We start from the raw sequence: 72,089 nt of genomic DNA, 5'->3' as shown, positions 1-72,089 counted from the left end.
GTTATGTTCATACAAATATATACACATGTTAAGTTTGCTGAAAATAATTACAGTTGACAGTGAGAGGACTTTTCTTTTTTTGCTTAGTTTACATCGAAAGAGCATGTCATAATTGTTCAAACAAAGTGTTATAAGGTGGTGGATCTTATGCGTTCGGTCTCTGGTTATGAATGTTTTTTTAATTTGTTTTTTATTATTAATTAATTAATTATTTCACCTTTATTTAACCAGGTAGGCAAGTTGAGAACAAGTTCTCATTTACAATTGCGACCTGGCCAAGATAAACCAAAGCAGTTCGACACATACAACAGCACAGAGTTACACATGGAGTAAAACAAACATACAGTCAATAATACAATAGAAAAACATGTCTGTATACAATGTGAGCAAATGAGGTGAGATAAGGGAGGTAAAGGCAAAGAAAAGGCCATGGTGGCGAATTAAATACAATATAGCAAGTAAAACACTGGAATGGTAAATTTGCAGTGGAAGATTGTGAAAAGTAGAAATAGAAATAATGGGGTGCAAAGGAGAGGGGAAAAAATATGGTTACTCCAAGATCCTGTTGTTGATCTAACCTTGATAGAGAAAAGGAAAGATTGGTCAGAAGACAGTCATATAGTGTCACTGGTTGAGAATTACATTGGTAAAAGTTTGTATGCATTTTTAGCGCTTTTTACAGATGGATCCATTGACCCAAATAGTGAGTCGCACAGGAGCCATTGTTTACTTTCCTGAATTTGATGTGCAGATATGTAGAAGACTAACAGAGAACTGTCAGTATACTCAGTTGAATTGTTGGTGATAGTAGTTGCCCTCCAGTGGGTGGAGGACATACAACCTGTCAGAATTATAGTGGGCTCAGATTCCCTTTGTGTATTAAATAGTTTATCATCTGGAAAATCTAATAGGAGTGACCAACTATTGGAGGTATTAAGGTTATAGTGCAGAATTGAAAGGCTGGGTGTAGATGTGAGATTCTGCTGGGTCCCAGCCCATTCGGGTGTGGAATGGAATTAAATTGTAGACCAGTTAGCCAAAAGAGCTTTAAAACAAGATATAATTTATATTAATGTTCCACTCGTTAGAGGTGAGGTGAATTGTAAGATCAGAGCCATTTTGATAGATGCGTGGCAGAGGAGATGGGACTCTGAGCCAAAGGGCCGTCATTTACAGTATATCTCCTCCAAAGGAAGGTCGGTGGACCAAGATTCATAGGTCAGACTAGGAAGGAAGAGGGGGTGTTTTCTTCATTGCACCTAGGACATTGTACATTGAACTCGTCATTACAGCTGGTTGGCAAGCATGTAAATGGCTTGTGTGTGTATGGAGTGTATGGTCGATGAAATGGTGGAGCATGTGTTGTAATATTGTTGTATGTTAAAATCAAATCTAATTTTATTGGTCACATACACATGGTTAGCAGATGTTATTGTGAGTGTAGTGAAATGCTTGTGCGTCTAGTTCTGACAGTGCAGCAATAACTAACATGTAATCTAACAATTCCACAACTACCTAATACACACAAATCTAAGTAATGGAATATGAATATATATATATAAATATACCGATGAGCAATGGCAGAGCGGCATAGGAAAAATGCAATAGATTATATTATATACATAAGAGATGAGTAATGCAAGATATGTAAACATTATTAAAGTGGCATTATTAATGTGGCTCGTGATCCATTTATTTAAGTGGCCAATGATTTCAAGTCTGAATGTAGGCAGTTTGCCCGTAATGTGAATGCAGAGGAACAGAGATGGAAAGATTGAAGTGAAGAGTCATTGAGGATGGTGGGGTGTGGAAGGGATTTTCGTGGGAGGGTGTATTGGAAGTTAAGTAGGGCTCATTTTTAATTTTCTCAGAAGTACTGAGTTCGGTAAGAGGATTTAGAAATGTGGAGCTAATCTTGTAAACCGTGATTTACGACACACTCCAGCACAGTAGGTGGCGGCATGCACCTTTAACTTTTGTTTGCAGACCGCAATTTTATCATAGAAGAAGAAGAAGAAGAAGAAGAAGAAGAAGAACCAACACATGCGTTGGACTGGAAGCGATGCTTCCGATATTTTATATTGCTAATAAATAAATTGACATCAGACCGCACAAGCACGAGGTTCATCATGCCTGTCACCTGTGCAGTAAACGGCTGCACCAACAAGTTTATCAAAGGGTCAGAAATACGATTTTACAGGTAAGGAGTAAAGGACTTCAAGCTAACGTTGGCTAGTTTGCTAACGTTCTTCAAATGTTGTTGTCAGCTAGCTACATTTGGTGTGTTTATGCGTACGCAAGAGAATGCATGCTTGTGTTAAGCAGTGTTTCTTGTCCTATTCTTCTCAGGTTCCCCATCAGTAAGCCTCAGCTTGCCAACCAATGGGTACAAAGTTTGGGGATGAAAAACTTCATCCCTACACCTAACACTTGCCTCTGCTCAGAACATTTTAACCCAGATTGTTTCCGAGACTACAATGGCAAACAGTTTCTTAGGGAAGATGCCGTGCCCACCATTTTCGGTGCTGATTCATCGAAGGTAATGTATGGTTTCATAGTTGCTCAACCCAGTTTAGCCTACTGTCTTTGTTTTGTATTCAGCTAGACTACAAGAACTATGTTTTTAAAAATATTGCAGCCTGAATTACGGAAAAGGGGTATGATGACCAAGGACACAAATGCGGCTAACCGCTTCGGTGCACCGTCAGACCGGGAGAGGGCTAAGACGCTGGAGAAGAGCAAGGTCAAGGAGAAACGACATAGTACCCGGGATACTGGCAAGGTGTCAATTTTTTATTTTTTTATCACCTCTCACAGATGGGTGTCACCCCTATAAATGAATGTTAGTGTAAATCCTGTTGCAGAGTATATATAGCAAATTTTGGTGAATTTTTGCACAGTTAAGTGCTGTTTTTCAGAGACTTTTTTTCACCCCTTGTTTCATCTATCAACATTCACTCAGTTATTTTTTTTGTTTTTGCAGGGAAGGGGTGATGGCAAAAAACGAGGTGGAGGACGAGGAGGAATCTCCTCCAACACTGACCGGTAAGAGTGGAAACATGTTTCCAGAATCCATCACTGCATGGCTTCCTCGAAGGCCGCACCGTATGCTTGTTTTCATTATTGCATTTCAAATGGTTGCCTTTTTTACTGGAGAGACTAGTCAGGTCAGACGTTCCCATTGTTTTTGTGTATTTGCAGACCGACTATTGGTGCGAAGAGCAAAGTGTATGACAACAAAGGCCGCCTGCTCTCCTGTGGCAAGGACATGTGTGACTGCCTGGACGCGGACTGCATGGGCTGCTTCTACCCCTGCCCCGAGTGTAGCTCCCGCAGGTGTGGCGTGGAGTGCCGCTGTGACCGCAAGTGGCTCTACGAGCAGGTTGAGGTGGAGGGGGGAGAGATCATCCGCAACAAGTACGCTGGCTAGTCTCCCCTACCCTTATGCTTTGAACTATGACTGTTCTGTTATTTTTCTCATTTTTGTTTCCTGTAGAAAGAGAAAGGACCGAATAAGAAATGGTCTGAAGTTGCCAAAAGATACTTAACTTGATTTGATTATCACAAGATGTATCAAGAGTAAATGAATAAGAAATAATACTCCCACAATGGTTTCAACCAAGTGTTATAAGCATTTCATATGTAGTTTAGTTCCTGTGCCCAAGAGGATCAATTCAAGAAAGTGTGTGCGCATACACTTTGCCGGTACCTCGCTACGAGAACTCATGCAAGGAAAAAGAGGTATATGACGGCGATTTGTTTCCACCTTTTTTGAAAGTATGCATGCCTGAAGAATTTTCCATGTTTCATTTTCTGCCTTTCCTCATTATGGTTTTTGCAATTCACCACTTGTTTCGATTAGTGATTACATATGTTCTTTGTGCCCACAGCTGTCAATTACATTGGTCTTAATTCATATTTTTAAAAAATGTGAGTGTCCAGATTCCAAAAGTTTATAATAATTATCGGTGATGACTGGTGGCCTCTTCAATATCATGTGTGTGGTTTTGTAACAGTTTCCTAGAAATGTCCACAAGGTGTTAAGCAGTCAAAACAAGTGCTGCTGCTTTACCACAGATAATCTCCATTACAGGGTGTTCTGTGCAATTTCACAATTATTTTCTGTGACCTATTAGGTATATTTTTGGGTAGTGATAAATGACCCATAGTCACAGTTGTGAAGTACAACTTAAGTAGTTTCTTTGGTTATCTGTACTTTTTATATTTTTGACTACTTTTACTTCACTACATTCCAAAAGAGAATAATGTACTTTTTACTCCATACATTTCCCTGACACCCAAAAGTACTTGTTACATTTTTAATGCTTAACAGGATAGGAAAATAGTCTAATTCACACACACTTATGAAGAGAACATCCCTGGTCTAATTTACACACTTATCAAGAGAACGTCCCTTCTGCCTCTGATCTGGTGGACTCACTAATGACATGCTTCATTGGTAAATTATATCTTGTTGGACCCTGCCCCTGTAAATAAAAAAGTGAGTGCGGTCTGGTTTGTTTATTTATACATTAACTTTTGATATTTAAGTATATTCTAAAAGCAAATACTTTTAGACTTACTCAAAGTAGTGTTTTATTGCGATAGCACATCAACAATGGAAACGGTACCATAGAATAGTCAAACTGTTGCTAAACAAACTGTGGCTGCTGCAACAGCCTAACTACTGTATTACATTTCTAGTGGGTTTACTATGCAGCTGGGTGTTGCCATGCTTATGCGATCGCAGTCGGTGTTGTCCGTCTTGCATTTGATGCAATCGCAGCTCTTGGCAACGGGTATGAAGAAGGGGTCGACCCCGGATGGACAGCCTTCCAGGTAGACCTTCTCGTAGGACCACTCCTTGAAGTTACACACCCCCTGGGAGCGCGGCAGCCATGTGCTCTGATAGTTCAGGTCCTGCCAAAAACAGGTAAATTGACATCAGAACACTGGCCTGTTCCCAGATATGTTGTAATGTATAGTCAACTCATGGCATGACAATACCCATAGGGCTTGGCAAGACAACTCAAACCGATCTGGGATTTGGCTAATGGAAACCATGTTTTTTAATTGCATGATTCATAGTGTTACTCTTCTGGTGCCAATGTGATCTACACAGAACAAAAATAGAAATGCCACATGTAAAGTGTTGGTCCCATGTTTCATGAACTGAAATTTGAAAAAAATCCCAGAAATGTTCCATACGCACAAAAAGCCTATTTCTCCCATGTTATGCACAAATTTGTTTACATCCCTTTTGGTCAGCATTTCTCCTGTGCCAATATAATCCATCCACCTGAAAGGTGTGGCATGTCAAGAAACTGATTAAACAGAATGATCATTACACAGGTGCACCTTGTGCTGGGGACACCAAAAGGCCAATTTAAAATATGCAGTTTTGTCACAAAACACAATGCCACAGATGTCTTAAGTTTTGAAGGAGAATGACTGGAGGAAAGCTAGCTAAATTGGAGGAATGTTGCCAGAGAACTGAATGTTAATTTATCTTTTAGAGTACGTCCAACCGGCCTCACAACCATAGACCATGTGTCCACCAGCCCAGGACCTCCACATCTGACTTCTTCACCTGCGGGATTGTCTGGGGGGGCTCTTTTGTGGGGAACAACTAATTCTGATTGGCTGGACCTTGCTCCCCAGTGGGTGGGCCTGAACCCTACCCAAGCATGTGAAATCCATAGATTAGGTCCTATTGAATTTATTTCAATTGACTGATTCCCTTATATGAACTGTAACTCAGTAAAATCTTAGAAATTGTTGCATGTTGTGTTCAATTTTTGTTCAGTATATATCAAAGGGCTGCTGATGCAACCTGGTGCAAAGTCAAATAGTAAAATGAATGATTTAGCTCAATTAGCACATACTCCTAGTAAATTAAATTAAACAGCAGAAAATGTAGCATGGTTGCGCTACAATATATTACACAACAGCTCACATGCAACAGAATATATATTTTTTGTTATTTATTTAACTAGGCAAGTCAGTTAAGAACAAGTTCCTATTTACAATGACGATGATTGATGCCTACGCCGGGCCAATTGTGCACCGCCCTATGGGACTCCCAATCACGGCCGGATGTGATACAGCCTGGATTCGAACCAGGGACTAGTGACGCCTCTTGCACTGAGATACAGTGCCTTAGACTAATGCGCCACTTGAGACCAAAAATATATATAACACAATGTACTGAAAAACAATTATACAGGGGTGTGTTCATTAGGGCACTCAACAGAACACTTTGTGCATCAGAAAATAAAAACGTGTTTCCTATTGGCCAAGTAGGCCCTCCCTGTTTCAGTCAGTCTTGTCCAGTTTGGCACCTAATAAACACACAACCCTAAATAAGTACTGTCTATCCCGATTTAGCTACCGTCGTTTCGCACAGGCCGGCGCAGGTGGTGATGGTGATGCTTCCGTGACAGTCCTCTCTCTCCACGGTGATGGTCATGTTGTTTAGTCGGCAGCCATACCTGCAGTCTGTCCCCGCCCTCACTGGTGTCACCCACAGCGTTGCCATGACGACCAGCTGCAGCGTCTTTAAGTGGGTGCAGTACATAATGCTTCCACAAGGAGAATAGGTCCCTTCAGGAATCTGCGACACAGCAGGGAAACACATGCTGATCAGACCCCTCGCACGCGTGCGTCCACCAACACCAGAGGCATTCAGGACAGGCAGGTTGAAATATCAAAACAAACTCTGCACCAACTATATTAATTCGGGGACATGTTGAAAAGCATAAAAAATATATGGCAATTTAGCTAGCTTGCTGTTGCTATCTAATTTGTCATGGGATGTTATTTTACCTGAAATGCACAAGATCCTCTACTCTAACAATTATTCCACAGATTAATTATCCTCCTTCAGGCTTCTTCTTCTTTGGACTTTATATGGTGGTTGGCAACCAATTTTAAGGTACATTACTACCAACAACTAGACTGGCGTGTGAACCTCAGTTCATATTTCAATCACCCACGTGTATATGCTCCTAAAAAACAATGAGGAGATGGGAGAGGCGGGACTTGCAGCGTGTCAAGCAGAATAGAACCAAGTTCTATTTTAGCGCCTGGCTACGCAGACGTGCACGAGCAGTGTGGGTGTAATGATTGAATATCATGTATGTGTATATTTATTTTGCAACACCCGTGCATGCAACACGAGCGGTGTGGTAAGCATGTTACCAATGTGCCGTCTCCTTGGTTTTTAGGAGCATATACCCACGTGGGTGATTGAAAGATGAACTGAGGTCCACAGTCCAGTCCCAAGACAAATTAGCTAGCAAAGGCAAGCTAGCTAGCTAAATTGCCATAAATACTTAATGCTTTTCAACCTGTCCCCAAATTAATATAGTTGGTTCAGAGTTCGTTTTGATATTTCAACCTGCGTGTCCTGATCGTGTCTGGTGTGGGTGGACAAAATCAACATGCTTGCGATGGCGCATGCGCCAGCGCTCTGATCGGCATGTTACATTCTGACCACACCGCTCTCAGCACATGCGCAAGCGTTACAAAATACATTTACACCGATGTTATTCAATGATTAGACACACACATACTGCTCGTGCGCGTCTGCATAGCCAGGCACTAAAATAGAACTTGGTTCTATTTGTGATGCTTGACGCGCTGCAAGTCCCGCCTCTCCTATCTCCTCATTGGTTTTTAGGAGCAAATACCCTTGTGGGTGATTGAACGATGAACAGAGGTCCACACTCCAGTCCAGTTGGTGGTGGTAATGCACCTTAAAGTTGGTTGCTAACTGCCATATAAAGTCCAAAGAAGAAGAAGAAGTCTGAAGGAGGAGAGATTACTAGAAACAAACTTGGTTTACCCTTTTATCTGTGGATTAGTTGTCGGAGTAGAGGACCCTGTGCATTTCTGGTAAAATAATAACCCAATGTTCATATCCCAGGACAAATTAGCTAGCAACAGCACACTAGCTAGCTAAATAGACATACATGTTTAGAACTTTTCGACATGTCCCCAAATTAATATAGTTGGGTCAGAGTTTGTTTTGATATTTCAACCTGCATGTCCTGATTACGTCTGGTGTGGGTGGACAAAATCAACATGCGTGCGATGTAGCACGTAGACACTCGTGATCGGTCTGGTCAGCATGTCAGGTCACACTTTAAACAAAGTATATCTTATAAGGCCTTCAGACTCCCTTCATAAGGCCACCCCAAATCATTAAGGAAATGTAATCCTACATGAAGGGTGGCATATAGGGTTATGTGTGTCACATTTTCATAATAATACACATAATTCCAAACTACAACATTTTCAGACAAGATAGAACTGCCAAAGGGGGCGGTGTTGCAATCTACTGCAAAGATAGCCTGCAGAGTTCTGTCCTACTATCCAGGTCTGTACCCAAACAATTTGAACTTCTACTTTTAAAAATCCACCTCTCTAAAAACAAGTCTCTCACCGTTGCCGCCTGCTTTAGACCACCCTCTGCCCCCAGCTGTGCTCTGAACACCATATGTGAACTGATTGCCCCCCATCTATCTTCAGAGCTTGTGCTGCTAGGCGACCTAAACTGGAACATGCTTAACACCCCAGCCATCCTACAATCTAAACTTGATGCCCTCAACCTCACACAAATTATCAATGAACCTACCAGATACCTCCCCAAAGCCTTAAACACGGGCACCCTCATAGATATCATCCTAACCAACTTGCCCTCTAAATACACCTCTGCTGTTTTCAACCAAGATCTCAGTGATCACTGCCTCATTGCCTGCATCCGTAATGGGTCAGCGGTCAAACGACCTCCACTCATCACTGTAAAACGCTCCCTGAAACACTTCAGCGAGCAGGCCTTTCTAATCGACCTGGCCGGGGTATCCTGGAAGGATATTGATCTCATCCCGTCAGTAGAGGATGCCTGGATATTTTTTTTAAATGCCTTCCTAACCATCTTAAATAAACATGCCCCATTCAAGAAATTTAGAACCAGGAACAGATATAGCCCTTGGTTCTCCCCAGACCTGACTGCCCTTAACCAACACAAAAACATCCTATGGCGTTCTGCATTAGCATCGAACAGCCCCCGTGATATGCAGCTGTTCAGGGAAGCTAGAAACCATTATACACAGGCAGTTAGAAAAGCCAAGGCTAGCTTTTTCAAGCTGAAATTTGCTTCCTGTAACACTAACTCAAAAAGTTCTGGGACACTGTAAAGTCCATGGAGAATAAGAACACCTCCTCCCAGCTGCCCACTGCACTGAAGATAGGAAACACTGTCACCACTGATAAATCCACCATAATTGAGAATTTCAATAAGCATTTTTCTACGGCTGGCCATGCTTTCCACCTGGCTACTCCTACCCCGGTCAACAGCACTGCACCCCCCACAGCAACTCGTCCAAACCTTCCCCATTTCTCCTTCTCCCAAATCCGTTCATCTGATGTTCTGAATGAGCTGCAAAATCTGGACCCCTACAAATCAGCCGGGCTAGACAATCTGGACCCTTTCTTTCTAAAATTATCTGCCGAAATTGTTGCCACCCCTATTACTAGCCTGTTCAACCTCTCTTTCGTGTCGTCTGAGATTCCCAAAGATTGGAAAGCAGCTGCGGTCATCCCCCTCTTCAAAGGGGGGGACACTCTTGACCCAAACTGCTACAGACCTATATCTATCCTACCATGCCTTTCTAAGGTCTTCGAAAGCCAAGTCAACAAACAGATTACCGACCATTTCGAATCTCACCATACCTTCTCTGCTATGCAATCTGGTTTCAGAGCTGGTCATGGGTGCACCTCAGCCACGCTCAAGGTCCTAAATGATATCTTAACCGCCATCGGTAAGAAACATTACTGTGCAGCCGTATTCATTGATCTGGCCAAGGCTTTCGACTCTGTCAATCACCACATACTCATCGGCAGACTCGACAGCCTTGGTTTCTCAAATGATTGCCTCGCCTGGTTCACCAACTACTTCTCTGATAGAGTTCAGTGTGTCAAATCGGAGGGTCTGCTGTCCGGACCTCTATGGGTCTCTATGGGGGTGCCACAGAGTTCAATTCTTGGACTGACTCTCTTCTCTGTATACATCAATGAGGTCGCTCTTGCTGCTGGTGAGTCTCTGATCCACCTCTACGCAGATGACACCATTCTGTATACTTCTGGCCCTTCTTTGGACACTGTGTTAACAACCCTCCAGGCAAGCTTCAATGCCATACAACTCTCCTTCCATGGCCTCCAATTGCTCTTAAATACAAGTAAAACTAAATGCATGCTCTTCAACCGATCGCTACCTGCACCTACCCGCCTGTCCAACATCACTACTCTGGACGGCTCTGACTTAGAATACGTGGACAACTACAAATACTTAGGTGTCTGGTTAGACTGTAAACTCTCCTTCCAGACCCATATCAAACATCTCCAATCCAAAGTTAAATCTAGAATTGGCTTCCTATTTCGCAACAAAGCATCCTTCACTCATGCTGCCAAACATACCCTTGTAAAACTGACCATCCTACCAATCCTCGACTTTGGCGATGTCATTTACAAAATAGCCTCCAATACCCTACTCAACAAATTGGATGCAGTCTATCACAGTGCAATCCGTTTTGTCACCAAAGCCCCATATACTACCCACCATTGCGACCTGTACACTCTCGTTGGCTGGCCCTCGCTTCATACTCGTCGCCAAACCCACTGGCTCCATGTCATCTACAAGACCCTGCTAGGTAAAGTCCCCCCTTATCTCAGCTCGCTGGTCACCATAGCATCTCCCACCTGTAGCACACGCTCCAGCAGGTATATCTCTCTAGTCACCCCCAAAACCAATTCTTTCTTTGGCCGCCTCTCTTTCCAGTTCTCTGCTGCCAATGACTGGAACGAACTACAAAAATCTCTGAAACTGGAAACACTTATCTCCCTCACTAGCTTTAAGCACCAACTGTCAGAGCAGCTCACAGATTACTGCACCTGTACATAGCCCACCTATAATTTAGCCCAAACAACTACCTCTTTCCCTACTGTATTTAATTTATTTATTTATTTTGCTCCTTTGCACCCCATTATTTTTATTTCTACTTTGCACATTCTTCCATTGCAAATCTACCATTCCAGTGTTTTACTTGCTATATTGTATTTACTTTGCCACCATGGCCTTTTTTGCCTTTACCTCCCTTATCTCACCTCATTTGCTCACATCGTATTTAGACTTGTTTATACTGTATTATTGACTGTATGTTTGTTTTACTCCATGTTTAACTCTGTGTCGTTGTATGTGTCGAACTGCTTTGCTTTATCTTGGCCAGGTCGCAATTGTAAATGAGAACTTGTTCTCAACTTGCCTACCTGGTTAAATAAAGGTGAAATAAAAAATAATAAAAAATAAAAAAAATTGCCAAAGCACCAGACAAAGTACCTCACCTGTTGTATCACTTCTATTATATGATACATTTTATTTATTCATTTATAACCTGAATATGATTATGGCCATAATATCAGGTTTCCTTACTGAGATTTTCTCAGACCACGTAACATTCCCTCTTGGTCTCCCAATGGACTTTTTATCTACCATTTCAATCAGGGATTCACAACCACTCATAGGACATTGCTCCTGAGTGGCGCAGTGCTCTCAGGTACTGCATCTCAGTGCAAGACGGGTCACTACAGTCCCTGGTTCTTATCCAAGCTGTATCACAGCCGGCCGTGATTTGGAGTCCCATAGAAACGGCGCACAATTAGCCCAGTTTTGGCCGGTGTAGGCCATCATTGTAAATAAGAATTTGTTCTTAACTGACTTGCCTAGTTAAATAAAGGTTCAATATAAAAAAATGAAATAAAAATATTTAAATTGCTGTGAGTCTGTTGAAGATGTTTGTCAGAGATAATGCCGTCAAAATCTGAGATATACTGAAATCACCTAAAGAATACAGACAAGGTCAGATGAGTCATTTTCTATTTGGTCACCAGCCAAAACCAATAGTAGATTTGGGAGGAAAAAGATAGCATGCCGTTGGAAGCTACTTCGCTCATTGGGAAAGAGAATAGATGTTGTTCTACATCAACATAGCCCTCTTAGACCTTTGTGGCCAGGATGAATGGAATGAGCTTAAGGCTATTGTTACTCTGCCATGGACAAGATAAGATCGTCTATAAAACTTCATTTGATGTAATTTAATGCGGGCATCCAGGGGAGGGAAGAAGGGAGGACAAATGTATCACCAAAATGATGTTGATTAGATTAAACCGTCAATTAGTTTATCAAATGATGAGTAACGCCCTAAAATGATGTGCTAGACTGAGTCTTTTGAAATGAGGAAAAATGTATTGTTATTATTGTAGTATTATGTTATTGCATTAGAAACAGCTACAGCCCGGGTACCAAAGTCAATTAGAAGGTGAAAAGGGGAGACAATTAAGAGATGACATTACATCAGAATCTTAGTTTGAATATCAAATCTCATGAAAGGCTTTCAACTTTTCAACAATAGTGACAATTTCACATTCACACAATGTAAAACCCATTAGAATTCAAATGAGCATTGCAATCTCAATTTATCAATGATAGTTTTCCCATATTTTTCTTCTACTCAGATTAGTCACGTTGAAAAGATCTCAGTAAGTGATGAAAATATTTTCCAACTATTCCAAGTGCATACTGTCTTTGAACCCTTCTAGATCACGTTATTCCTCTCTGTATCATCTATTTTGAGCATGACAAATACAAACATTACAGTCAAACATAAAGATTCAGGGAAAACATGCATGCCATTCAGATATACACTAGGCTACACACACACACACACACTAAGGAATTACATTTACAGGCAGAGATAGTCAATGAGATCAGCAGTGTACACAGAAGTCTGCAAAGTAGACATGCTCACCTGTTGGGTTCTCCCTTTTGATTTAGTGATGAAGGAGGGTTGCCCCAGCTCTTTTATCCTCTCTGCACCTATAAATATTATCATACGGGTATTGCTCCATCTTTGACTGCTTTCATCCGACAAGGACCTTTCTTAAACCTTGCACGGGGGTGGACTCAAATCTCTTAAGCTCCGTTGCCTTGGAATAGTGAGGTTTTTCCTACCTGTCTGTCTATGTGTAAATATAGTGGTTTAGCTCCTTTGGTACACGGATAGGCTCAGGTCTGTAACTCAAGGTCAATACACCCACACAAGGGGAGCAAGCTCGTGTATTTAGAATAGCTGTATCAAAACACAAGGCAGAATGGCTTAAATGGATCAGCAATGTGTGTGCTCCCATTAGAACCAACATGTAACACTGCCAATGCATGGAAAAACCCATATAACGCCTGCATGTTCAATACTGTAGGTGCCTGTCAGCCCCTCTCAGAAAGAGGACAGCACGCCAAATCTTCAGTGTCATTTCAAAGACTCGGACAGTGTTGTCCGCACTATAGATATTCCTTGGATACATTGATATGTAACAGAGATGGTTGTGTGACTACACTTGTAGAAGTCCCGGGTTCAAACTCTGTCGGTCACAAATACAGTGATTGACCAATGCCTCCAATGGTTGACAATAACACTTCTGGTCTGTTTGACCAATGCCTATGAAAGCACTTGGTTGACAATCCCATTCTGTGGTGCATCATCATTATTGCATTCCCCTCTGAACCATTGGCTCCCTTTATAAGTTCCCAATGCATAAGATGGGTAAATCAAGGCATATCTCTAAGGAATCTTATTTGTCATAGGATATTTTTCACGAGAAAGTGCAATAATCTGACTAAGCCATTCTTTAGTTAATTATTAATACTTTGCTAGGGGAATATGCTAAGTGAGGGACTCTAGTATTTTATCATTTCTGACACCTTCACCAACCATGCTCACACAAGATGAACCCAGTGGTGGGGAAAGTACCCAATTGTTCTCCTTATAAGTCAGTGAGTTGGATCATTTTCCTGTCCTGCCAAGCATTCAAAATGTAATGAGTACTTTTGGGTATCAGGGAAAATTTTGTAAAACATTATTTTATTTTGGAATATAATGAAGTAAAAGTTGTAAAAAATATGAGTAAAGTACAGATACCAGAAATAACTACTTAAGTAGTACTTTAAAGTACTTTTACTAAAGTGCTTTACACCACTGGATGGACAAAACTAAAAAGGGTGGTGGCTAGTGTCCATAGGTCTGCTGATGGACAAGAACTAAACAATAAGTTAACCATATTGTTAACCAGATTGTCAAATAAATTGTTTCCAAAATGTACACTTTGCACTGGTGCAAAGAGATATGGAGCTTATGTTGCCAATGAAGCAATGGTAGGGAAAGTTAGCCATGTCCCTAGCTCGCCAGGCTGTGGCTGCATTCAATAAAGTCAGTCCTGGAGGTTTCAACATGAAAACGCACCACAGCCTAATAACAGTAACCGTTTGGGCAGCAGCCATGGTTTGTACAGACAGTTCCTTGGACTTCAATGTATAGTTTCTGCTCTGACATGCACTGTCAACTATGGGACCTTATGTAGACAGGTGTGTTTCTTTCTAATTAATGTCCAAACAATTGAATTGCCGTAGGTGGAGTCCAATCAAGTTGTAGTGACTGTTATGGAAATTCTACACAGGGACACTCAAAGTCAATCTTAAATTATCCTTGTTAATTAACACTTAACTGGAGAAGTCACAGTCAAACTTAGATGCTTAAAGTACTGGTCTGAAGTGACACAGACAAGTTATATATGCATATTGCCAAATTGCTGATACTGATAGTGAGGATTCGTTCAATCAGTCACTTGTATGAACACAGAAATTGGTTATTAGAAAAGCACAAAAATGGAACATTCATGGAACATTCATTATTAGAAAAGCACAAACATAAAATGTTCCATCACATTACCTCTTCTTATCACTCAATCTGTGATAATTATCATTACATTTTAAGGTAAGCATTAGATTATAGTTTCTATCAAAACGTTCTATACTTCTATTAAAGTAAGGGAAATCAACACATTAAACTAGACACTTCATCATTTCAAACCCTTCATTCTGGGTTTTACAATCTAATTAGTATGGTAATACTATCAACATAATAAAGGATATACTTCTATTAACGGGAGTGAATTCATCAAAAACACACACACATACACACAATGTTACATTTTGGCAATTTGAGATCCTCAACTTCCAAACAGCGATTCCAACCAAGTTGCAGACGTCCACTCTGGTTGTGGGGAATTATTCTTAGCAACAGTGGCAATGTATTCAGCAAAATCAATCATATTAGAAGAGTGATCTGGGACAAAGTATGTTCAGCGCCAATGATTGAACAAGTGCCCCCTTGATCTGCCAAAATTTAGTCAAGAGCTTCTCTGTTTTGCAGAGTAAGTTCCTTTAGTATTACCAATTCTCTCTACGTCTCTAGAGATCTCCTGAATTTGGTTTAGGGCATTTTTGTTAAGTTCACCACTTAACCGGACCCAAATCAGGGCCTAGCAGGGCTCTCCTTCCATGATGACTATCTACTTATGGGCCTCTACTCAAGGCCGGCATTGGTCCCTTTCACTCAGGACTCCTTCTACTTCGCCAAATACATTTGCCAAATACAAACACATTTGCACATAAATGATTCCATCTCACCCATAACACATGAATTGCTCCACTTATATAGTTAGAAACATACTAAAAACTTGCTCAAGTCAATTAGCCAGTTACAAAAAAAAATGTGCCAGTTTCCAACAATCCCTCATCTGGAACAATGATCACTCACATGTTCCACACGACCTAGAAACCATATTGACTTTCACAGGGAAGAGAGAGAACATGAGAGAACACTTTCACACCAACCTTGATAAGAATGAGATTGGGGCAAGGTTAGCCCAAGCTACAATCTAGCCCTAGGCTCTCCTCACATTTTAGGGGCATTACTCTGTCTCTAGAAGCCTCGCCTTTCCAAATCATAATTAGAACTATTGATAAATTATCCAACCCAAATTTAGAATGACAGTCCTTAGTGCTTCATGTTGGTTCTCACACTCAAATTTTAAGACCCTCAACTTAGCACACACCGATACTGGCAGAATGTACATTGACAGTGATGTACAGTATATTCATCTTTATATTCATCATAAACTTTTCTAATCACGGCCCCCATTTGTGGTAATGACAGATCGGGATCTCAATGCGTTCTTAGTCTAAATTACTACACATTTATCAGTGTACACACCTCCTTAATCAACCTGATACCCCAAATAAATAATGTTGGACAAGCTTAAATCAATTATGGGCACGGTTGACCACTCCCTTCCTTCACGGCACTCATTCTTCTGCCGTTTCTTCATTTTCTTCTCCAGATAGTGTTTTAGTTAGTGCTCCCAATGGAACATGTTCAAAGTGGATGGCCCTTGACAATGTCCCGATTTCAAAGCAGACGAATCTCTCACCTGAGCCGGTACCCTCTTACAGTCCATTATGTCTTGTACATTTTCCTACCAGTACACCAGCAGCATGAGAAACGTTTGGATGGCATCTCTCTCCATGCTCACTCTACGTGGACTCATGTCGCACTCCTGAGAGAAAAGACAAGAGAGAAAAGGCAGTTGATAGCTTCGATTGAATGCTGTGTACAGGTTGCTGGCTCGGACTCAAGTCTCACGGTAGAAGTGGTGACGGACAGGGCCATAGTGAACGCCATTGTTGCCATTACTTCAGCCAGTTAGAAGGGGTGAGGTTTACACTGTTCTTGGTCAAATTATCCCTTCCATGCATCTAGATACCATCTGTGGTCACCTTCGCCATAACCTCGAGAGAGGACAGACCAGAACAACAGTTTAGTTTGGGGCATTGCATTTATTCACTGTAACATCATTTCAGGGGTTTTCTTTATTTTTCTTATTTTCAACTTATTTTCTAAAAGTAGTGAAGACATCAAAACTATGAAATAACACATATAGAATCATGTAGTAACCAAAAAAGTGTTAAACAAATCAAAATATATTTTAGATTTTAGATACTTCAAAGTAGCCACCCTTTGCCTTGATGACAGCGTTGCCTACTCCTGGCATTCTCTCAATCAGCTTCATGAGGTAGTCACCTGGAATGCATTTAAATTAACTGGTGTGCCTTCTTAAAAGAAATTTCATTTGTGAAATGTATTTCCTCAATGCGTTTGAGACAATCAGTTGTGTTGTCTCAAGGTAGGGTTGGCATACAGAAGATAGCCCTATTTGGTAAAAGACCAAGTCCCTATTATGGCAAGAACAGGTCAAATAAGCAAAGAAAAATGACAGTCCCTCATTACATTAAGACATGAAGATCAGTCAATCCGGGAAATGTCAAGAACTTTGAACGTGTCTTCAAGTGCAGTCGAAAAAACCATCAAGCGTTATGATGAAATTGGCTCCCATGAGGACCGCCACAGGAAAGGAAGACCCAGAGTTACCTCTGCTGCAGGGGATAAGTTCATCAGAGTTACAAGCTTCAGAAATTGCAGCCCAAATAAATGCTTCACAGAGTTCAAGTAACAGACACATCTCAACATCAACTGTTCAGAGGAGACTGTGAATCAGGCCTTCATGGTCGAATTGCTGCAAAGAAACCACTACTAAAGGACACCAATAATAATAAGAGACTTGCTTGGGCCAAGAAACATGAGCAATGGACAGGAGACCAGTGGAAATCTGTCTTTTGGTCTGATGAGTCAAAATGAGATTTTTGGTTCCAACCACCGTGTCTTTGTGAGATACAGAGTAGGGGAACAGATGATCTTTGCATGTGTGATTCCCTTCCGTGAAGCATGGAGGAGGAGGTGTGATTGTGGTCTCATTGTGAGGAGGAAGACTCAAGAATGGGGCGATGCAAGCACCAGGGAACCTATGGAATAAGTCAACTGGTCAAGAGGATTTATCAACAACTCCAAGGAGTTTTGAGGAACATTTTATGTAATTACTTGTGATCATTATGAACTTCAACAACGGAGCACCAGCATGCTAGCTAGCAAGTGAACTAGCTTTCCAGGCAGTTGATTGGGACAGAAACGTTACAGCTAATAGCATTAGCAGCTAGCTAAGTAAGTTATCATCACAACTGTTAGCCAGCTAGCTGATTATCTGTTTAGTGTTCAGTATAACCTACATGTTGTTGAACGTTTATCTAGCTTCTATAAACTAAAATCGTATTTTACAACTAAGTTACGTTTACAACGTTCGTGTGATAACTTTGTCTGGTGGTAGCTGGCTAGCTAACTTGTCTCATGTTGCTATGACAACAACTATGTTACTAGAGAAGTCAACTATCATCGCTGAATTATTTTGCAAGTTAGTTCTCCATGTTCTTGCTACGTTAAGGCTTAATCATTCAGTCAATTGAGCATTTCTTGCCGTTCTTATATCTCCATTTTGTCAGTTAATGCTAGATATTTAGGCAATGGAGTGAGACATTAAAGGATATTGGGAGGGTTTTAGGGATAGACACCGCTGTGTTCAGTCACGGGTCTAACATTGAGTGGAGAGGGCAGACTGTTGTGTCCATGGAGGGGAGGGATTCTTTGTTTAAATTGTTTTGATACATTTTGCAGGGTAATTGAGGTGGAATGACAATCTGATGGGTATTGTGATTTTATATACAGTTGAAGTCGGAAGTTTACATACACCTTAGCCAAATACATTTAAACTCAGTTTCACAATTCCTGACAAAAATTCCCCGTATTAGTTCAGTTAGGATCACCACTTTATTTTAAGAATGTGAAATGTCAGAATAATAGTAGAGAGAATTATTTATTTCAGCTTTTATTTATTTCATCACATTCCCAGTGGGTCAGAAGTTTACATACACTCAATTAGTATTTGGTAGCATTGCCTTTAAATTGTTTAACTTGGGTCAAACATATCGGGTAGCCTTCCACAAGCTTCCCACAATAAGTCGGGTGAATTTTGGTCCATTCTGCCTTTGATGTCGTTGTCTTTGATCCTGACAGAGCTGGTGTAACTGAGTCCGGTTTGTAGGCCTCCTTGCTCACACACGCTTTTTCAGTTCTGCCCACAAATTTTCTATAGGGTTGAGGTCAGGGCTTTGTGATGGCCACTCCAAAACCTTGACTTTGTTGTCCTTAAACCATTTTGACACAACTTTGGAAGAATGCTTGGGGTCATTGTCCATTTGGAAGACCCATTTGCAACCAAGCTTTATCTTCTTGACAGATGTCTTGAGATGTTGCTTCAATATATCCACATACTTTTCCTCCCTCATGATGCCATCTATTTTGTGAAGTGCACCAGTCCCTCCTGCAGCAAAGCACCCCCACACCATGATGCTGCCACCCCCGTGCTTCACGGTTGGGATGGTATTCTTACACTTGCAAGCCTCCCCCTTTTTCCTCCAAACATAACGATGGTCATTATGCCCAAACAGTTATATTGTTGTTTCATCAGACCAGGGGTCATTTCTGAAAAAAGTACAATCTTTGTCCCCATGTGCAGTTGCAAACCGTAGTCTGGCTTTTTTATTGCGGTTTTGGAGCAGTGGCTTCTTCCTTGCTGAGCGGCCTTTCAGGTTATGTCGATACTGTGGATATAGATACTTTTGTACCTGTTTCCTCCAGCATCTTCACAAGGTCTTTTGCTGTTGTTCTGGGATTGATTTGCACTTTTCGCACCAAAGTACGTTCATCTCTAGGAGACAGAATGCATCTCCTTCCTGAGCGGTATGACGGCTGCGTGGTCCCATGGTGTTGATACTTGAAGTACTATTGTTTGTACAGATGAATGTGGTACCTTTCGGCATTTGGAAATAGCTCCCAAGGATGAACTAGACTTGTGGAGGTCTACAATTTTTTTTTCTGAGGCCTTGGCTGAATTCTTTTTGATTTTCTCATGATGTCAAGCAAAGAGGCACTGAGTTTGAAGGTAGGCATTGAAATATATCCACAGGTAAACTTCCAATTGACTCAATTGATGTAAATTACCCTATCAGAAGATTCTAAAGCCATGACATCATTTTCTGGAATATTCCAAGCTGTTTAAAGGAGAAGTCAACTTAGTGTATGCAAACTTCTGACCTACTGGAATTGTGATACAGTGAATTATAAGTGAAATAATCTGTCTGTAAACAATTGTTTGAAAAATTACTTGTGTCATGCAACAAAGTAAATGCCAAAACTATAGTTAGTTAACAAGACATTTGAGGAGTGTTTGAGAAATGACTCCAACCTAAGTGTACGTAAACTCCCGACTTCCACTGTAATTTGATCCAACAATGGATATGTTAAAAATAATATCTGGAATATCTGGTTTACAATTATTTAGTTGGCAAGCAACTGAGTAGTCATTTTATAGCTATCATAAGTTACTTTTCTCCCCTTGTATCCGTCAAACTGGCATTCACATGATCACAGATGGTTCATGGCTAATTTAGTGATTATTTCCTGTAATTTGAGGGGTTCTAATGAGGCAAATAAGCAAATTAAATGTCTTGACGTTATTACAGCTATCCTTTACATTTGAAAAAAGTGGACATGACAAACGGGGCAGCTTTACTTACATATATTCCACTCTGTATTGAAGGAAAATATAATTTGTATTTTCGTTTGACAAAGATTTTCTCCCTTCTGTAACCAAGAAGCCTGCTCAATTTATCGGATTATATGCTTATTATTGGAACTGACATGAATGCCATTATTGATTCTGCTAGATAGATCTGTACTTTCTTATAGCTCATCACAAGTGGATGCTTCCAATGCACTTAAACAATTTCTTAAAGATCTTCATCTTGATGACTCCTGGAGATTTCATAATGCCACAACTAAGTACCATACATGCTTTCCTGCTAGATTTAAGACTTTCTCGAGAATTGACTATGTTTTAACATCTACTGATATTACAGGTAACATGGAATTTAGAAAAACATGACTGACTATTATATCTGATCATAATCCCATTCTTTGTCAATTTCAAATCTTCCCAATGAAAAGGCGTGCACTGAAATGGAGGTTTAATAATACTTTACTACACAATTCTGACTTCATCTTTCAGTTTAGGTCCAATTTAAAATAGTTTTAAAATATAAATTACCACTCAGTAGAGTGGTACTATGGTATAGTTAGCTGTAAAAGGTTCCATAAGACGAAACACTACACATTTTCCTCTAATTTACAAAAATGAAGACTTTAGAAGATCTGTGAATTGGAAAATCATTGTAAAATGCTGGAAGATTCTCTCAAAAACAACTATTCAACAGAGAGAGAAATTGAGCTAAAAACAAGTAGACTGGAACTGACCTGTTGCGACATAGAGGAGAATTCATTATGCAGAGGGTGCGATAAAAATACTATTTTCAAGGGAGTAGACCTAGCCACTTACTGGCACTGCAGCTTAAACATGCTGAAACAAGATCATCAATACAGCTGATCAGATCCGCTACTAAGGGACTGATATCTGATCCTACAGAGATAAATACAACTTTTAGAGCACACTATTCAGATGTATACAGTTCCTCACAAAGGTTTGATACTTCTGCTTATCGGCAGTTCCTGGTGAACCTTACGTTGCCCAAACTCTCTCAAGAAGAAACAGTTTTATGAGAAGAACCTGTCACTTTATCTGAGCTGAAAGCTGCTCTCTTAAATATGAAGAAAGATAGAGCTCCTGGTATTGATGGAATACCTCCTGAAATCATTCTCAACTTTTGGGGTGAGCTGGGACCAGTTATTCTTGAATCGATTAACATTGCTATTGAAAAATGACAATTCCACAGAGACATCAATACAGCTATTATATCCCTAATCCCTAAGAAAGAAAAATACCTCACAAATTGTGCACATTTTCAGCCAATCAGTTTAATTGAAACAGAAATGAAGATGTATGCCAACATTCTAGCCATGCACCTGGAGAAAGTTATTGAGAAGCTCATACATCCTGACCAAACAGGGTTTATTAAGAGTTATCAGGCCGACATATGTGCCGGCTGTTTCATGTGGTTGCTGAGGCTTCCAATCTGGGTACCTCGTGTGAGTTGTTATCATTGGATACAGAGAAAGCCTTTGTTCGCTTAGAGTGGGAAAATGTATGGCTTGTTCTTGAACATTTTGGATTTGAGGCTAGATTTATACACTGTGTATGTGAATCCCTTCTATTATATCTACACGCACTACCCATTCTAATTCATTTATCATACAACAAGGATGTAAACAAGGTTGTCCTGCCTCCCCTATGCTATTTGCTCTCTCGAACCGCCGGCACAAATCATACGTCAAAATTCAAAATTCAACAAACTGAGCAAGCAATTTCTCTGTATGCAGATGACATAATGCTCTATGTCACAAACACTCAGAAATCCCTCCAGCCAATAATGCCAATTTTCACAGCATTCAGCTCATGGTCTGGTTACAAGATCAACTGGTCTACATCAGCTCTACTACCTCTTAACTCAGCTCTGGGAACCGTGCAACTACCACCCATGATTCCAGTGAAGAAACAAATCACCTACTTCGGCATTTCCCCCTCTATTCACACTACTGGCAGGAAGAACTACTTAGAAACTTTTCAAAAGATCAAAAAATAAAATTTGTGTCTTCCCTCGTATCAATTTGATGAGTTTCGTGTTACCACTGCTTCATGTTACCACTAGAGGCTTTTATTCTCTATTTTGGTTAGGCCAGGGTGTGACTAGGGTGGGCATTCTATGTTCTTTTTTCCATGTTTTGTTTTTCTTTGTTTTTGTCCGGGTATAGTTCTCAATCAAGGACAGCTGTCGTTGTCTCTGATTGGGAACCATACTTAGGTAGCTCTTGCCCACATGGGTTTTGTGGATAGTTATTTTCTGTTTTGTGTGTCTGCACCAGACAGAACTGTTTTGTTTGTTCTGCTTTGATATTTTTTGTTCTAGTGTTCAGTTTTATTCAAAATCATGAACACGTACCACGCTGCACCTTGGTCCTCTTCTTCAAACAGCCATTACATATAGACTATTGGTCTAAACTTGAATCTGTCATAAAGAAGTTAATTGGGGGAGATAGAGACCCCAGATTAAATAAACTGCTCAAAAAAATAAAGGGAACACTAAAATAACACATCCTAGATCTGAATGAATGAAATATTCTTATTAAATACTTTTTTCTTTACATAGTTGAATGTGCTGACAACAGAATCACACAAAAATGATCAATGGAAATGAAATTTATCAACCCATGGAGGTCTGGATTTGGAGTCACACTCAAAATTAAAGTGGAAAACCACACTACAGGCTGAACAAGTCAAAATGAGGCTCAGTAGTGTGTGTGGCATCCACGTGCCTGTATGACCTCCCTACAACGCCTGGGCATGCTCCTGATGAGGTGGCGGATGGTCTCCTGAGGGATCTCCTCCCAGACCTGGACTAAAGCATCCGCCAACTCCTGGACAGTCTGTGGTGCAACGTGGCGTTGGTGGATGGAGCAAGACATGATGTCCCAGATGTGCTCAATTGGATTCAGGTCTGGGGAACGGGCGGGCCAGTCCATAGCATCAATGCCTTCCTCTTGCAGGAACTGCTGACACACTCCAGCCACATGAGGTCTAGCATTGTCTTGCATTGTCTGTCACAAGTGCTCAGTGTGAACCTGCTTTCAACTGTGAAGAGCACAGGGCGCCAGTGGCGAATTTGTCAATCTTGGTGTTCTCTGGCAAATGCCAAACGTCCTGACACATGCACATTTGTGACCTGCTGGAGGTCATTTTGCAGGGCTCTGGCAGTGCTCCTCCCGTTCCTCCTTGCACAAAACCGGAGGTAGCGGTCCTGCTGCTGGGTTGTTGCCCTCCTACGGCCTTCTCACAGGTCTCCTGATGTACTGGCCTGTCTCCTGGTAGCGCCTCCATGCTCTGGACACTACGCTGACAGACACAGCAAATCTTCTTGCCACAGCTCGAATTGATGTGCCATCCTGGATGAGCTGCACTACCTGAGCCACTTGTGTGGGTTGTAGACTCCGTCTCATCCTACCACTAGAGTGAAAGCACCGCCAGCATTCAAAAGTGACCAAAACATCAGCCAGGAAGCATAGGAACTGAGAAGTGGTCCGTGGTCCCCACCTGCAGAACCACTCCTTTATTGGGGGTGTCTTGCTAATTGCCTATAATTTCCACCTGTTGTCTATTCCATTTGCACAACAGCATGTGAAATTTATTGTCAATCAGTGTTGCTTCCTAAGTGGACAGTTTGATTTCACAGAAGTGTGATTGACTTGGAGTTACATTGTGTTGTTTAAGTGTTCCCTTTATTTTTTGAGCAGTGTATGTAACCCTACAGAGAACAAAGCATCATGTGGACTTGCAGTTCCAAATCTAAAATTTGATCACCAATCATTCCAAATGAATTTCCTGAAGACCTGGTTAACTAGTTGGATTTAGGGGGCGCTATTTTAATTTTTGGATGAAAAACAATCCCGTTTTAAACAAGATATTTTGTCACGAAAAGATGCTCGACTATGCATATAATTGACAGCTTTGGAAAGAAGACACTCTGACGTTTCCAAAACTGCAAATATATTGTGTGTGAGTGCCACAGAACTGATGTTTCAGGCGAAACCCAGATAAAAATCCAACCAGGAAGTGCCGCATTTTTAAAAACCGCCTCATGCCAATGACTCCTTATATGGCTGTGAATGAGCTACGAATGAGCTTACGTTTTCCACGTTTTCCCCAAGGTGTCTACAGCATTGTGACGTCTTTTTAGGCATTTCCCTTGAAGAATGGCTGTAAGGGACCATATATGGCATGGTGTCTCCCGCAGAAAACCTTGCGTAAAATACTGAGGTAGCCATTTTTCCAATCGCTTCTTATGAGAAACCAACTGCCTCGACGGATATATTTTCGAATATATTTGTTAAAAACACCTTGACGATGAATCCTAAACAACGTTTGCCGTGTTTCTGTCGATATTATGTACCTAATTTTGATAAAAGTTTGGCGTTATAGTTGTAGCATTTTTCGGTCGATTTCTCAGCCAAGGATGGTGAAGAAATGGGAGCTTTTTCACCTACAAAAATAATATTTTTGGAAAAAAGGAACATTTGTTATCTAACTGGGAGTCTCCTGAGTGAATCATCCGAAGTTCTTCAAAGGTAAATGATTTAATTTGGTTGCTTTTCTTATTTTTGTGAAAATGTCAGCAGAGCCTAGCATAGCATTATGCCATGATAAACTTACACAAATGCTTGTCTAGCGTTGGCTGTAACGCATATTTTGAAAATCTGAGATGACAGTGTTGTTAACAAAAGGCTAAGGTTGTGTTTGAATATATTTATATATTTCATTTCATTTGCGATTTTCATGAATAGGAAAAGTTTCTAGGGGTATTTATGTCCGTTGCGTTATGCTACTGCATTTGAGGCTATGATTACGCTCGGGTTTGCTCGTCGCAACTGGTTAAACCCAGAGGCATCTATTACTTGGCGTGCTATAGAAGAGTCAATAGTTTCACTAATTACTGTCGATTAATTATTTTTTGGATTGACTAAAAAATCAGTTTTACCAAATTTTTACCTGCATGTCACATGTGCAACCAGAGGGGAAAAATCCTAGACAACCTTCACTCCACACACAGAGATGCATACAAAGCTCACCCTGCCCTCCATTTGGCAAATCTGTTTGGCAATTCGATTTGGCAACTCCCCCGCCTTCCATTTGGCAATTCAATCCTCCTGATTCCTGCTTACAAGCAAAAGATAAAGCAGGAAGTACCAGTGATTCGCTCAATGTGGAACTGGTCAGATGACGAGGATGCTTCACTACAGGACTGTTTTGCTAGCACAGACTGGAATATGTTCCGGGATTCATCCAATGGCATTGAGGAATACACCACCTCAGTCATTTGCTTCATTAATAAGTGCATCGACGACGTCGTCCCCACAGTGACTGTACGTACATATCCCAACCAGAAGCCATGGATTACAGGCAACATCCGCATCGAGCTAAAGGCTAGAGCTGCCGCTTTCAAGGAGCGGGAGACAGGGCTGTAGTGGAGCATGTCGAGAGTTTCAAGTTCCTTGTCCACATCACCAAATCAAATCAAATCAAATCAAATTTTATTTGTCACATACACATGGTTAGCAGATGTTAATGCGAGTGTAGCGAAATGCTTGTGCTTCTAGTTCCGACAATGCAGTAATAACGAACAAGTAATCTAACTAACAATTCCAAAAAACTACTGTCTTATACACAGTGTAAGGGGATAAAGAATATGTACATAAGGATATATGAATGAGTGATGGTACAGAGCAGCATAGGCAAGATACAGTAGATGATATCGAGTACAGTATATCATATGAGATGAGTATGTAAACCAAGTGGCATAGTTAAAGTGGCTAGTGATACATGTATTACATAAGGATGCAGTCGATGATATAGAGTACAGTATCTACGTATGCATATGAGATGAATAATGTAGGGTAAGTAACATTATATAAGGTAGCATTGTTTAAAGTGGCTAGTGATATATTTACATCAATTTCCCATCAATTCCCATTATTAAAGTGGCTGGAGTAGAGTCAGTGTCATTGACAGTGTGTTGGCAGTAGCCACTCAATGTTAGTGGTGGCTGTTTAACAGTCTGATGGCCTTGAGATAGAAGCTGTTTTTCAGTCTCTCGGTCCCAGCTTTGATGCACCTGTACTGACCTCGCCTTCTGGATGATAGCGGGGTGAACAGGCAGTGGCTGTAACATCGGGTGGTGTAGGTGTCCTGGAGGGCAGGTAGTTTGCCCCCGGTGATGCGTTGTGCAGACCTCACTACCCTCTGGAGAGCCTTACGGTTGAGGGCGGAGCAGTTGCCATACCAGGCGGTGATACAGCCCTCCAGGATGCTCTCGATTGTGCATCTGTAGAAGTTTGTGAGTGCTTTTGGTGACAAGCCGAATTTCTTCAGCCTCCTGAGGTTGAAGAGGCGCTGCTGCGCCTTCCTCACGATGCTGTCTGTGTGAGTGGACCAATTCAGTTTGTCTGTGATGTGTATGCCGAGGAACTTAAAACTTGCTACCCTCTCCACTACTGTTCCATCGATGTGGATGGGGGTGTTCCCTCTGCTGTTTCCTGAAGTCCACAATCATCTCCTTAGTTTTGTTGACGTTGAGTGTGAGGTTATTTTCCTGACACCACACTCCGAGGGCCCTCACCTCCTCCCTGTAGGCCGTCTCGTCGTTGTTGGTAATCAAGCCTACCACTGTTGTGTCGTCCGCAAACTTGATGATTGAGTTGGAGGCGTGCGTGGCCACGCAGTCGTGGGTGAACAGGGAGTACAGGAGAGGGCTCAGAACGCACCCTTGTGGGGCCCCAGTGTTGAGGATCAGCGGGGAGGAGATGTTGTTGCCTACCCTCACCACCTGGGGGCGGCCCGTCAGGAAGTCCAGTACCCAGTTGCACAGGGCGGGGTCGAGACCCAGGGTCTCGAGCTTGATGACGAGCTTGGAGGGTACTATGGTGTTGAATGCCGAGCTGTAGTCGATGAACAGCATTCTCACATAGGTATTCCTCTTGTCCAGATGGGTTAGGGCAGTGTGCAGTGTGGTTGAGATTGCATCGTCTGTGGACCTATTTGGGCGGTAAGCAAATTGGAGTGGGTCTATGGTGTCAGGTAGGGTGGAGGTGATATGGTCCTTGACTAGTCTCTCAAAGCACTTCATGATGACGGATGTGAGTGCTACGGGGCGGTAGTCGTTTAGCTCAGTTACCTTAGCTTTCTTGGGAACAGGAACAATGGTGGCCCTCTTGAAGCATGTGGGAACAGCAGACTGGTATAGGGATTGATTGAATATGTTCGTAAACACACCGGCCAGCTGGTCTGCGCATGCTCTGAGGGCGCGGCTGGGGATGCCATCTGGGCCTGCAGCCTTGCGGGGGTTAACACGTTTAAATGTCATACTCACTTCGGCTGCAGTGAAGGAGAGACCGCATGTTTTCGTTGCAGGCTGTGTCAGTGGCACTGTATTGTCCTCAAAGCGGGCAAAAAAGTTATTTAGTCTGCCTGGGAGCAAGACATCCTGGTCCGTGACTGGGCTGGGTTTCTTCCTGTAGTCCGTGATTGACTGTAGACCCTGCCACATGCCTCTTGTGTCTGAGCCATTGAATTGAGATTCTACTTTGTCTCTGTACTGGCGCTTAGCTTGTTTGATAGCCTTGCGGAGGGAATAGCTGCACTGTTTGTATTCAGTCATGTTACCAGACACCTTGCCCTGATTAAAAGCAGTGGTTCGCGCCTTCAGTTTCACACGAATGCTGCCATCAATCCACGGTTTCTGGTTAGGGAATGTTTTAATCGTTGCTATGGGAACGACATTTCAACGCACGTTCTAATGAACTCGCACACCGAATCAGCGTATTCGTCAATGTTGTTGTCTGACGCAATACGAAACATCTCCCAGTCCACGTGATGGAAGCAGTCTTGAGGTGTGGAGTCAGCTTGGTCGGACCAGCGTTGGACAGACCTCAGCGTGGGAGCCTCTTGTTTTAGTTTCTGTCTGTAGGCAGGGATCAACAAAATGGAGTCGTGGTCAGCTTTTCGGAAAGGGGGCGGGGCAGGGCCTTATATGCGTCGCGGAAGTTAGAGTAACAATGATCCAGGGTCTTTCCACCCCTGGTTGCGCAATCGATATGCTGATAAAATTTAGGGAGTCTTGTTTTCAGATTAGCCTTGTTAAAATCCCCAGCTACAATGAATGCAGCCTCCGGATAAATCGTTTCCAGTTTGCAGAGAGTTAAATAAAGTTCGTTCAGAGCCATCGATGTGTCTGCTTGGGGGGGGGGATATATACGGCTGTGATTATAATCGAAGAGAATTCTCTTGGTAGATAATGCGGTCTACATTTGATTGTGAGGAATTCTAAATCAGGTGAACAGAAGGATTTGAGTTGCTGTATGTTTCTTTCATCACAACGAACTATCATGGTCCAAACATACCAAGACAATCGTGAAGAAGGCACGATTGATTTGCATTTTACTGCATGACATAAGTATTTGATCACCTACCAACCAGTAAGAATTCCGTCTCTCACAGACCTGTTAGTTTTTCTTTAAGAAGCATTACCTGTATTAACTGCACCTGTTTGAACTCGTTACCTGTATAAAAGACACCTGTCCACACACTCAATCAAACAGACTCCAACCTCTCCACAATGGCCAAGACCAGAGAGCTGTGTAAGGACATCAGGGATAAAATTGTAGACCTGCACAAGGCTGGGATGGGCTACAGGACAATAGGCAAGCAAATTGGTGAGAAGGCAACAACTGTTGGCGTAATTATTCGAAAATGGAAGAAGTTCAAGATGACGGTCAATCACCCTCAGTCTGGGGCTCCATACAAGATCTCACCTCGTGGGGCATCAATGATCATGAGGGAAGGTGAGGGATCAGCCCAGAACTACACGGCAGGACCTGGTCAATGACCTGAAGAGAGCTGGGACCACAGTCTCAAAGAAAACCATTCGTAACACACTACGCCGTCATGGATTAAAATCCTGCAGCGCACGCAAGGTCCCCCTGCTCAAGCCAGCGCATGTCCAGGCCCGTCTGAAGTTTGCCAATGACCATCTGGATGATCCAGAGGAGGAATGGGAGAAGGTCATGTGGTCTGATGAGACAAAAATAGAGATTTTTGGTCTAAACTCCACTCGCTGTGTTTGGAGGAAGAAGAAGGATGAGTACAACCCCAAGAACACCATCCCAACCGTGAAGCATGGAGGTGGAAACATCATTCTTTGGGGATGCTTTTCTGCAAATGGGACAGGACGACCACCGTATTGAGGGGAGGATGGATGGGGCCATGTATCACGAGATCTTGGCCAACAACCTCCTTCCCTCAGTAAGAGCATTGAAGATGGGTCTTGGCTGGGTCTTCCAGCATGACAACGACCCGAAACACACAGCCAGGGCAAATAAGGAGTGGCTCCGTAAGAAGCATCTCAAGGTCCTGAATAATTTTGCACGCCCAATTTTTCAGTTTTTGATTTGTTAAAAAAGTTTGAAATATCCAATAAATGTCGTTCCACTTCATGATTGTGTCCCACTTGTTGTTGATTCTTCACAAAGAAATACAGTTTTATATCTTTATGTTTGAAGCCTGAAATGTGGCAAAAGGTCGCAAAGTTCAAGGGGGCCGAATACTTTCGCAAGGCACTGTATATATAATAATGCCACATGCTATTAGTAGTACCTGCAGACCACGTAGACATTTCTCTTATAAATGCCTACAGACAGCGGTCAATTAAGCTTTCCATGGTACTGTTACGCCCCCGCTCTAGTCTTCTCATAAGACTAGTGAATAGCCTTCTCTCTATAAGACTATGGGTACCTTTTTATGTGTTACTCACATTCATTTTATTGGTTTGATATATTTTAATTTTTTATTTTAATACAAATTCATTTAAATGTACTTACTGAAATTCAGAAGACATGTCCCTCAATTGTTCACGGATGATGTGTCTCCTCCTGGGCAGCTCACAGTAAGGGTCTGGTCTGGGCAGGTCTCCTCCTCTTTTAGTCAGACGGAAATTCCCTCACACTTCATAAAATGCGTCACCAATTTTCCTTGCAGACCCCCACTGGAAAGCTCCACAGGCAGAATCAATAATCCTCTTCGTGACGCCAAATTGTTGTGTAAATTATTCACAGGGACACCTGAAGTCAATCTTAAATTAATAATTGTTTATTAACAATTAACTGGAGAGGTCGAAGTCAAACTTAGATGCATAAAGTACTGGTCTGAAGTGAGTTCCACCGGGGCAGTCCCGTTAGTTCTCTTACATTCAGTTGAAGTCGGAAGTTTACATATACCTGAGCCAAAAACATTTAAACTCAGTTTTTCACAATTCCTGACATTTAATCCTTGTAACAATTCCCTGTCTTAGGTCAGTTAGGACCATCACCGTATTTTAAGATTGTGAAATGTCAGAATAATAGTAGAGAGAATGATTTATTTCAGCTTTAATTTCTTTCATCACACTCCAAGTGGGTCAGAGGTTTACATACACTCAATTAGTATTTGGTAGCATTGCCTTTAAATTGTGGGTCAAACATTTCAGGTTGCCTTCCACAAGCATCCCACAATAAGTTGGATGAATTTTGGCCCATTCCTCCTGACAGAACTGATGTAACTGAATCAGGTTTGTAGGCCTCCTTGCTCGCACACGCTTTTTCAGTTCTGCCCACAAATTTTCTATAGGATTGAGGTCAGGGCTTTGTGATGGCCACTCCAATATCTTGACTTTGTTGTCCCACAACTTTGGAAGTATGCTTGGGATCATTGTCCATTTGGAAGACCCATTTGCAACCAAGCTTTATATTGCTGACTGATGTCTTGAGATGTTGCTTCAAAATAGTCTGTTGCTTCAAAATAGTCTGGCTTTTTTGGGGGGCGGTTTTGGAGCCGTGGCTTCTTCCTTGCTGAGCGGCATTTCAGGTTATGTCGCTATAGGACTTGTTTTACTATGGATACAGATACTTTTGTACCTGTTTCCTCCAGCATCTTCACAAGGTCCTTTGATGTTGTTCTGGGATTGATTTGCACTTTTCGCACCAAAGTGCGTTCATCTCTAAGAGACAGAACGCGTCTCCTTCCTGAGCGGTATGACAGCTGCGTTGTCCCATGGTGTTTATACTTGCGTACTATTGTTTGTACAGATGAACGTGGTGCCTTCAGGCGTTTGGAAATTGCTCCCAAGGATGAACCAGACATTTGGAGGTCTACAATTATTTTTCTGAGGTCAGCTGATTTCTTTTGATTTTCCCATGATGTCAAGCAAAGAGGCACTGAGTTTGAAGGTAGGCCTTGACATACACCCACAGGTACACCTTCAATTGACTCAAATTATGTCAATTAGCCTATCAGAAGCTTCTAAAGCCATAACATAATTTTCTGGAATTTTCGAGGCTGAGGCACAGTCAACTTAGTGTATGTAAACTTCTGACCCACTGGAATCGTGACACAGAGAATTATAAGTTAAATAATCTGTCTGTAAACAATTGTTGGAAAAAATAATTGTGTCATGCACAAAGTAGATGTCCAAACTGACATGCCAAAACTATAGTTTGTTAACAAGAAATTTGTGGAGTGGTTGAAAAACGAGTTTTAATGACTCCAACCTAAGTTTATGTAAACTTCCGACTTCAACTGTATATTTGGATTTGTTTAACACTTTTTTACACTCCATGATTCTGTATGTGTTATTTCATAGTTTTGATATCTTCACTATTATTCTACAATGTAGAAAATATAAAAAATAAAGAAAAACCCTGGAATGAGTAGGTGCGTCCAAACTTTTGACTGGTACTGTACGTATATCGTGCATTCGGAAAGTATTTAGACCTTATGACCTTTCCCACATTTTGTTAAGTCACAGCCTTATTCTAAAATTGATTAAAACCTTTTTCTTGTCGTCAACCAACCTACTCACAATAACACATAATGACAAAGCAAAAACAGGTTTTAAGACATTTTTGTTTATAAAATAAATAAATCAAATGAAATGTCACGTTTACATAAGTATCCAGACCCTTTACTCAGTACTTTGTTGACGCACCTTTGCCAGTGATTACAGCATCAAGTCTTCTTGGGTATGACGCTACAAGCTTGGCACACCTGTATTTGGGTAGTTTCTCCCAGTCCGGGCTCTGGCTAAGCCACTTAAGGACATTCAGAGACTTGTCCTGAAGCCACTCCTGCGTTGTCTTGGCTGTGTGCTTAGGGTCGATGTCCTAAGGTGAACCTTCGGCCCAGTCTGAGGTCCTGGGTGCTCCGTAGCAGGTTTTCATCAATGATCTCTCTGTACTTTGTATGTTCATCTTTGCCTTGATCCTGACTAGTCTCCTAATCCCTGCTGCTGAAAAACATCCCCTTAGCATGATGCTGCCACTACCATGCTACAATGTAGGGATGGTGCCAGGTTTCCTCCAGACATGACGCTTGGCATTCAGGCATAATCGTTCAATCTTGGTTTCATCAGACCAGAGAATCTTATTTCTCATGGTCTGAGAGTCTTTAGGTGCCAAACTCCAAGCGGGCTGTCATGTACATTTTACTGAGGAGTGGCTTCTGTCTGGCCACTCTACCATAAAGGCCTGATTGATGAAGTGCTGCAGAGATGGTTGTCCTTCTTGAAGGTTCTACCATATCCACAGAGGAACTCTAGAGCTCTGTCAGAGTGCCCATCGGGTTCTTGCTCACCTCCCTGACCAATGCCCTTCTCCCCTGATTGCTCAGTTTGGCCGGGCAGCCAGCTCTAGGAAGAGTCTTGGTGGTTCCAAACTTCTTCCATTTAAGAATGACGGAGGCCACTGTGTTCTTGGGGACCTTCAATGCTGTAGACATTTTTTGGTACCCTTCCCCAGATCTGTGCCTCGACACAATCCTGTCTCAGAACACTACAGACAATTCCTTCCATCTCATGGCTTGGTTTTTGCTCTGACATACACTGTCAACCGTGGGACCTTATATAGACAGATCTGTGCCTTTCCATGACTAATCAATTGAATTTACCACAGGTGGACTCCAATCAAGTTGTAGAAACATCCAAGGATGATCAATGGAAACCGGATGCACCTGAGCTCAATTTCGAGTCTCATAGCAAAGGTTCTGAATAGTTATGTAAATAAGGTATTTTTATTTTTAATAAAATTTGCAAACATTTCTAAAAACCTGTTTTCACTTTGTCATTATGGGGTATTGTGTGTAGATTTCTAAGGATTTGTATTATTTAATCCATTTTAGAATAAGGCTATAACATAACAAAATGTGGAAAAATTCAATGGGTCTGAATACTTTCCGAAGTCACTGTCTCGACCCCGCCCTGTGCAACTGGGTACTGGACTTCCTGACGGGCCGCCCCCAGGTGGTGAGGGTAGGCAACAACATCTCCTCCCCGCTGATCCTCAACACTGGGGCCCCACAAGGGTGCGTTCTGAGCCCTCTCCTGTACTCCCTGTTCACCCACGACTGCGCGGCCATGCGCGCCTCCAACTCAATCATCAAGTTTGCGGACGACACAACAGTGGTAGGCTTGATTACCAACAACGACGAGACGGCCTACAGGGAGGAGGTGAGGGCCCTCGGAGTGTGGTGTCAGGAAAATAACCTCACACTCAACGTCAACAAAACTAAGGAGATGATTGTGGACTTCAGGAAACAGCAGAGGGAACACCCCCATCCACATCGATGGAACAGTAGTGGAGAGGGTAGCAAGTTTTAAGTTCCTCGGCATACACATCACAGACAAACTGAATTGGTCCACTCACACAGACAGCATCGTGAGGAAGGCGCAGCAGCGCCTCTTCAACCTCAGGAGGCTGAAGAAATTCGGCTTGTCACCAAAAGCACTCACAAACTTCTACAGATGCACAATCGAGAGCATCCTGGCGGGCTGTATCACCGCCTGGTATGGCAACTGCACCGCCCTCAACCGTAAGGCTCTCCAGAGGGTAGTGAGGTCTGCACAACGCATCACCGGGGGCAAACTACCTGCCCTCCAGGACACCTACACCACCCGATGCTACAGGAAGGCCATAAAGATCATCAAGGACATCAACCACCCGAGCCACTGCCTGTTCACCCCGCTGCCATCCAGAAGGCGGGGTCAGTACAGGTGCATCAAAGCTGGGACCGAGAGACTGAAAAACAGCTTCTATCTCAAGGCCATCAGACTGTTAAACAGCCACCACTAACATTGAGTGGCTACTGCCAACACACTGTCAATGACACTGACTCTACTCCAGCCACTTTAATCATGGGAATTGATGGGAAATGATGTAAATATATCACTAGCCACTTTAAACAATGCTACCTTATATAATGTTACTTACCCTACATTGTTCATCTCATATGCATACGTTGATACTGTACTCTATATCATCGACTGCATCCTTATGTAATACATGTATCACTAGCCACTTTAACTATGCCACTTGGTTTACATACTTATCTCATATGTATATACTGTACTCGATATCATCTACTGTATCTTGCCTATGCTGCTCTGTACCATCACTCATTCATATATCCTTATGTACATATTCTTTATCCCCTTACACTGTGTATGACAGTAGTTTTTTTTTTGGAATTGTTAGTTAGATTACTTGCTCGTTATTACTGCATTGTCGGAACTAGAAGCACAAGCATTTCGCTACACTCGCATTAACATCTGCTAACCATGTGTATGTGACAAATAAAATTTGATTTGATTTGATTTGATTTGATTTTAATATCCATTAGAATATCAGTCTACAGTTACCATAACATCAGGTTAACTTTGGCCTATATACTATTCTATTCGATAATGGAATTCTCTAAATGTAGGCATAAGTTAATTGCAAGTAGTCCATTAGGTCAATACTTTGAAGACAGGTCCATATCTGCCTCTACTTCTTTCTGAAGCTGAATAGAGACACAGATTTGCTTTCCATTTTATACCATTTGTTATTCCTGTTTTATTCGTTTTTTTGCTTGCATTAGCTTTGAGATGTTATTAGGTGAGGTGCTCATCAGGTGCAGGATGCATGTGCCCCATGTCTTTCGATCTGGTTGCATAGTAGATGGTCAAATGATATCAATGGCATTTTGGAGGGTTACCTTTGATTGATGGCAACAGTTACATTTGACCATGCCAGTGTTAGAAGTGGTGGTGGCTGAGGTGCGTAGTGACCCGCTCTATCCACTGGGGGATGATCGAGCTCTGCCTGCGCTGCGGCACATGCTCGACTTGGACGAGGCACAACTCCTCAATAACACGCACAATGGGAAATTGGGGAGGTAGAGGCAACGGACAGATGTGTGATGCGCTTACTTAACCGTGGGCGATTTCACATATCAACATAAACTTTTATTTGCCCTCTCTCCGACGCAGCTTCTTTGACCAGGCTGAGCTATTGATACTCGCTAGACCTGCGTTTTATATATATTTTTGCTGCCAGCACCGATGCAGCGGTGGATCTTTTTTTTCGGGAATGGGGATGATACTCAATAAATAGATCCTGTTGAATTGAGACAAGACAACGCCGAGACGCGTCCAAAAAGTGTAATCCCTCGAGTGCAATCGAACACAGATGTATAGGTGATATGTTCGCCGGTTGGATACGTCGAGGGATTTTAATATTCCCAAAACAAGATGCGAAATTGGGCAAACCAAGGAATTGCATCCTCACCTACAGCACATTTTGTAAGGTGCTGAGACGATTTCGTTCGGCCTTTATCATATGTAAGTGGAATGTCTAAATGAATGAAGGTGGGGCATTTTTTTAACAGAGTGAACACAATTCCGTGCGTAATTTAAAGAATGTTTACACAGACAAATGTTGCAGTTATCATGCGTTGTCTTCTGTTGCCATGTTAGTTATTATTATTATTAGTAGTATGATTAATGATTAATTCGTGTTATAAATATTGTCATTATAATTACTGTTATTATTAGACTTGTGTTTTCTGCTCTTAAGTTGGTGATGCGACGTCGGCTATAGTGCATGCATCGCCCAAACAGGGGACATGCATTTGAATACATACATTTGTAGGTTGTCTAATCGAACTGCTGTTTCTCCCTTGCAGCTGCTTAAGACGTCAGAGGAATAAAGTCATTCAGAATCACTGAAGGTGTACAGCATAAAAGGGCCGGTATTCTCATCACCTAAAATGGCAACCAGGAGGGACCACGAAAAGGCAAAAATGCCGTATTTCTGCAAGTACTCACACTGGAGTTAAGCACCTGAGGGACAAATTAGGTGGTTTTGTGAATATATTGTCCAATATCTGGTGATATCTGGCCTACCCATCCACAGCCTATATTCACTTGGCTGTAATAATGATGTCATAAAATAAATGAGGAGTCAGTTTACAAAAATATATTCATGTGATTTTTGTCAACGACAATGTGAACTATATTCCAAAAATTGACCTTTAATTACGCATTCTTAACTCACCTAAGACTCACTGAATAACAGGTGCCTGCTATCTGTCAAAGCAGGATCAACCAACCTGTGCGCCCTTTGCTACAATTTGCTACTTTCCATTGTCCTACACGAGTCGTCGCTAAAGGGATTATATCATTCACTCAGAACTGAATTTACACCCTTCTCAAAATGGAGTTTGCCATGATAGGTGCAGATAATGGGTGCAAAACTCGACTGCCTTACGGGTATGCTCGCGCACGGGAAAGGGAGCACGAAAGGGAGAGACAGGTACAGCAGGCAACAGCCGCTGCGGAAGGTGCAGCAAGTGGAGAGGGGGGGGAGTCCTCTGGCCATCTCCTTAACAACCACCAGCAGCATCAGTCTCGCACCGCCTCCTCATCAAATGCCAACAACAGTAGCGGCAGTACCGCCTCGCGCCCCTCCTCTTCGCAACAGCCACAGCAGCACTACCATGAGTCCGAGCAGCAGGTTCTCAGAGAAAGGAAAAAGCAACGCGGCGTAGGACGTTGGAGAAGGAGTCGCCAGACTCTCGGTGGGGATTTGCGCCACTCGGAGTTGGCGCTACTTGGATCAGAGGAGGATATGATAGAGGAGGACGAGGCGGAAGGCGGGGAAGAGGAGGACAGGGGAAGCAAGAGTTCCAGTTTTCTCTGTAATATGGATGATGAAGAGACTGTCTCACTCACAGACAGACGTCCCCAATCAGGATACGCAAATGTTTACAGTGAATATGGGTGCAGCGAAAGAGTTGTTATTAATGTGTCGGGACTAAAGTTTGAAACTCAACTTAAGACTCTCACACAGTTTCCTGACACTCTTTTGGGAGACCCGGACAAACGAATCAGGTACTTCGACCCTCTAAGGAATGAATATTTTTTTGACAGGAACCGACCAAGCTTCGACGCTATTCTTTATTATTACCAGTCAGGGGGGCGACTGAAGAGACCCCAAAATGTACCTTTTGACATCTTCTCTGAGGAGGTGAAATTCTATGAACTCGGAGAGGAGGCAATACTGAAGTTTCGGGAGGATGAGGGTTTTGTCAAAGAGGAAGAGAAACTCTTACCAGAGGACGAGTTCAAACGCCAAGTTTGGCTTCTTTTTGAATACCCAGAGAGCTCACAACCTGCGAGAGGGATTGCAGTCGTGTCCGTTTTAGTCATCGTTATATCAATAGTCATTTTCTGTATGGAAACGTTGCCAGAGTTCAGGGACGAAAAAGAATACCTTAAACCACGAGACAATTCGACAGAACCTCATGGACAGACTCCTTTTAACGACCCTTTTTTCATTGTGGAGACGGTATGCATTATTTGGTTTTCATTTGAGATTATAGTGCGCTTCTTTGCAAGTCCAAGTAAAACGGATTTCTTTAAAAACATTATGAATACTATAGACATTGTATCCATTTTGCCTTATTTCATCACGCTCGGCACAGATCTTGCTCAACAGCAAGGCAAAGGGGACCAGGCAATGAGTTTTGCAATATTGAGAATAATCCGCCTTGTCAGAGTCTTTCGCATCTTTAAACTCTCCAGGCACTCCAAAGGACTGCAGATCCTCGGACATACCCTCCGCGCCAGTATGAGGGAACTAGCGCTTCTGATTTTCTTCCTCGTTATTGGTGTTATTTTGTTCTCAAGTGCAGTGTACTTCGCCGAGGCAGACGAACCCGCGTCTCAATTCACAAGTATTCCCGACGCTTTTTGGTGGGCTGTCGTCACTATGACCACGGTCGGATATGGAGACATGAAACCAATTACTGTCGGTGGCAAGATAGTGGGCTCGCTCTGTGCCATAGCGGGTGTGTTAACCATAGCTCTTCCAGTGCCCGTCATTGTATCCAACTTCAATTACTTCTACCACAGGGAGACTGATAATGAAGCAGACCCGCCACCGGTTGTTGAAGCCCCACCACCTGTCTGCCCCTATTTCCCCAACTTTCTTAAAAAATTCAAAGGGTCCCCCTCGGGCTCTTCGCTGGGTGATAAAGCAGAGTACATGGAGATGGAAGAGGGGGTAACGGAGTCGCTGTGTGGGGTGGATACAAGCCTGAGTAAAGGAAACGGGACAGACATTGGCAGGAAAAACAGTACAAGTTCAAAGTCACAACAAACTGACGTGTGATGACAAAACAACAACATTATTCTCGTGAAGAAAGATATGCTGTCATATCACACACACATAGGTGGTCCGACTCACACAAGTGCGCACTTGCGCGCATGCACACACACACTTTATATTTAGCTAGACCTTGGGAAGCTCAAACGTGGTGTTTTATTCTGCTTAGAGGAATATAGGCCTACGGATTTATAACTATTATGACCAATGTAATCCGATGATATCAGATACAGGCTACCTATCTGGGCCTCGTAAATCTACAAATAAAATCGAAAATATTTAAGGGACAGGCTATGCACTTTATCAGTTTCATTTGTCAATAATGGAAGGGGAGATGTAGTTATTGTTTTGCTGTTATGCGATAAAGTCCAAGTTTATAGTAGGCCTAGTTTGCACTATTGTAAAAGCTTGTTTGAGACGCTGACTTTCAAGAGAGATAGACTTGGAAGTTATGCTGAGAGACAGGAACTGTAGGACATATGGCAACCTAGACACCCTTTGTCTGACATAATGAGCATTGAGATGTTTTTATTCTGAACAATAATGAATTCTTATTGCGTTTCAGTGTAGGTCTAACCCCTCTGTGTACACAATAAAATAATCATTCAATATCGATCGGAAACATTGAAATAGCTAAATCATTTGTGAGATTCTTGAGTAAATGAGCATGATGCCTATTTTGGCAGCACACTGAGGTCAACAAGGGAGACGCTTGGCAAACAACATTCTTTGCAATGATCAGGACAAAATGAAGCCTTCTATTGACCGAACACCGAGGTGAAGCACAGGAGTTACACTAGCTACTCTGCAGACTGACATGAGAAATTGCTCCACACTGGCTGTCACGAGAGGTCCTGCACGGGATATCTTGCGCCACTACAACTCCGTCCCTTTAAAACCACCTCAAACTAACTGACAATATCCCTTTACACGGACGTTGACTGAAGCTTATCTGGGGAAAAAATGACTGTCATCATGGAAACTTTGGGTTTGTGAACTTAATCTCTTATTTGTTGGACAGTGCACATTTCTCTAAAATGAGAAAGGAAGGTCTGTTGGTCATCCCAGAAAGCACCAAGATCTCCAGCAGGCGGTTGTTTTCCAAGGTATGTTCACCTTTTAAATACAATCACCATGTGATGTGGTTTTCTGTATATGAGCTTCACACACACACACACACACACACACACACACACACACACTGATGTCACCGTACACATCATGCGACACACTCTGGAAACATTCGGAGACATTCCAAATGAATTGCTGAAAAACTTAGTTGCTTGCTGCATGTTTTTGAATCAGGTCAGGTACGGTCATACTACACCCACATTTCTAGAAGGATATACATACATTTCAAACTACATTCAATGATACAACAATCCAAAAAGTAAGATATGCGCGCGCGCAAAGGGATAACGTGACACACTTTTTTCATTGACGGTAGTGATGCCATTACATATGAATAGACTAGGCCAACTGTAACAAAACAAACGATAATGTGCTGCACGGGCCACTACTAGCCTGCTGATAGCATTCATTTAATCTGTCACCCGAAACTACTTGGTTGTACAGCCCCAATACACACACGCACAAACACACACTCTTGATGTTGACAGCATTGATACTTTTGCGGCCCTGACATTCTGCCTAATATAAAAATAAAATATTTCAAACTGAGTTGTACAAAGCAATATTTGTATATTCTCTGCACTCAGAGCTCTGTGTCTTTATCCAGAAAACCTGTCATCGCCTGTCAGACAAACACATTCACTGGTATTCATTGTTCTTTTGAAACGGTACATCCAGACACACAAAGCGGCTGGCTCAATGTGTTTTGTTACTGCATCAATACACTGTAATTAGTTATGTTAAAAAGTTGCTGTGGAGCAAATCCTCATCAAAAAGGTTAACGGCATCTGCTTGCCGTTTCCCCAGCATGGCATCAACGCCTTCAATTTAAACTTGTTTTACGTGAACCGTGCCGTCATAATGGTTACGCTACCCGACTTATGACAACGAAATGGTAAGCCTGTGTCGGCTACGGATACTGTTTGCCATCAAACTTGGTTAAAAATGGGTTGGGACATCACAGGTCAAAGTCAGATGTCAAAAGTTTACATTATTATGAGTGTGTTTGACCTCTGATGTCATGTGCAAGACAGTCTTTGCAGTGTCAATTGTTACCATACACTCACCACATATGATGAGTAGGATAAATTAGTGTAAGACTTTCAGATTTTCATGGGGTTTCCTCATCTCCAGGCATCAATTCAAAGGATTCAGTGTTCATTTGGATGGCTGTTGCTATATGCGACCTTTGGTGACCCTGGCAAGTCAATTTGTGTACACTGTATTTGGTTTAGTGCGTTTCCCCATTGAGGCTGTATGCACAACCAGTCTGACTGAAGCTACGTACTGTATGTGTGGAACACTCTGTGAATTTACAGAGTGGGTCAGATCTGATCAAAAAGATAAAAAACACTTCACTTCGCACAAAGTTATCTCTCTCTCCCTTTTATGTTTTATTCCATTGGGAATAACAGGTACAAACTTTGCTCTGATTCAAAAACATAGTAAATGTATGTTTGGGCCTTCTCTAGTACAGTTTATGTTATACAGTATAATACAATATAAACTCAGCAAAAAATAAATGTCCTCTCACTGTCAACTGTGTTTATTTTCAGCAAACTTAACATGTGTAAATATTTGTATGAACATTACAAAATGTCAACAACCGAGACATAAACTGAACAAGTTCCACAGACATGTGACTAACAGAAATGGAATAATATGTCCCTGAACAAAGGGGGGTTAAAATCAAAAGTAACAGTCAGTACCTGGTGTGGCCACCAGCTGCATTAAGTACTGCAGTGCATCTCCTCCTCATGGACTGCACCAGATTTGCTCATTCTTGCTGTGAGATGTTACCCCACTCTTCCACCAAGGCACCTGAAAGTTCCCGGACATTTCTGGGGGGAATAGCCCTAGCCCTCACCCTCCGATCCAACAAGTCCCAGACGTGCTCAATGGGATTGAGATCCGGGCTCTTCACTGGTCATGGCAGAACACTGACATTCCTGTCTTTCCAGGAAATCTCTCACAGAACGAGCAGTATGGCTGGTGGCATTGTCATGCTGGAGGGTCATGTCAGGAAGGGTACCACATGAGGGAGTAATGTGGAATAATGTGTCCCTGAACAAGGGGGGGGGGTCAAAATCAAAAGTAACAGTCAGTATCTGGTGTGGCCACCAGCTGCATTAAGTACTGCAGTGCATCTCCTCCTCATGGACTGCACCAGATTTGCTCATTCTTGCTGTGAGATGTTACCCCACTCTTCCACCAAGGCACCTGAAAGTTCCCAGACATTTCTGGGGGGAATGGCCCTAGCCCTCACCCTCCGATCCAACAAGTCCCAGACGTGCTCAATAGGATTGTGATCCGGGCTCTTCACTGGCCATGGCAGAACACTGACATTCCTGTCTTTGCAGGAAATCTCTCACAGAACAAGCAGTATGGCTGATGGCATTGTCATGCTGAAGGGTCATGTCAGGAAGGGTACCACATGAGGGAGGAAGATGTCTTCCCTGTAACGCACAGCGTTGAGATTGCCTGCAATGACAACAAGCTCAGTCCGATGACACACCTCCCCAGACCGTGATGGACCCTCCACCTCCAAACTGATCCCGCTCCAGAGTACAGGCCTTGGTGTAACTCTCATTCCTTCGACGATAAACGCGAATCCGACCATCACCCCTGGTGAGACAAAACCATGACAAAAGCACTTTTTGCCAGTCCTGACTGGTCCAGCGACGGTGGGTTTGTGCCCATAGTCAACTTTGTTGCCGGTGATGTCTGGTGAGGACCTGCCTTACAACAGGCCTACAAGCCCTCAGTCCAGCCTCTCAGCCTATTGCGTACAGCCTGAGCACTGATGGAGGGATTGTGCGTTCCTGGTGTAACTCGTGCAGTTGTTGTTGCCATCTGTACCTGTCTCGCAGGTGTGATGTTCGGATGTACCGATCCTGTGCAGCTGTTGTTACACGTGGTCTGACACTGCGAGGACGATCAGCTGTCCGTCCTGTCTCCCTATGCGCTGTCTTAGGCGTCTCACAGTACGGACATTGCAATTTATTACCCTGGCCACATCTGCAGTCCCCATGCCTCCTTGCAGCATGCCTAAGGCACGTTCACGCAGATGAGCAGGGACCCTGGGCATCTTTCTTTTGGTGTTTTCCAGAGTCAGTAGAAAGGCCTCTTTAGTGTCCTAAGTTTTCATAACTGTGACCTTAATTGCCTACCGTTTGTAAGCTGTTAGTGTCTTAACGACCATTCCACAGGTGCATGTTCATGAATTGTTTTTAGTTCATTGAACAAGCACGGTAAACAGTGTTTAAACCCATTACAATGAAGATCTATGAAGTTATTTGGATTTTTACGAATTATCTTTGAAAGACAAGGTCCTGAAAAAGGGAAGTTTATTTTTTGGCTGAGTTTAATATATGCCATTTAGCAGATGCTTTTATCCAAAGCAATGTACAATGCCTTGCAAAAGTATTCAGACCCCTTGGATTTCTTTGTGTTACAAAGTGGTATTAAAATGGATTTAATCAACAACAAAAAATGTTTACACTCTACACAAAATACTCTGGAATGTCAAAGTGGAAGAACAATCATAACTTTATTTAAGATGAATGAAACATGTGTAAATACAATATAGTCATTGCATAAGTATTCAGCTCCCTGAGTCCATACTGTACATGTTAGAAACACCTTTGGTAGCAATTACAGCTGTGAGCCTTCTTGGGTAAGTCTTTAAGAGTTTTGCACACCTGGATTGTGCAATATTGGCCTATTATTCTTTAAACAATTCTCCAAGCTCTGTCAAATTGTTGGGGATCATGGCTGGACAGCCATTTTCAAGTCTTGCCATAGTATTTCAAGCAGATTTAGGTCAAAATTGTAACTTGGCCACTTAGGAACATTCACTGTCTTCTTGGTAAGCAACTTCAGTTTAGATTTGGCCTTGTGTTGTGGGCTGTTGTCCTGCTGAAAGGTGCCTGGTGTAAAGCAGACGGAAGCAGGTTTGCTCTAGGGTTTTACCTGTGCTTAGCCCTGTCCCGTTTCTTTTTACTCCCCAGCATTTGCCGATGTCAAGCATACCCATACCATGATCCAGCCACCACCATGCTTGAAAATAAGGAAACAGTTACTCAGTGATGCCCCAAACATAGCGCTTCTCATTTAACCTTTATTTAACTAGGCAAGTCAGTTAAGAACAAATTCTTTGTTACAACGACGGCCTACCCCAGCCAAACCCTAAAGACGCTGGGCCAATTGTGCGCCGCCCTATGGGACTCCCAATCACGGCCGGTTGTGATACAGCCCAGGACCAAACCAGGGTCTGTAGTGACACCTCTAGCACTGAGATGCAGTGCCTTAGGCTGCTGCGCCCCTCGGGAGCCCAGTGTTTTCCTTTGCCTTTTTCAGTATTGTTTATGGCCTTGTTGCAAAGAAGATACATATTTTGTATGTACATTTATTTATTTGGTATTTTTGTGTTCTTCTTTTCTCTCTGTTGATCCATCCTCAGTCCTCTCCCATCACAGCCATTGAACTCTGTAGCTGTTTTAAAATCACAAATGGCCTCATGGCAACATCCCTGACCAGTTTCATTCCTGTCCTACAGCTCAGTTCAGAATGATGACTGTATCTTTGAGGTGTTTGGTTGGTTTAATATACAGTATAATCCACAACATAACTTTTAACTTGACCATGCTTAAAAATATATTCATTATCTGATTTGTTATTGTTAATTATCTACCAATACCTGCCCTTTTTTTACGAGGCTTTCGAAAACCTCCCTGTTCTTTGTAGTTGAATCTGTGCTTGAAATGCAATACTTGACTGAGGGACCTTACAGATGTTGTATGTATGTATGTGAGGATGGGTTAGTCATTTAAAAATCATGTCAACCCCTATTATTTCACACAGAGTGAGTCCATGTAACTTTTATATGATTTGTTAAGCCAAATTTTACTCCTGAACGAATTCAGGCTTGCCTAAACAAAGGGGCTGAATCCTTATGCACTATTTTTAACCATTTTTAGTTATTGACTTTTTTAAGAATCTAATTCATTGATTTTTTTGCATTTTTCTACCGCTTTGACTTTACATAGTATTTTCTGTGTATTGTTGACAAAAAAAATGTACAAAAAAATCTATTTTAATCGCACTTTGTAACACAATAAAATGTGAAGAAATCCGAGGGGCCTTTTACGTACGGATGGTACCAGGAATCAAACCCACTATCCTGGTGTTGCAAGCATCATGCTCAACCAGTTGAGCTACAGAGAACTCTTTGGACATGTGCAGTATGTCTGGGCCTCCGTCTGACATATTTATAGACGATGCTATGTCGTATTGCATTGCAATTCCAAGTTACACAAATATTGCGTGCGCATGGAAACTGAAAGGCTAATCTGTATGGAAACAATCCTACTGTAGTTCTCAATTGCAGAAGAGATTAACTAATGTACATGAGGAAGCTTTAGTAGACTAACCTCTGTGTAAATGGAACTACCCCACTTGAGGTTTCAATGTTGAAGTCACATAGTATGCCTCCATTGAAAGATAACAACCCAAGTCTTTGTTAACAACACAAAATCTCACGGCGGATCTTTCCAATGAGCTGAATTCATCTGACAATGCGCACAGGAGTCGATTATGTTACCTCATTCTAGACATGTACATAATTGTGCTAGTCACACATATGCTTTAGTGTAGGGTTCCAGGGTTTCCTGACTCACACGTATGGCGATAATGGTTGTCGCGTGATGTTACAGTATAATGACAGTAGTTACACTCTTATTACAGACTAATGAAAAAGCATGATTTATGGTAAGGTGACGTAAAATGCTACCAAGTCTTTGTAGACTACGAGTCTTTGTCGTTGTGAGTCTTTATAGTCTTAATGAGCGGAGCTCGGAAGTGTGTATATAGTCCACAGAATTGACTAAAGTTTGGAGTCACACATGTAACTGGGGCAGGAGGAAATTAAATCCTGGCACACCGCTGGACAGGTAAGCACTTCCCAGAGATGTCACATGGAGTCTTACTCAGACTTGGTTGTCCCTCGGGGTGCAAGCGAAGGCCCTGCAGAGATGCAGTGGTAGTGTATTAACAAGCTCGAGATTTAATCCAACACAACAGCTGCTCAACCGTGAAACTTTTTCTTCCTGACGACGCGGGCTGGTGACTGGAAGGCTAGCGGCCTGCTGGTAAACTTTAGTGGCTCCAGATGTGTCATCAGCTGTGGGAGTCTTGAACGGAGCGTTGAGATAAGCAATGAATGAGTAAGCGGAGTTTCGCTGGTTGTCGTAAACACCTAACGAACAACATCATATGAGCTGTACAGTGTAAACTACTCATGTAGTGTTCAAATGCAAGATTGATTGCGCAGGGTTGAACAATCTGGTCAAGTAACAAGGCAAAAAGTTAAAGTAGATGGAGTTTTGAATAGTAGTTGATATCACGAAGGCCTATAGATAATGCAACAAGGTTATTTGTGTAATCCAACCACGAAATGACAAAATATGTGAAGAAGGTAAACCACTTAATTCATTTGTTTTTCCATGATTCGATCCTAAGTAAAATCATGGTTTACAATTAGATTAAAAGCACACGTTGTGCATTGGATACCATATATAATGAAATTTAATGAGCAACGTGATCATGTTCCTAGTCGGGGATATATGTAATCGAGCACACTAATTCTTCACTCGTGACTAATCAAGGCCACCCCCAATGGACGTTGAAACAATCAACCCTGGATGAGCCGTGATACGTGATCAGAGCCTCCCTCTGTATCGATCAGCTTATGTAAACGTAAGCCTGCATTCCCAAAATCAAAGCAGTGGCATCTCTAGTCCAGGTGGAGCCAAAATGGCTGCCAGAAATGAAGACCCAGTAGAAATGAAGACCCATTCTCCCACTCCCTCTCTGTGCTCTCCTGCTTTGGAGTGACTGGAAGCTTTTACATGGAGTGATTAATGCTAGCTCTCCAGGGCCCTGGGTGTATCGGTGCATGTGTGCTGTACACAAGGAGCCAGCCTACAGGGGCCTCCACTCACTGTTGATGACTCAGAAGGCAGCCCGGAGGACTACAAAGACCAAGATCCCCCACATAAAGTGCATGGGAGTTGCTGTTCAGTAAAAATGATGAACATTCTGATAAATGAAAGAGTACCCTTATTTTTATAGTGCTTGACATGCCACATGTTTTTTTTTTCAACTATATGGTTAGGTCAAGGGAAGCAAGCAGAATCATATTTTCTCAAAGTAAAATGATTCAAACCAGGTAACAATTTACATCATGAAGGTATGCTTTGTAAAGGGTTTGTAAAGTGGTTTATAGACTATGTATTATACGTTTATAGGTGGTTTATAATAAATAGCTATATTCGTTCATTGAAATTGTGATTGACAAATTGTGAGACTAATATTAGTTATACCTGCTTATTATTATCTATAGATGAATAATGAACAGTCCATAAGATACTTATAATCCCATTATAAACCCTTTATAAAGTATGCTTAAATGTAGTGTTACCCAAAATCAATTGGCCGTTTTCAAGAAAAAGTTGAAACTCTTGGTTGTAATTGGTCTAGGACAGAGTCAAAGGGAGCTGTTTTTAAACCAACCGAGATACGTATTTACAGAAATACTGCTGAGGGGTGGAGAATGCTGTTGTTTACTTTATATTGCTGACGTCATAACATCCATAATTGAACGATTTATTCACTTCGCGAGTCCCTCATGGCTTCGTCTGATAACATAGACATGTCGTTACCCCCGACCATAAATGTTTGGGATATATTTTCCTAAGGATCCGTCGTGGGAACCTTTGCTTTACTATTATCCTTGTCTTTGATTTGATAAAAACTCATGTTACACAAATGTACTAGTAAGCCCTTGAATGGTCAAATATCATTGGTTTTTGGATTCCTCACAGAGGTTTTGATGGAGACTTGCAGATATGCCCCCTGGCAAAAAAAACATGCTACTTCTCTTTAAAAGTAACAGTCAGTGCTGAAGGGCTTTGTATGTCTCTTCATTTGATTTGGACCAGATCCACAGAATTCTTTTGGGAGGGCTTTCACTTTTTTCGGTGGATTTACGCAGGAAACAACAGAGTTCTCTTTTAGGGTTTTTGTTTTACTTCTCAAACAGTGAGTCCTTTTCTCCCTCAAGCCAAATCTGGGTTTTTATACAGTCATGGGTTTCTGTTCTTTCGTCAGCTGGCACGTTAAAACACCTCTCGGCAGTGATGGAAAATTCCCTCTCCATTTTTATAAATAACAAATGGTTTATTCATTTTCTTCCCGTAAATCCTTTTTTACCCATACTTGAAAAAAAAACTCTGCTGCACCTGCAGGTGGAAAGATAATGATTGAAGATGGATCTCTAGTGTAAATGATTATACAGCAATTACATTTATCTAGCAATGATGTGAGGCAAAGTATTATTTCATTCTTCTTTATTGTTGCTTTATAAAGGGATCTTCAATCCTTAATTCCAGATAACATAGCAGGTTTTTTATTGTATACTTGGAAGCTGGTTGTACTGCAGTTAGTTGAAGTGTATTGATGTTCATGGTTTTATCAATACGTTCAAACCATTTGACATCGATTAACTGATCACATAGCCAGTCTACTGTACTTTTCACTGCAAGTCAAGAAATACTGAAGATGCACAGAGTACTCTTTGGGTTGGTTTCCCGGACACAGATTTTTAGTCCAGAACTAAGCTTAATCTATGTCCTACATAGAATTAGACCTACTCTTTCAATGTTCCAAAAGTTCCAGAACATCTACATTTAACAATATTACTGAGCTGTAAAGAAATGATCAAATGTGCAATATCCTGAACAAAGTGGCTAAAGTGCTGTTCATTAACAATTATCCCACTCTAGGTCACCAAAGGATTCTCCATTCTCCACACTATCCACTTAAAAATAGTCAAATTTCCTCCCCGCAGCCTATTACGCTTAGTCTACTAAACAACGAGCATTTGTTGGTTACTGCTATTGTTTAGGAGATTAAAAATAGTATGGCCAAATACCTTTGTTGTACGGCACATCAGCGGGGATATTGGCAGCCTTGTGAGATGAAATAAAATATTCCAGCGTTTGCCTTATCATTAGTAATCTCACTGTTTGCCTTGGTGAGTTTCCAGTGAGTTAATTGGGGTTTTGTGCCCTCCCTTGAGTGCCGGCTCAAAAATGGCACGTTTGAGGCTATAAATAGCTGATAGCATTTCCTGCTGTACCGGGGAGAGATTTTGTTTTTTGAAAATGCCATTTGTTGTTGCATTGCCAGCTATCTTTATTCTGTCTAGACACACCAAGAGGTGTCATGACAGAGAACAGAGAGAACCTTGTGGCACGAGATGACCTTTGTCTTAATTTAAGTTCAAAAGAGGAGGATAAAGATCTGTAATTCAATGTAAGAGCTCCTATTCAATTCAATGAGAGTTCTGGTTTTCTCTCAGTATATATGCCAACAAAATTACATTTTCATACTTTCATCATTGAGTATTACGTCATTTTCCAAATTTCGTATTGAAATAGTTGGGAATATTAACATCTGAAAGGTTTAACTGTATACCAGGCTCTCCGGTGTAGCTTTGGAACCCAGATTGGGAAGTCAGAGTTGATCAATCAGTTGAGGCTTATGCTTTTCCACTGTTGCTTTCCCAGGCATAAAGTTAAAAACACTTTTCCCAAGGGTGCCGGGGGCCACGATAAGCTGTAGATGAGAATGTTTGTGGTAAATGAAAGCATTGTCATAGCAACCGTGACTGAAATGTTCTGATGTATAGTGTGTCTGAGTAAAGTGTGTGTGTTTGTGTGTGTGTACGCTCGTCTGTATATGTGTATTTTTAAGTGTTTGAGAGTGTTTTTCCAACTCTCACTCTCTGTTTGGAAAATATGTGTCAGGGAAGTACACAGTGCCGTTTTCCCCTAAACAAACCACTGGCAGACTACAACGCTTAAAATACAAGAGATTTATTTTTGAGACTCCATCTGGCATTTACAGCACCTGTGGGTTGGAGTCTGAAATCCAACTGCAAGTCAGCAATAAGCGGGGAAACTCGTCATATCACTTTTCTGGTCCTTTTTGATGTGTTACATGCTGTGTGCCCTTAAGTGGGTTCTGTCCTCTGACTGGGGAGCGTGGTTTAACTCTCAGTGTGGGGTTGCATTATTCATTACACTTTCCCAGTTGCAACGCCACGTGTTAAAATGTGGCACTTTGCTATCCTTCCAAATGTGGCGCAACAACATTTCACACCGTTATGGACGCAAAGGAAGTGTGTGTTTGCTCTTGTTTGGGTGTGTACCTGCGTTTCTTTGTGTTTGTTTTTGACATGTATCCCCCACAACTTGTGTGAATTGGAAGGTTAGAGAAACGGTGTAATAACAGTGGAATAATAACTGTATTCCCTAGGCCTAGGGACACAGTATATCAGTGTAGTGTGTTTTGTACTCTGGATGATAGAGCTCTCCTATTCTAACTATCCCAAAGCTCCTGAACATGGCACTGCCAACACCTATTGACCTCCTACTTACACATCGCTGTCTGTAAATTTTTTAGCTCCTAATTGGGATATCATGAATACTGTTATCACCCACGTTGACATTTGTATTGGTTTTCAAGACGTCTTCGTTCACTCCTTTATCGACTTTCCTTACCGCCCATCAATCAAGTAATGCTGCTCCGATTGGTTCCTTGGAAGTAGGATAGCCACTGGAGACCTGTGGTTCTGACAAACAGGATCACTTCCAGGAAGTTCTAGGGTGTTACAGTGAAATCATTTGGTTGTTACAAAGGGCTACTATTGAGGGAAGGGTTAGGTGAGACCATATCATTCACACAGAAAATTCATGAAAGTTCCTGTGTGAACAGTCATCGCGTAATCAGTCACACTGGCTAGTCACGCTCACCCGCTCCCAGTCCATTTTGCATTTAACCCAAACTAGCTAATCAAATGGAATAAGACAAGAAAGGGAGCAAATCAACTGTTTGTGTTTTTCTCAGCTGTTCGCATTCTCAGCCCCAACCCAACCCCCACCCCCCCACCCCCACCCCACATCCACCTTCTCCCTCTCATTAATGAAGTCCAAATGTTTCAGTCAGATCCAGAAGACTGGGCAGCGTTCCCTGGCTTTCTGGATTCCTGGCCCAAGATAATTATGTGATGGGATTTTTCACTATTCATGCCAAATGGAGTGTACAAAGCACTTTTCATTTGCATTTGACTTTATTTATGTGTGTCATGTCTTATGAGTTTCTTGCTTGAACCCAGACGATTTACTTAATGTGTGTAGGTGGGTCATCCATACGTCTCTTGAAGAGACATCCATGCTTTATTTACTGTAAGTTATGCTTAATGTACAGTGTGACCAACTGGCATCACTAACTCAAATGGTTAATTGCATTGGCCTTCTGTGTTAGGCAATTGTGGCAAGGAAAGAGGATTAAGTTGTTCTCAGGTGTTATGGTAAGATTAGGCAAAGGAGCTTCAGCAGTGCCGTGCAGTCAGGAAAGGCACTTGTGGCCAATGGCGTTACAAAGAAAGCTGTGTCCAGTGACCACAGAGTAATATGATCCAATAGGCAGACAGAGTTGTGGTAATGAAGAGGACTGGAAAAGGAATAACGATCATGCCACTCGTGTGAAGTCTTGCGACTTCAGTAAGGTCATGGCCTAATTAGTTATAAAACATTCATGTAAAATACCTGACCACGGCCATCCATCCCACTTCTGACACCAGTGTAGCATATTGGGGGTTTGCTGCCTGACCGTGACTGGGATAAAACCAGGGACCTACTGCACGCTAACTCAATACTTTACTGACACACACACACACACACACACACACACACACACACACACACACACACACACACACACACACACACACACACACACACACACACACACACACACACACACACACACACATAAACAACGGCATTCACGGACAGAGCATTTGCATGAGCTGCAATCCATTGGAAACAAATGGCTTTATCATTCTCATATGGATGAAGGTCATTGACAGGATGAATTCCTTCGGAGAGGAGGGATGGAAGTCTGGGTAGAGATGACAGCTGATATCATTTTTGTTTCAGATGCATCTGTGTGATTTATTATGTGGGAAGTCAGGCTATAAATCAACCGCTCTGGCATTTCTCCTCTGCTAGGGAGTCACAGACATGTTACTGTTCCTGCTTTTGGATGTAGAGGCTTGAAAATCAGACATGCTAGCTGGACTTTCCCATTTCGGCTGTGGTTTCACACGATGCAGGGTTGTCCTGCTAGTGCATCTTTTATCTTCACATTTGGATGTTTTGTTTCTATTTTTTAGGGAGGTGTTTTAACCCCAACTGAGCAAATCGGTGTAAACTTTGTACTTGGTTGTCAACACTTTATAAATATGGCCCTTTATAGTAGTATATCCTTCCTAAGCTTACAAGTTAGACATGCTGGTGCACAAATAATGATTAGTTATTCATGGTTGAACCTCTCACTCTGTGGCAGTAATGATGCCCTGGTCCTTTAAAAAGTTGTCTGTGGACAACAAAATCACAGTAGAATTGCACATGTATAACTGTGTATAGCTGTCATTATTTGTGATGATTTCAATATCTTCGGTATATATATTTGCTATGGACTTCTATTATACCAGCGATGATCTCCCGACATCCCATAAACACAGTGCATTTGGAGGCGTTTCGCACTGCCTAGCAACCTGTAGCCAGGCTTGCTTTCCACTTGTAAGCCAGTAGAATAGGGTCTAAACATAGGTTCTTCAACCTCACAGCAATGTCCCAAGAAAACAAGCTTTAGCGGGACTGAAGTGATTTGAGTTGCGGATGTATCAGCTCCCTCAGTCAGCTTGTAGTGAATTCACCCATAAACACTGTATTTCGTGGATCTGCTCTTGCCAGTCCTGCCATCCATGTGCACGGAGCTCGTTTTAGAGGGGATGAGGGCGTCTTTGCATTAATGATGTCTTCTGACCGCCGCCAACCCTGCCAGCGCCATGCCTTTAATTTGCTGTGATGTTCTGTCGTGGTGTAATATGACTCACAGTGCATTGCACATGTGCTTTCTGAGTGGAGCCCCCCTCTGTCGCTTTGAATCAACTTGAGGCGCACAACCGTCACATACGCCACGCTTGCTTGCATGGGCTGCCTTGGCCAGCACAGCTGACCAGCACAGCACAGCCAATGAGAAAAAGAAACAACAGTGTCTGTGTGGGCACTCAACCGTGCCAGCAAACAGTACATTGCTGATAAATCTACATAGATGAATCGTAGCAAAACGACGTATGATTTTTTTTCAGCTGACAATTGGTGGCTGTGGGCTTAAAACGAGCTTGAGAATGGTGAACCGAATGTTGATTATTTGTATGTGCGTGTGTGGCCTGCATATTTATAGTCTGCTTTGTGTGACTGTGAATGTCAGGACTGATCTGAGAGCAGTGCCTGCAGGGGAATGAGGCAAGAATCCCCCAGCCTTTAGATTAGTGTCAGTGTGCAGGAAGCGAAAGCTGCGCTCCCCAACCCCCCGAGCTACGTGTGTCTGTTGGGTCTCTAAAGCTGTCTGTTTGAATTCTCTCCATACTACAGTACATAGCGTTCCATTATAGTCTCTTGATTGTCTTGAAGCCCTTCATGACAGCCAGTATCCTCTCCATTAGTTCAGGTTTACAATCCTCTCCATATCGATCTGTAGCCACTTGAAATTCACCCCATTTGAACATCAATAGAAATCTATTTCAAAGAATCTGAGTGGGGCTGTTGAGAATTATTATTCTTACATTTTTTTAGGGCGAAGATCAGCTTTAATATTGCAGATCAATTGTAGCTTCCATCAATGTACGTGTCTGCATAATTTCCAATCCCCCATATATTTTTGGGAACATATACTGTATATATATTTTTTTTTAATATAACCTTTATTAACTAGGCAAGTCTCTTAAGAACAAATTCTTACTGACAATGATGGCTTACCCCGGCCAAACCCGGACGACGCTGGGGCAATTGTGCGCCACCCTATGGGACTCCCAATCATGGCTGGATGTGATACATATATACATATATATATACATATATATATATATACATATATTTTGACTGGTACTGTACAGTACCAGTCAAAAGTTTGGACATCCTACTCATTCAAGGGTTTTTCTTTATTTTGACAATTTTCTACATTGTAGAATAATGTAGTAATGTAGTAACCAAAAAAGTGTTAAACAAATTAAAATATATTTATATTTGAGATTCTTCAAAGAAGCCACCCTTTGCCTTGATGACAGCTATGCACACTCTTGGCATTCTCTCAACCAGCTTCACCTGGAATGCTTTTCCAACAGTCTTGAAGGAGTTCCCACATATGCTGAGCACTTGTTCGCTGCTTTTCCTTCACTCTGTGGTCCAACTCATCCCAAACCATCTCAAATGGGTTGAGGTCAGGTGATTGTGGAAGCCAGGTCATCTGATGCAGCACTCCATCACTCTCCCACTTGGTCAAATAGCCCTTACACAGCCTGGAGGTGTGTTGGGTCATTGTCCTGTTGAAAAGCAAATGATAGTCCAACTAAGCGCAAACCAGATGGGAAGCCGTGTGGCTGCAGAATGCTTTGGTAGCCATGCTGGTTAAGTGTGGCTTGAATTCTAAATAAATCACTGACAGTGTCACCAGCATAGCACCCCCACACCATCACGCCTCCTCCTCCATGCTTGGCGGTGGGAGCCACACATGCAGAGGTCATCCATTCACCTACTCTGCGTTTCTTGGCTCTTTGCAGAAAATCGATCATGAAGTCCTGATATACGCAGTCTCATCTCAACAGCTGATGTTGAGATGTGTCTGTTACTTGAAGCATTTGATTTTCCCACTACGACTCAGGAAAGCATGCAGTTTATTAGGCTACAGATGAAATAAGTTATGATAAAATTTACAGGCTGGTGAAAGTGCACAGTGAAGCATTTATTTGGGCTGCAATTTCTGAGGCTGGTAACTCTAATGAACTTATCCTCTGCAGCAGAGGTAACTCTGGGTCTTCCTTTCCTGTGGTGGTCCTCATGAGAGCCAGTTTCATCAAAGCGCTTGATGGTTTTTTCGACTGCAATTGAAGAAAAATAAATAAATAAATAACGTTTTTAATCAATTTGTATATTTGAGTTTAACCTCAATATTTGTTGTATTATTTGTTCTGTCTTTTCTGGTGGATTAAATGAAAATTGCAACCAACTTTCTATGGCTTTTTTTTAAAAAAATAGCGATATTTGGGAGATGATTTCCTTTTCAAATAACTGAAAGTGATAGGTTGTAATCTGAATAAAGGGAAAAAGGCCTTTCTTGAACATAGGGTGAGACATTCTTACTAACTTGCTAGAGAACCAGATTTTTCCACAAATAGAAAGGTATTTGCCTTTCCATGGTAGCAAGATCTTATCAATTTCTGCTAACTTTCTATTAAAATGGATTGGAGTGAGATCATTTATTTATTTTGGGATATGTATACCGAGTATATCCACATCACCATCAGATAATTTTATTGGTAAACTACATGGTAATGTAAACATTGTATTTTGTCGTGATCCAATACGTAATATAGTAGTACACATCATAATTAATAATGGCGGCGTAGAGGATAGCTGCTGTTTTATGGGCTCTCAACCAACTGTGCTATTTTGTGAGGGATTTACTCCATACACCCGAACAGGCCCTCATCCCCGTCATTCGCAGGAGAAAGAGATGGAGGTTTTACGGAAGGAGATTGGGGTGCCATGTGAGGATCAAGCGACGAGTGGCTAATCTGCCTTTGCCATTGGTACTATTGGCCAACGTACAATCGCTGGATAATAAAATGGACAAACTAAAAGCATGTATATCCTACCAACAGGACATTAAAAACTGTAATATCTTATGTTTCACCGAGTTGTGGCCAAACGATATGAATAACTTACAGCTGGAGGGTTATACACTGTACCGGCAGGATAGAACAGCAGCCTCTGGTAAGACACGGGGTGGCGGTCTATGTATATTTGTAAACAACAGCTGGTGCACGATATCTAAGGAAGGTTTTGCTCACCTGAGGTAGTGTATTTCATGATAAGCTGTAGACCACACTATCTACCTAGAGAGTTATTTGTAGCTGTCTATTTACCACCACAAACCGATGCTGGCACTAAGACTGCACTCAATGAGCTATATACCGCCATAAGCAAACAGGGAAACACTCATCCAGAGGCGGCGCTCCTAGTGGCCTGGGACTTTAATATAGGGAAACTTTTTACCTCATTTCTACCAGCACGTTAAATGTGCAACCAGAGGGAAAAACTCTAGACCAACTTTACTCCACACACAGAGACACGTACAAAGCTCTCCCTTGCCCTCCATTTGGCAATCTGACCATAATTATATCCTCCTGATTCCTGCTTACATGCAAAATTAAAGCAGGAAGCACCAGTGACTTGGTCAAAAGTGGTCAGATGAAGTAGATGCTAAGCTACAGGACTGTTTTGCTAGCACAGACTGGAATATGTTCCGGGATTCTTCTGATGGCATTGACGAGTACACCACATCAGTCACTGGCTTCATCAATGAGTGCATCGATGATGTCGTCCCCACAGTGACTGTACGTACATACCCCAACCAGAAGCCATGGATTACAGGCAACATCCGTGCTGAGCTAAACGGTAGAGCTGCCTCTTTCAAGGAGTGGGACTCTAACCCGGGAAGCTTATAAGAAATCCCGCTATTCCCTCCGACAAACCATCAAACAGGCAAAGCGTCAATACAGGCCTTAGATCGAATCGTACTACACTTGCTCCGACGCTCGTCGGATGTGGCAGGGCTTGCAAACTATTACAGACTACAAAGGTAAGCACAGCCGAGAGCTGCTCAGTGACACAAGCCTACTATACCAGACGAGCTAAATGACTTCTATGCTCGCTTCGAGGCAAGTAACACTGAAACATGCATGAGAGCATCAGCTGTTCCGGACGACTGTGTGATCACGCTCTCCGCAGCCGATGTGAGTAAAGCAGGTCAACATTTACAAGGCCATCCTGTACTCCCTGTTCACTCATGACTGCACGGCCAGGCACGACTCCAACACCATCATTAAGTTTGCAGACGACACATCAGTGGTAGGCCTGATCACTGACAACGATGAGACAGCCTATAGGGAGGACCGTGTGATGCAAGGACAACAACCTCTCCCTCAACGTGATCAAGACAAAGGAGATGATTGTGGACTACAGGAAAAGGAAGACTGAGCACTCCCCCATTCTCATCTACGGGGCTGTAGTGGCGCTGGATGAGATCTTCAAGTTCCTTGGCGTCCACATCATCAACAAACTAACATGGTCCAAGCACAACAAGACAGTCGTGAAGAGGGCATGACAAAACCTATTCCCCTTCCGGAGACTGAAAAGATTTGGCATGGGTCCTCAGATCCTGAAAAGATTCTACAGCTGCACCATCGAGAGCATCCTGACGGGTTGCATCACTGCCTGGTATGGCAATTGCTCGGCCTCCAACCGTAAGGCACTACAGAGGGTAGTGTGTACGGCTCCCCCAGTACATCACTGGGGCCAAGCTTCCTGCCATCCAGGACCTCTATACCAGGCAGTATCAGAGGAAGGCCCTAACAATTAAGACTAGCCACCCTAGTCATACTTGTTACTTTTATTTCTTTTTTTTAGGCATTTTTCTTAAAACTGTATTGTCGGTTAAGGGCTTGTAAGTAAGCATTTCATTATAAGGTCTACACCTGTCTACAGGGTGCATGTGACAAATACAATTTGATTTGATAATTTGGTTGTAATCCAGAGAGGTTAGAAAAATTATCTAGATCGTCTATGAGGCTGTGGAGGGATCCAAATTGTGGATCTAAAAGAAAACATGATTCATCAGCATACAATGACACTTTTGTTTTTAAGCCCTGTATTTCTAATCCCTTGATATTATTGTTGGATCTTAAAAGCTAACATTACGGTGGCCATAATAAATAGATCTTCCGATTGTGGACAACCTTGTTTTACTCCTCTTGACAGTTTAAAACTTTCTGAGAAGTAGCCATTATTTACTATTTTACACCTAGGGTTACTATACATGATTTATTTAAAAAATTATGACAACTGTGATGGAAACAGAACATTTCGTTACAGATTTATAAATGCCAACAGATAATTTTGTTCATTCGACAAGGTGGGATCTTTATGTGTCAATAAAATGAATCATGCAATAAATGGCGGTGGAAACGATAACCATCATATCGAGGTAAACTTGGTGTGTGATTTTCCCACTACGACTCAGGAAAGCATGCAGTTTATTAGGCTACAGATGAAATAAATTATGATAAAATTTACAGGCTGGTGAAAGTGCACAGTGATCTTGATGTTTTTTTCCAATATATATTGAGGGTCTTATTCTGGTGACATGATGATCGATGCTTGACTGCCATTTGACAAATACAAATATTCTCGCTTTTATCCATAATAATCTCATCATGTACACCAGCTTATCCGCACAGTCTACCCACACTGTATCTGCCAGCTGTTGGCTAGAGCACACGTGACAAGACCAGAGCAGGCACATTTGCTGTTTAACGCAACAGTTTGTGACAAAACTAACGGTAGAGTTCAAAATGCAACATAAATACATTGAAGTTTCATTCGGTACATTAAAACTTAAGAGAAAAAGTACATTTTGTGTGCACCACGTCATCACACAGTTTTTTTTATCCGCAACAAGTCAGTTTGTTGTAAACACACCACTGGTGGGAAAATGTGCATATTTCGTTGTGTGTGATCACACATGCAACTACGTCAATGACGTTAATTGGCTGATGCGCATTTTGAGACGGATAAAAGGTTTAAACTTCAACTATTTCTAATGTTCGCAAGTATGGCCCCAAAGATTATTGTTGATTCATTTGACGCATTGGCGGTGTCGAAGGTATAACTACGTTGGAGCTGTTAAATCTGCGAGCAGCTGCTCTTGTGATCATTGTCACGAAGCCACACCCGTCCCACTCGCATGAGAAGTTCAGAACGAGAATTTATTTGCAAATAGCCTTTCCTCCCATGGGCCTGACCCTCACTCCCTGGGACTCACCGCCTGGTTCGTTGTTTTATAAAGGTATCCATCCGGTCTCCAAGCCACTTGCAGCTGGTTTTGAACCCCTGGAGATGGTGCATCAACCTCTTAAGGAGCCCCCTCCTTTTTTTCAATTTTCACCTAAAGTGATATACCCAAATCTAACTGCCTGTAGCTCAGGCCCTGAAGCAAGGATATGCATATTCTTGGTACCATTTATAAGGAAACATTTTGAGTTTGTGGAAATGTGAAAGGAATGTAGGAGAAATAACACAATAGATCTGGTAAAAGATAAGACAAAGAAAAAAAACACCGTTCAAAAACTTTTGTATTTTTTCGTACCATAATTTTTTAAATGCAAGAGAAAGGCCATAATGTATTATTCCAGCAGGGGTGCAATTTCGATTTTGGCAACTAGATGGCAGCGGTGTATGTGCAAAGTTTTAGACTTATCCAATGAGCCATTGCATTTCTGTAAAAAAAAATGTATCAAGACTGCCCAAATATGCCTAACTTGTATATTAATTGTGCACTCTCCTCAAACAATAGCATGGTATTCTTTCACTGTAGTAGCTGTAAATTGGACAGTGCAGTTAGATTAACAAGACTTTAAGCTTTCTGCCAATATCAGATATGTCTATGTCCTGGGAAATGTTCTTGTTGCTTACAACCTCGTGCTAATCGCATTAGCCTACATTAGCTCAACCGTATCGTGTAAGGGACACTGATCCCGAAGAAGTTTTAAGACTCTATCTTATAAGATGGTACTGTTGTTCACCGTGGCCACTGAGCACATTTGCAACCTTCATGTGCTCTCAGTTCATCCTTCGCGCGCTCAGTTTTTCCCACAACTACTCCAAGGTTACAATATGCCCTAAATGACATATAGTAGTCAAGCCATTAATCTCTTTCCCTTCTATCCGCTGCTATTCTCTTCCCCAGAGCAGCGGCGCCTGTACACATTGTGTCCACTGTAAACCCTGCACATCGACATGGACAGGATGAGGCCATTCCGGGGGTGTGACCAACTGTTAGTTTGCTTTACCAAACATGCTCAGGGTAGGGCTTTCTCCAAACAACGCCTTTCCCCCTGGGTAGTGGAGGCTATCACCAAGGCCTACAGTTGTCAGGGACTGCAGTCTCCCCTGGGTGTCAAGGCGCTTTCCACTAGAGAAATTGCTACGCCATGGACACTGTTCAGGGGTATCTCCATCTCTGAGATTTGTTTGGCGGCTAGTTGGGCTTCCCATCACACCTTTGGGAGGTTCTATCGTCTGGATGTCACTGCGCCCTTCTTGGCACACACAGACCTCGGTGCTGGAGCTGAGTAGGATAGATCAGGTACATTACTACAGTTGAAGTCAGAGGTTGGAGTCATTAAAACTCGTTTTTTAACCACTCCGCAAATGTCTTGTTGACAAACTAGTTTTGGCAAGTCGGTAAGGACATCTACTTTGTGCATGACACAAGTCATTTTTCCAACAATTGTTTACAGACAGATTACTTCACTTATAATTCACTGTATCACAAGTCCAGTGGGTCAGAAGTTTGCATACACTAAGTTGACTGTGCCTTTGAACAGCTTGGAAAATTCCAGAAAATTATGTCATGGCTTTAGAAGCTTCTGATAGTCTAATTGACATCATTTGAGTCAATTGGAAGTTTACCTGTGGATGTATTTCAAGGCCTACCTTCAAACTCAGTGCCTCTTTGCTTGACATCATAGGGAAATCAAAATAAATTAGCCAAGACCTCAGAAAACAAATTGTAGACCTCCACAAGTCTGGTTCATCCTTGGGAGCAATTTCCAAATGCCTGAAGGTACCACGTTCATCTGTAAAAACAATAGTATGCAAGAATAAACACCATGGGACCACACAGCCATCATACTGCTCAGGAAGGAGACGCGTTCTGTCTCCTAGAGATGAACGTACCTTGGTGCGAAAAGTGCAAATCAATCCCAGAACAACAGCAAAGGACCTTGACAAACAATGTTTCAACTTATTCTCCGGTGAAACATCAGAGAATAATGTTGTTGGTGTTGCAGATTCCCAAAAGTAGGAAGTAATGTTGTGAATGAAATGTCACAGGGAAAACATTCTTTTAAGCCATTATTTGATTTTCCTCTGGCCAGGAAATGCTTTTTTCCTTTTTTATTATTGTTATTTGGAGCAGTTTGTGTGATAGTGCTGCAGCTCGAAGAGAGCCCAAGCATGGCCTTTTCCACAGCAATTTAAAAAGGAGCTGCTACAGTGTTACTGCGGTTACATCGTTCCTTGGAAAGCTATGTTTGGAAGTTAGCTTGTATCATAAAACACATGCCAATAGTTTAAAATGTCTCATATTTGAAGTTTGAACTTCTGAAATGATTACTCCTATACCAGGCTGGTATTTAATGTGGTTTATTATGAGATGATTATGATAGATTTAAGTGGGGTCATTCATGCTCATGATAACGGCATATTTTTTTGTGAGCAATTATCCTGTATAAAGTATAAGGCAACGTAGAAGCAGTACAGACAAGCAGTACACAGGGGAGAAACATCAGAATAAAATAAAAACAAGAATAAATCAAGTGACAAATCAAAAAGAAAACACAAAACAAATAACTGCATCATAATGCAATATATCTGCAGGTTTTAAGTAAACTGTTACCAAAGTGGAATTTGTGGTATTGTGCTTAAGGATATATTTATGGCATCAGCTTTGGTTCTGAAGTCGTTGAGCATACCGATCCACCCCTCTTTGCATGCTGATAGGCTCCTGTTTGACCTTGTGCCCTTGGCAAAATATTCATATCAATCTCTGTCAGAGTAAAGGGACTGACGATAGGTATTTTAGCCCTTCATTTCCTTCGTTAGTCTCCTTCAGTCCTGTACTTACTGCAAATAAAGAGTTAGTCTCCTTTTCAACAAAATGTAAAGGGAACCCTTAAAGGGGAAGTCCAGTCAGAGATATATGTTGCTCCTCACATTTATTGGCATATTTGATCATCATTTATTACATATGTTTCAAATCAAATCAAATTGTATTTATCAGATGCTTTGTAAGTGAAATGCTTACTTACAGGCCCTACCCAACAATGCAGAGAGAGAGAAAAATAGACAAATGTTAACACGAGGAATAAATACACAATGAGTAATGATAACGTGGCTATATACACAGGGTACCAGTACCGAGTCGATGTGCAAGGGTACGAGGTAATTGAGGTAGATACAGTGGGGCAAAAAAGTATTTAGGCCAGAGATAATAAACAGTAACAGTAGCGCATATGATGAGCCAAAATAGTTAGTCCAAAAAGGGTCCATGCAGATAGTTAAAGAGTTAACCGTTAGCTACCCGGACTATTTAGTAATTATATGGCTTGGAGGTAGAAGCTGTTCAGGCTCCTGTTGGTTCCAGACTTGTTGTATTGGTGCAGGGAGCTTGGATGGCAGGGAGCTCGGCCCCAGTGATGTACTGTGCTGTCCGCACTACCTTCTGTAGCGCCTTGCGGTCGGATTCCAGGCAGTTGCCACAACAACAGTCCAAATGCTCTCAAAGGTGCAGCCAAAGAACATTTTAAGGATCTGAGGGCCCATGCCAAATATTTTCAGCCTCCTGAGGGGGAAAAGGCATGGTTGTCCCTTCTTCACAACTGTGTTGGTGTGTGTGGACCATGATCATTTCTTAGTGATGCCAAGGAATTTGAAGCTCTCAAACGGCTCCACTACAGCCCGTCGATGTGGATAGGGGCATGCTTGCCCCTCCATTTCCTGTAATCCACGATCAGCTCCTTTGTCTTGATGATGTTGCGGGAAAGGTTGTTGTCCTGGCACCACACTACCAGGTCTCTGACGTCCTCCCTGTCTCATCGTCGTCGGTGATCAGACTTACCACAGTCGTGTCCTTTGCAAACTTAATGATGGTGTTGGAGTCGTGCGCGGCCATGGAGTTGTGAGTGAACAGGGAGTATAGGAGAGGACTAAGCACGCACCCCTGAGGGGCCCCCGTGTTGAGGGTCAGCATGTTGTTGCCTACCCTCACCATCTGGGCTCAACCCGTCAGGAAGTCCAGGATCCAATTGCAGAGGGAGGCAACTTAGTGGTGAGCTTGGAGGGCGCAATGGTGTTAAACGCTGAGATGTAGTCAATGAACAGCATTCTCATGTCGGTGTTCCTTTTGTCCAGGTGGGAAAGGGCAGTGTGGAGTGCAACAGAGATTGTATTATCGTTGGATCTGTTGGGGCAGTATGTGAACTGGAGTGGGTCCAGGGTGTCTGGGATGTTGGTGTTGATGTGAGCCGTTATCAGCCTTTCAAAGCATTTCATGGCTACAGATGTGAGTGCTACACTGCGATAGTCATTTAGACAGGTTACCTTGGTGTTCTTGGGCACAGGGACTATGGTGGTCTGATTGAAACATGTAGGTATTACAGACTGGCTCAGGGAGAGTTTGAGAATGTAACTGAAGACACTAGCCAACTGGCCAGCACATGCTCTGAGTACACGTTTTGGTAATCCGTCTGACCTTGTGAATGTTAACCTTTTTTAAAGATCTTTCTTACATCGACTATGGAAAGGGTGTTCACACATTCGTCTGGAACAGCTGGTGTCCTCATGCATGATTCAGTGTTGCTAGCCTTGAAGCGAGCATAGAATCCTTTTAGCTCGTTGGTAGGCTTGCGTCAATGGACAGCTCGCAGCTGGGTTTTTATTTGTAATCCGTGGTAATTTGCAAGCCCTGCCACATCCGACGAGCTTCAGAGCCATTGTAGTTGAATACGATCTTGGTCCCGAATTGATGGCTTGGGGGTAGAAGCTGGCCTGTTTGATGGTTTGTCGGAGGGCGTAGCAGGATATCTTATAAGCGTCCGGATTAGTGTCCCACACCTTGAAAGTGGCAGCTCTAGCCTTTAGCTCAGTGTGTATGTTGCCTGTAATCCATGGCTTCTGGTTGGGATATGTACATACTGTCACTATGGGGACTACGTCGTTGATACACTTAATGAAGCATTAATGAAGCAGGTGACTGATGTTGTAAACTCCTAAAATGCTATCGGATGAATCCCGGAACATATTCCAGTCTGTGCTGACCTGAGCCCTAGGACCATGTCCCAAACCCATGATGTCCTGTTGCTTAGCATCTGCTTCACTGTTCTGTACCACTTCTGAACATCTTATGTTTGTTATAATCTCCAGCACAGAAGAGGTCACTGGTACTTCCTTTTTGAGATTTTACTTGCATGCAGGAAACGGGAGGATAGAGTTATGGTCAGATTTGCCAAAGGGAGGGAGAGCCTTGTATGCTTTTCTGTGTGTGTGGAGTAAAGGTGATCTAGAGTTTTGTCACCTCTAGTTGCACAGATGACATGCTGGTAAAACAAATGTTAGTTTCCATGCCTTAAAATCACCGGCCACGAGAGGCGTCGCCTCTGGATGTGCATTTTCTTGTTTGCTTTAGGCCATATGCAGCTCATTGAGTGCGGCGTTAGTGCCAGCATCGGTTTGTCACATACAACACTTAAGGAACACAGAGAAAAATACAAAGTAGTCTATAATGTCAGAGGTTTACGTTCCCTCTCCTCTACCTATTCAGGGGAATAGTTTTAAGTGTTGTCATCAACAATGATGGTATAGCATTGTGGATGCACAATTAGCTCAATTGAGACTGGGATTTCCACTTTTAATTTACGCTAACTCCTGTGGCAGTATTGAAGATTTGAGACACATAAACAATAGTGAATACACTCATAAAACTCATGAAAATCATTATAATGGCATGTTTAACCATTGTATACATTTGAAAGTTGTGCCTTCTTAGGTATAGACAGGGGAGATACTGTATAATCCATTGTATAATTTACACTAGCTAGTGTGCAACCTGTGAAAAGCTTGCCCTTTTGCTACTCATATGTTCCTACGTTCTATGTTCCTACGTTCTATGTTCTACTCCTAGAGCCAGTTTGCGCTGTTCTATGAAGGGAGTAGTACACAGTGTTGTACCAGATCTTCAGTTTCTTGGCAATTTCTCGCATGGAATACCCTTAATTTCTCAGAACAAGAATAGACTGACGAGTTTCAGAAGAAAGTACTTTGTTTCTGGCCATTTTGAGCCTGTAATCGAACCCACAAAATGCTGACACTCCAGATACTCAACTAGTCTAAAGAAGGACAGTTTTTTGCTTCTTTAATCAGCACAGTTTTCAGCTGTGCCAACATAATTGCAAAAGGGTTTTCTGATGATCAATTAGTCTTTTAAAATGATCAACTTGGATTAGCTAACACAGTGTGCCATTGGAACACAGGAGTGATGGTTGCTTGTAATGGGCCTCTGTACGCCTATGTAGATATTCCATAAAAAATCTGCCGTTTCCAGCTACAATAGCCATTTACAACATTAACAATGTCGACACTGTATTTCTGACCAATTTGATGTTATTTTAATGGACAAAAGATGTGCTTTTCTTTTTAAAAAATAGGACATTTCTGTGACCCCAAACATTTTAAAACTGCACTCTGTGCCATAAAGCTTACTGTATGTTTCACTTATTAAAAGCTAACGAATGTTGATTGTTGACACCTGAATTCAACAAAATGCAGCAGAAGTATGTGAAGGAGTTTCATGTAATGTCTGTATGTGTCAATATGGGAGCCTATTTCTACTTAGTTGTTCTGGCTTCAGTGTTGTAAAATGAGACAGCCGGACATGTCACATAAATGCAATGCTAATTCAGTTATTTCGGAGAGCAACCTAAGGACAGACATGACTCTCCTTGAACCTGACCGTTCACAACACAACCACTCAGTAAGACAGTTGTAGTTGCCTCGTCTCTGACATAGCTTGGAGTTAACACAGAACGTCTGGGTCTAGGCCCTAGATGGTGTGAGAAATCTGGGAATCCTGCAATTGCTGATATACTGAAACACCAGCTATTTCATTCAAAGAAGAGGGCTGTCTTGAATTGAGAACGTCTTTACTATCAAATAAATACACATGAAATTAGGTACATTTACATTACACAGAAAAGGACGAGAAAAGCTATGGAATTGTACTGCTAATTCATTCAATGTCTCATATATAGATATTACGAGACGTGTCCATGTTCACAATATGCTCTGGGCAATAAAAAATACCTTTTAATACATTTCATCGATCCAAATGTTTAAATCTGGGTTTATTTTCCCAATGAGGCCCGAGCCTCAGAGGGAGCATGAGGTTCACCAGTAGTGGAACTGACGGCGGCAGGATGCCACGACACACCCCTCCATGTTGGCCTCCAGTTCCCACCCCTAGCACTGGCAGTCCAGGTTAATGCTTTGGAACTACACGACACACCCCTCCATGTTGGCCTCCAGTTCCCACCCCTAGCACTGGCAGTCCAGGTTAATGTTTTGGAACTACACGAGGTGTTTGGCCCCGAGCTGAACTGCGTGCAAAAAGCGTGTCAGGGACCCAATAACTCAGACTTAATGGCTGAGCTAGGGCGATTGTTATCTGTTGTGGTATGCTGTAGATATTCCACTGGACCTTAATAAAGAAGAGACTGCAGTGTATTGGTACCCATGAGATTCTAATACGGGAATGGTTTCATGTTCATAAACGCTGACACCACCTGCTAACCTGATAGATATTGTATATGCTGTATTGATAACCTGGAATGATAAGCTGGTATTTGTAGATAACATGGAATGATAACCTGGCATTAGATACCCTGTAATGATACCCTGGTACCCATAAATAACCTGTCATGATAACCTTAATGATAACTTGGTCTTTATAGATAACTGGAACGATAACCTGGTATTTATAGATACCCTGGAATGGTCTTTGATAACCTGGTATTTGTAGATAACTTTGAATGATAACCTGCTATTCATAAATAACCTGGAATGGTCCCCGATAACCTGGTATCTGTAGATAACCTTGAACAATAACTTGGGGACGATAACCTGGCATTTGAAGATAACCTGGAATGATAACCTGGTATTCATGTCCTGTTTATCTTTTGTTACAGTGCTGTCAGTTGATGGCTTAGGAGAGGATGTGCTGGCTGGTACTCTTGGAATTGTCAGAGAAAGAGCAAATATTATGACTGGTCATCTGGGGTGAGACAACGGACATCGATAACCACAGATCTACTGCAAGAGTGAACCCAGCGATCGGACATCGGAAGTTTGAATGGACAAATTAGACATTGGGACACTATACGGAGTGCACAAGGAACGAAAATCTTTCCTAGTAAACCTGGAGGCAGGGAAATGAGTAAGTCATGTCCCAAATGATTGCCTTAATTATTACATATATACCTATATATGAAGTGATGAAACTAGAGACTTATCCGAGTTCAAATATGTTTTTCATTATGTGTGAAACAGTGTCTTGTAAGGAAGAGATGTGAATATTTTAATAAGATAGAGAAAAATTGTTTGGTTGTAATGTCGACAATGTTTTAGTTGGGTCTGCTTTGTAGGTGTCATTGATAACCAAATGGTGGAGCTGCTCTCTTCTTGCTTGCAGCCAGCAGAATGAGTCAATCTATTTTTATCTCGTTTCGTATTGTCAACCAAAATAAGGCTGGCTTGAGGCGGAGCTGCTCGCTCAGCTACCAGCTACAATGTCTTTCAATTCACAACATCATGTTATGACAACCATATTCCAATTCAGAAAGGAGTATGGAGTCAAAAATTAGACAAAATGACTCAATATACATGAAACATATCTGATTATTTTTCTCCTCTATTTTTCACATACTGTAAGCATCTGGTCACACACTCTCAAACACAAAAGATGTCAGGTACGCACACACGTACACACGCACTCGCTCATGCACACACACACACACACACACACTCACACAGAATGATCTACCGAAGTGACACAAAGGGTTTTCCCTACGATGCAAATTGTATTATGTTAGTGATAGAATTGATCAGCTGCTTTGTTGACGCAAACCTCGATCCATTTGAAGTTAACTGTATGCAAAGTAACATGGAAGTGTGTTATATATATTTTTTTAAACCTAGCCTTGACTATATTACTTAACCAAAGTTTAAACCCTGATTTTATTGTGGTGGACACTTCCTCTGGAGATGTCGTGAAAATAGATACACATTGAATAGAACATATATGTACATATGCTGATGTTTATATTTACGTGTCCTACGATGTGTCGCAAATCATGACATTCGAGACAATTCTATTTAATTTGACTGTTAACAATGTTCAGATCTTCAGAAGTCATGTTCCATTTTTATTTACATGAACATTGAACATGTTGTGGATGCTGCTCCAACAAGATCCATGATTTTCCACTTCAATTTGAGTTTTTTTTGACAAATGGGCTATTTCTTCTTTATGTGCTGTTCTCATATAACTGCTCGTAGAAAATCCGCCCACTCTCTTTAGGCCTGCTTTCAAAGACACAGATTTGTATGCACTGCTTGCTTGTTGCAGCATTGTCAGACAAATCAAGTGTTTGCTTTTTTAAAACATAAATGCCATCTTATGTTTATCCCCATCCTTCTTTCATTCAGTCAACAGCCAAGAACTTAGTAATGCTCGCTCCTGGGCGTACTGTCTATTATTGTGAGGTCGGCCCATGATGACTGTGCTTCAGAGCATCAACTACACAGAGTTCTTTATTTTGTTTATGTTACTGAAAGGGGTGGAACCTAATATTTTATACTGTATTATTTGCATAGGCAATGTACTGCATTTCTATATTCTCTTCCATAAAAAGAAAACTAACATATTTCATTGTACTGTCTGAAAAGACATAGATCACTTGAATCCGGAGATGGAAAATGCTCTGATATCTCCCCCCCCACCCCCCACCCCCCACACACACACACCACCACTCTACCAATATGTGTCTATTTTTATTGGTTATGATATATCCCTCTATTACAAAATAGTTAGAGGGCTGTAGTCAAGATTTTCCTCAATATTCAGAAAACCTTATCAAACTTAACATGCTAGCGTCTGCTAAAATTGACTTTGTTATCAAATTCTTAAGCATCATTGGGCTATTTACCCTTGATCGCAGAAAGAGTAAGCGTTGTCTATTCCCTGATCCCATAGTCCCATTGTTCTACATTTTGAAGCAAACACAAAGCGCATGCACATTCTGAAAATTGATGTCTATCAATCAGTGTATAAGTTTAAATCTAAATCCCTCAGCAATTTATGGTATAATTTAGTGTGCCTGGCAAAGAGTTGCTGTGTCTTGCCATAGTTAAGCTAAACTACTCTGGATTCCCAAATTGTAGTTGAATAAGCAGTAACTTAAGGGAAAACAAAGAGAAAGATGTATCTTTCAAAATCAAGTTTTTCTAGTATATTACGATGTTGCTATACTGTTAGATACTGTATACTGTTAGATACTGTATACTGTTAGCAAAGCTGACCTTCTTCCTAGTTAACTACCCAATGCGTAGTACAACTCCGAAGTGGTGGCTTCTTTTGAAAATATCAGTCAGTGTTATGTTCCGGCCTAAAGCACTTTGCATAATGATGAGAATATTTAAAAAATCCAAAAAACATTATAAGTAATTGGTATAGCCTGAGTACCCAACAATGATATTTGACCACATTATGGTAACATATTATGGTAATGGCCTAATTGTGATTGGACTGAACTGAAAAGACAAAGTCAAAGAAAAGGATTTTTACAATGCCGTAATATCAAAGATGGGGCTTAGCCCTGCCTACAGTATCTATGTGTATCCTTAGTATAGATATGAGGCCTGCTTCAAGGTGTGACTAGTTACAGTGAAAAGGTCCAGAAAATGTACAACTAGCTGGTCTGTCTTTGAACACTAACCTGGGCCCGTACTCACATAAAGTGTCTCAGAGTGCTGATCTGGGATCAGTTCCCCTGTCCAGGTTATCTTATTCATGGTAATATAAAAGGCAAAACTGATCCTTTATCAGCACTCCTTCTCTGACGCGCTTGATACATACAGCCCCAAGTATGACAAATGCATACAAATCAAATCAAGTTCCTCACTTCAAAATCATTACAAAGACATGTTTTAACCATTGCATACATTTGAAAGTAGTGCCTTCTTAGGTATAGACTTGGGAGCTGCTAAGGGTCCATAGTATATATAAATATAACAAACATAAACAAAACAAATCAAGATTTTTTTCTGCACACGCTTCATAGTCAACAGGTGTAGACTAACAGTGAAATGCTTACATACTGGTTTATTTCCAACAACGCCGAGTTAAAGATGAAAAAGAAATGTAATACGACATTTAAATAGTGACACGAGGAATTAATACACAGTGAATAACAAATAAAAATCAAGAGTAAAAGTAACATGGATATATACAAGGAGTACCAGTAACGAGTCGAGGTGCAGAGGTACGATGTAATTGAGGTAGTGTGATGTACATATAGGTAGGGGCAAATTGACTAGGCAGCAGGATAGATAACCCACAGTAGCAGCATGCGTATGTGGTGAGTGTGAAAGTGTGTGTGTTGTGTCAGTATGCATGTGTGTGCATGTTATGTGTGTGTGTGTGTGGGCGTATTTAGGATGTGTGTGTGTGTTTGTTACTGTAATATGTTTCAGCCATGGAATCATTGTACCATCACTAAGTACGTTTACCGTGAACATCCACATGGAAATGGCATGGGTTATTCTTCTGTTCAAATGTAACTCAAATGTTAATGCAGTCCGCGTATGTGTGTCTATTTGAACCATTCATTTTCATGAACACTGGAGGGTCATTAAAGGGAGTGAAATCAAAATGGAACTTGATATTAAAACAACTCTGTTGAAGTGTATTTCAGGAAGTGTATAATATTTTTACAGTCCAAATGTGATAAAGTGCCCATGTTTTGGTCAGCCTTGCTTTTCTTCTGCATGATGCTTTGTTTTTGAAAAGTGCATCCTAATATGAGATGTTTGTATTCTTTTCTTGCGGTTACTTCCTGTCTGTGTACTCCCTTTGGAGCTCGTTCATTTCCTACTTATATATTTTTTTTGTTAAATCGTCAGACTTTTTGATTTTCTACATTAATATCATTTTTGTAGGCAGCAATATGAGACGTGATCAAACGGAGTATGTGCAATGTTGAATAAAGAAAAAAATAATATATGAAATAAAAAACGACTGCGAGAGTGACTCGAAGGTATTGCAACAACGTGATCTGTGAGTGGTATTCATATGTCACCTCATCATTTACTGGTTATGTCCTTATGCAAGAACATGTTTTGCGTTATTTTCTCTCCTATAGATGTTGATATATAATGTTTGGCAAGAATCCAAAGACGCATATGGCAATTACAATAAATAAGGACTTGATGAATTCAATTCGGAATAAGATGTTTCCCTAAAAATGCTTATTGCTGCCATAGGCATTCTGTGACTCATCCTAGTTTTTCCAAATTTGGAAACAGACAGTGTCACCCAGGGTCTTTTAGAATGTTCCAAGCTTTCTTACGTCTGTCTCCCAGTTGCCTCGAAGGCTTCCCAATAACCAGAAATATTCTGTATAAACCGCTCTTGACAATTTTTCTTTTACTCTTATCTCATCATTTGAAAGATATTCTTGACAAGACCATTTCTAAAATGTGTTAGTCCACAACAATGTCCTCAGAAAATCTGAGAGCTACATGGATTTCTCGAGACGATAACCAGTGTAGCCTCGTCGCTAACCAGGCTTCCCGAAAACACATTCCATGGCAGAAATGAGCTGAAGAGGGGTCGAACCACGTCAAACCACTCAAATGCCTTGCTTGGGCAGAGCTCCAAAGGTTCTCACCAGATGAGTGCTGTGAGGACTAAAGATGTCTACAATACAAGCACTGGTGACAAAACATTTTAGAATGTTTGAAGCACGCTGGTTTTCACGGCATTTCTACTTTATTTCGAGATGAGCTAAGGCTGCAGCACGGGAGAAATGGTCTACGATGCTGGCTATATCAATAATATAATAAT

The 72,089-nt window shown here is 41.8% G+C and overlaps 3 protein-coding genes across 4 annotated transcripts; 2 read left to right on the top strand and 1 right to left on the bottom strand.

Moving 5' to 3' along the window:
* Window positions 1-2,004: 2,004 nt before the first annotated feature.
* Window positions 2,005-4,511, top strand: LOC112263483 (ADP-ribosylation factor-like 14 effector protein). The gene is made up of 5 exons (XM_024439770.2): window positions 2,005-2,200; window positions 2,350-2,539; window positions 2,639-2,782; window positions 2,984-3,045; window positions 3,202-4,511. The coding sequence occupies exons 1-5, from the start codon at window positions 2,130-2,132 to the stop codon at window positions 3,428-3,430; spliced, it is 696 nt and encodes a 231-aa protein (XP_024295538.1). The 5' UTR covers window positions 2,005-2,129; the 3' UTR covers window positions 3,431-4,511.
* Window positions 4,512-4,583: 72 nt separating this feature from the next.
* fshb (follicle stimulating hormone subunit beta) lies at window positions 4,584-12,973 on the bottom strand. Of its 2 annotated transcripts, none has more exons than XM_024399197.2 (3): window positions 12,867-12,973; window positions 6,392-6,613; window positions 4,584-4,905 (listed from the first exon to the last, which is right to left on the bottom strand). In XM_024399197.2, exons 1-3 carry the CDS (start codon window positions 12,948-12,950, stop codon window positions 4,693-4,695), a joined length of 519 nt encoding a protein of 172 aa, XP_024254965.1. In that variant the 5' UTR covers window positions 12,951-12,973; the 3' UTR covers window positions 4,584-4,692. The 2 variants fall into 2 exon arrangements, with proteins under 2 accessions (XP_024254965.1, XP_024254964.1); XM_024399196.2 differs by having other exon boundaries at window positions 4,584-4,920; window positions 12,867-12,972.
* Window positions 12,974-35,662: 22,689 nt separating this feature from the next.
* LOC112232280 (potassium voltage-gated channel subfamily A member 1-like) lies at window positions 35,663-68,971 on the top strand. The gene is made up of 3 exons (XM_024399198.2): window positions 35,663-36,142; window positions 36,487-40,075; window positions 67,153-68,971. The coding sequence occupies exon 2, from the start codon at window positions 37,017-37,019 to the stop codon at window positions 38,973-38,975; it is 1,959 nt and encodes a 652-aa protein (XP_024254966.1). The 5' UTR covers window positions 35,663-36,142; window positions 36,487-37,016; the 3' UTR covers window positions 38,976-40,075; window positions 67,153-68,971.
* Window positions 68,972-72,089: the final 3,118 nt, after the last annotated feature.

This window comes from Oncorhynchus tshawytscha, linkage group LG12, assembly GCF_018296145.1.
Source record: "Oncorhynchus tshawytscha isolate Ot180627B linkage group LG12, Otsh_v2.0, whole genome shotgun sequence".
Classification (NCBI taxonomy): domain Eukaryota; kingdom Metazoa; phylum Chordata; class Actinopteri; order Salmoniformes; family Salmonidae; genus Oncorhynchus; species Oncorhynchus tshawytscha.
The sequence above is the reverse complement of the archived record's forward strand: the minus strand, read 5'-3'. Positions and strand labels throughout refer to the sequence as shown.

Bases quoted from the DNA above. Each gene is read 5' to 3' on its own strand.
- LOC112263483 (XM_024439770.2), top strand. From the start codon at position 2,130: ATGCCTGTCACCTGTGCAGTAAACGGCTGCACCAACAAGTTTATCAAA. The intron at 2,201-2,349 runs GTAAGGAGTAAA...TATTCTTCTCAG, and splicing joins TCAGAAATACGATTTTACAG to GTTCCCCATCAGTAAGCCTC. The intron at 3,046-3,201 runs GTAAGAGTGGAA...GTGTATTTGCAG, and splicing joins ATCTCCTCCAACACTGACCG to ACCGACTATTGGTGCGAAGA.
- fshb (XM_024399196.2), bottom strand. From the start codon at position 12,950: ATGATAATATTTATAGGTGCAGAGAGGATAAAAGAGCTGGGGCAACCC. The intron at 6,614-12,866 runs GTGAGCATGTCT...GCTGTGTCGCAG, and splicing joins CAAAAGGGAGAACCCAACAG to ATTCCTGAAGGGACCTATTC. The intron at 4,921-6,391 runs GTAGCTAAATCG...TGTTTTTGGCAG, and splicing joins CCGGCCTGTGCGAAACGACG to GACCTGAACTATCAGAGCAC.
- LOC112232280 (XM_024399198.2), top strand. From the start codon at position 37,017: ATGGAGTTTGCCATGATAGGTGCAGATAATGGGTGCAAAACTCGACTG.